The following is a 72,089-nucleotide window of genomic DNA, read 5'->3' as shown; positions in this document are numbered from 1 at the left end:
AAGGATGGAAGACACCCAACCATCAAAGAAGCTTCTCTTAAACAGACCAGAAGGGAAAAGGAGGGTTGTGAGACCTAGACTGCGGTGGCTGGACTGTATAGAAAAAGACACAGCATCCCTGAGACTAAGACGGTGGAGGGAGCTTGCGGCAGACAGATGGGAGTTGAGACGTTTCCTGGAGGCGGCCAAGAGCCACATTGGGTTGTAGTGCCGATGATGATGATATATCTGTGTACCTATATAGATAATTATTGACAATTAATAAAATATAAATAAAATGTAATACATGAACTGCTTCACTATGGATTTTAAGTACCTTGCGTTTGTGTACAGCTGACTGATTCGCACATGCGCGTTGGGGGGAATGGGACGACTGGCCTCCGGACAATTGGACGCCGCACTGTCGTAGACACGTGTAGACGAGATATTTTAATCAGTTTCTATCTACTACTTAGAAGTTTGAATTCATTTTACTCTTAACATAATGTATTCTTTATCGCGGATTGAGAATTACAATGCCTAAGGATTTATAAAAATAAAAAACTCTTTTTTCGTTGGAACTTAAACATATGCAGGAATAAATCATTGTTTACGTCTGCATATTTACATTCTCACCAACTATTAAATCATAATATAATCATTGAAATATAAATAATAATATTGAATATTTTTTTTAAAAATAACTATAAGTACCTAACGTCTATTTATTTTCGAATTCTGTGGCGTCCAGTTGTCCGGTGCCAAATCGTCCTAGACCCGCGTTGGGTATACCCCAATCACGTTCACGGCTAACTTCATCATGTCGCACTTTCGTAGCGGCGTGCGCGCACAGCTCCCAATTTTACCAAAAGAAGTGTAACTTCAAAAATGCTAGATTTTTTTAAAAATTCAAAATATTATATCATTATTATTTACATTATTTTTTTATTTAAATTTTAACTAATAAAATAAGTCATAAAATAACAAATTAATTCAGGTAGTTAGCAATTTAGTCATCATTTTGTTTGTTGCATTAATTTTATTTATAAAATACAAGACACTAGCATTTTTATTTTCAAGCAAACCTTGAATAATATTATAGTATCCAATTATGAGAATTTTTAATCTGTTTGCAGCAATGACATTAATATGGACGAAGCATCTAGAAAATAAAATGACACTCACTTTGTGTTGGGTCTGCCGGATGGCGAAATTCATATTTTAATATCGGTATCCTACGCTCAAATGAACATTCTGCTTGCAGGCGGTCTGGCGACACCGCTGGGTATGCCCATACAAAATTTCTGACTGTCAGGTTTCGACTCCGCCGTTATTATTGTGTTACAAAATGCCAATGTGCATAGTTAAAAATTGTAAAAAAATCTACTAAACACTCCAAGAAAGATGGGATATCACTTTTCATGTGTTAGTATTATTTATTATTTATAAAATACCATTTTAAGATACATATTGATGAATGTTTATTCAATGCAATAGAATGACAGAAACATTTAGATAGTCGCCTGTGATGCGCTGCGCTCACTTGCGTCTAATCTCCGAGAAGTCGTAAGTAACCGAGAATTTGTTTCTCACGCAATGAGTCATGACACTAATACGCCATTACAATAAAGGTTATATTACTATAAATTCTCGAAGCTTGTATCGCATAATGGAAACGGATACGTCATATGGTCACGTGACATCTACCTATACATCTGTGAATGACTTTCATGCACAATTTCTCGTGCGCGCCGGTATGAAGTGAGTAATTGTCCATTTAATATGTCATTGGTTTGCAGTGTCGAAAAACGCTAGATTTTAGCCCCGCACGCATATGCATAAATTATCGATTTGGTAAGAAACCGCTTGTTGGCATATATTTGTGTACATATATCTTGAAAAATACTACGTGGAATCGAATGGAACTAACAAAAAAATAGTTTCAGGCAAAAGAACTATAATGGCTATATTATGAATTATTTTATTAAACTATATAGTATGATTTCACCTAGAGTGGCTATAGATTTGATCACCCACACCCCTGTCCTGCCGAGTTACTTCCAGTGGATAATCTATGTTGCAACGGGTATTTCTTATTTTATTACAACGTTTTTATTAGCTCGTATTCTTGTTTGTCCGGTGGTTGTTTGTCCAGTACAAATCTTGCAATCGATTTTTAACTAACTTCCCGACTAGCTATACATTTGGAACTTTTAGAATATATCAGAACACGATGTCAATGTATTCTTTTAATACTTTTAGCCATCTTTAAGCAGATTTGAATTCATTTTCAGTTAATTCTGTTTTGTATGGAAAGTTATTTCAGAAAAATCCGTAAAAAGTAGAAGACTATTATTGGTTGCTAAGGGGGTGGTCCTAGCAACTAAATTATTAATATATACGTGCGTTACTATGGAAATCAAAATGACATTTCAGTATTCTATATTTGTTTGTTTGTTTGTTTTTTATTTACTTCATATCAAGTACAAGTTTGAGCATATCGAGCATAATAATTCAACAGAAAATTGAAAAACGTGGTAAATAAAAAGTTCTTTTTATCTTGTAATTAGTAGTCAATCACGTTTTGACCATTATCTGGATCCGTTGGTGTTCTGGATTTGGTTGCAAAACAATTCGATCAGCTTCCCTTTCTCTGTCGATGGAGATTGGGTTTTAATGAGTCTGGAATCCATGTAAACTTGTGATCACAGTGATATTAAAAAATGCTGTTGATATTGTCAAGCGACTTGTTATCGGGGGTTATCGAAGATGCTGATGTAGCACCCATGTTAAGATTATCTTATTTAGAAGGTTGCGTTGAGTGTGCGTGATATGTTAAATTCGGGTAGTGATGAATAATACACAGTGGTGATATTTTCTTGATTTTATATTAATTGTAGATATACAATTTGTTTACATCTCAATACTCAATATGTGAAATTGACGTACTCTGTCTTGCTCTACATGTTAACACAATCAAGAGAGGGTCTGTTAAAAGATAGCACTTTTTGACAGCTCAGATGGTTAACTTAATAATTAACCACCTGGATACGTAAAATGATAAATGTGATATATTTATCACAATTAGCTCTTTTTGGATGCCTGATGCTGATCTGTGCCATGGACGAATTAACTCGCACAAAGCATGTATGTCGCGTCAGGCCACGGACGAATTAACTCGCGGGTTCTTATAAACGTCATAACTTCTGAATAAATATTCTGTGTATATTTTATAAACAATATTTATCATTTTAGTGTGAAAATATTCACGATGAACATGTTGTGCTGGTAAGTTTTCACAAATATTTATCATTCCGTCCCTATTTCATATTTTTTAAAGGATTTATTTTATTTCGAAAATAGCTGGCCTACAAGTGTCCACCTAGTGAAAATTGGCTGGCCACAGCCGACGGCGCCCCTGGGAATGGTTAAGACGCACACTTTGAATAACACTGTGATTTAACTATAATTATAATGATGGTTTAATTTAATGGGCAGTAATATATGATATTGAATACCGGGTAAGTTTGTGTTTAAAACAATTAATACCTACCTACCTACTAATAATAAATTATTTAATGCTATAATTAAGTGTAATTAAGACTGAATAAATAGTTATAAGTTATATAACTAATACTATACTCGTGGATGCTTCTTTACTTATGAACAAAAATATTGTAAAAACTAATGCGTAGAAGATAAATACAGGATGTATCAATGAGTACCTACCTACCTACTGACAGTTTTAAATTTGCCGCCATTTTGCACTGATCATTTTATCATTTCAAATTTGACATAGGTACCAGCCTGGAATTAAATTAATTTTGGGTACAATCACCGCCATATTTAGATTAATAAACCCTGAGCATAACTTTTTGCACAAGCAACGAGTGGTCCACTTTTCAGCTGTCAAAATCAGATCCCAGATTGCTTGACATATTGATTCGCCTTTTCTCGTTTCATATTGAATTATAAAAAAATTCTCAAATCAAATATATTAACTATCAGTGTTATTTATAAATAATATACAGTCCTGTTATTCGTCAGCTGTCAAAGTCAGACTAGTCCTTCACACAAAAATCGGTGGTAATATCGATTTCCAAAATATATGTAGCATTGATCTATGTGATGATACATTTTAGAAGGTGTATTAATGCTAGTGTATTATTTATCATTTAACTCATCTATCCAAATCAAACCATTCCCTGTGTCAAGACAGCTGGAAATATCGATTTGTAATAGCATTTTAAAACTTATATATTTATTAGCAGTGTATCCATGTATTATGAATAGTGTAGGAATATGTTTTCTGAAAATAGAATGGCTTGTAATGAATGAAACTGAAAATCAGATGAACTCCAAGGTCAAGGACGCGTCAGTATGAGCACTCTGTAGACAATGACAGGTAATGGCAGATCATCCATAGACAACGGGAGGGGCGGAAAGGTAGGACCAGTCGTGAATGTATCGGCTTTCTCTTCAGTCGGCAATGCATAGGTACATAGCCTGGAATTAAATTTTATTAGTTTTGGGTACAATACAAATTGTGTGGTTATAACAAGAATTTGGAGTGATCCTGGCACCGGTAATTCAATACTTTGATTTAACATACAAAAACCGATTGGAAATAAGCAATAACATTATTAATGGACGACGCACTCAGTACAGTAGCTAGCAAGTAAATTCAAACGTAACATTCGCACGTGCATAGGTAGACGTCACGCAATATCCATTATGTGATATCACGCATCGGGAATTTATAGCAATATCGCCTTTATTGTAGTGGCGTTAGAACAGAGTTTCTAGTATCAATGTTCGTTTGGGCGAACCCGTTCGAACCGAACCATTCGGCAGACCCGACAAGAAGCATCGAGAATTTATAGCAATATCACCTTTATTGTAATGGCGTTAGAACAGATTATACCATTCGGCAGACCCGGCAAAAAAGTGAAAAAAGTGAAAAAAGAGAGTGAGATGTTATTGGAAATAAGTGACTCAATTTGAGAAAGCGCTCCGTTTGCGCTAGTGCTCAGCGCACATGGGCATGAATCTCGAGAGGCGCAGGTTCGTATTTTTTTCAAAAAGTTTTTTTTTAGTGTTTATATTATATTTCTCATAAGTGTTCAGCGAAAATCATGCGATACCTATATTTCGATGAAATCAAGTGCCACTAATCAACAGTTACGTTAAAGAAACATTTCCGGATTTAAGGATCCTAAAATTCCTTATGATAAAGATAATAAAATAAATTTTCAGACTCGTTTTCTTCTGGGTATGCTATCAATGCAATCTCTGTCAACCCGAAGAGTGATTGCTCTTTTAAAGCATTTCTTTTTACTTCATCATGGGTTCATAATTAGTATCAATACAATCCTTATATACTGGCAAATATTAATTCTCTTCATGATACCTCATCGCAGACCAGATGTGATGTTTCATGATGCTGTGTATCGTGCGATTAACTTATTTAATGGCACCATTAAGGTTGACTTGTTTTTACAACGTTTTTCTTAGCTCGTATTCTTATTTGTCCGGCGGTTCTTTGTCTAGTACAAATCTTACATACTAGCTAGACATTTGAAACTTTTAGAATATATCAGAACACGATGCACACTTTCATCTTTTTCATCTTTTAGCCATCTTTAAGTAGAATTGAATTCATTTTTAGTTAATTCTGTTTTGTATGAAAAGTTCTTTCGACACCAATATTGGTTGCAGGGGGTCTGGGGTCCTAGCAACTAATTTATTAATAATATATACGTGCGTTACTATGGAAATCAATATGACATGTCAACTACACATTTTTTTGATCGTTTAAGCTAGTCAAGTCAAGTTTATATGGTTCAACAGAAAATTTAAAAACGTTGAATATAAAAAGTTCTTTTTATATTGTAATTTTTATTAACTATGTCATGTTTGTGGACGTGTTAAATAGGTTAGATTTATAATTATATTTATCATTTTACTCTAATATCTACATAAGCAAATACTGTCATTTCTACTTTCTTGTTATACTGGTTATTATTTTGTAATTAAGTCATTTTTATAATTTTGTTTAAATTATGTATTATGGCGCATTGGCCAATCGTTGTAATGTCGTTATACTCTTTCTAAATAAATAAAATGATTTACGAGAAACCAATAAATCCTGTAAAAGATACGGTTTGGTGTGGTTTTAGGGCAATCTGGGTGTCATCAGGTCGTACTTTTTGCGCTGATGGTAGTGGTTTTGGACGAATTCGATGGAATGGAGTTGAAGTTTAAATGGTTTCAACAGGATGGCATTGCCTGTCATAATGTGCAAGAAAGCAGCGACGTCCCGTGGCGGTAGGCAGATTGAGCGTCGATTTGGGGCGGCAGTGACCCAAAGAGCGGCAAATCGAGGACAACCACTAAGTATAATATATAGAAATAGCTACATAAACTTGGTCATAACGGAAATATCTTTCCATTAAAAAATTCAGCTCACTAGTTGGAAACAAAATGTATTAATTAGGTACTATTAAAGTTTTAACAGGATTTTTTGTCGGTTCGCGATGTCTAGTTTACTTCCGTTGTCCTTGGACGTCACGTTCTTGGTGAACAGCAATGACACGTGTATACCTAATTTAAAATTTATCCAAACATGTTTGCCAGTCGCTCGCGAGTTTTGGAAGTTGTCAAGTGTATTTTTAAATGTACCTATCTGTGGGTCTATTCTATGCTTATCGACCGCTAAAGTGATAAATATTATCAAACTTAGGGTAGGTTTGTATGAAAATATTAGCACTTATTGTAACAATTACACGTAGCTGGTTTTTATTGTTGCAATAAGTGCGATATTTTAACAGCAGCAAGATAGGTGCTGTTAAAATATCGCACTTATTGCAACAATAAAAACCAGCTTCGTGTAATTGTTACAATAAGTGCTAATATTTTGATACAAACCTACCCTAAGTTTGATACTATTTATCAATTTAGTGTTCGATAAGTATAGAATAGACCCACTGAAACCGTAGACTTGTAATATTGTCTATTGAAGCAGACATGGCGTTTAAATTAGAGTTAGTTGTATATATATTGTTAGTAATGTATCCATACAACACATTTCTTAGATATTGGAGTCATGAAAGGATGATATAAGGTACAATATAAAAAAAATGTGGCGGCATTTTGGCACTGCCTAGGGGCGGCATTTTGTCTATGGACGTCACTGCGAGAAAGTCGGAAGTATTGCAGACAATGTTAAGTTTTCTAGTCGTGCTATTTTCTTTTTTAGGTGGCGCTAATTGATCTTAGATCGTGGATTTGAGCCCGTTGAGCTTTTTCTTTGGAGTGTATATAATACCAAATCTTATATCCGTAATAATTTTAATGTTTTAGAGCAGAACCTTTTATACCTACCGCACAGTTTTGAACCTCTGTTAGTAGTAAAATGTTCTAATCGCCCACCGGTTCCACAGTAATGGTGATTTATAAAGCAGGGAAGTAACTTTATAAAATTTATAAAGAAGAGTTACAGCAAGACAAAATAAAGCATATTATAATAATAATTGCTTACCAAATACTTTATGTCAGACTTTCGCTAAGTTTGGCAGAATAAATCTTTATAAAACAACTTACGGTAGTTAAATCTATCTTTTTATCTATACTTTGCATACATAGAAGCATGGAATCTGATGTAATTATATTTAATTAATCACATATTTGGATATAAGACTTATATTTTTTTTATTTTGTCATATTTTGTCATATATTCCCCTAACGCCCACCATGAAAGCTGGAACGCCCACTATTGGGGGGTAGGGACAGGTTGACTACCCCTGTTTTAGAGTTTTCTATGGCTCCACAAAAGTATTATTTTTTTGCCTATGGCCTTCATAGCGTGTTTAATGGCAATTTGAGAAACGCTGGCATAAAGGAATGTTAATTTCGTATTTTTATTGAAAACAGCTTTGGATATTGCACGTGCCGATACTGACATGGTTATTCACTTTATCACATTCCTAAATAATATCACTATAATTTATTTTATTACCAAAATACAACTTTACTGAAACCAATTGGTTCAACAGTGGCGGAACTTAACATTCTGGTATTGATGTAAAATAATTACAAGATAAAAAAACTTTTTATATACCTACAACGTTTTTAAAATTGCTGTTGAATTATTATGCTCAATATGCCCAAACTTGTACTTGATATGACGTAAATAAAAAAAAAACAAAAAAATATTGAAGGTACTGAAATGTCATTTTGACATTTCATTTTGATTTCCATAGTAACGCACGTATATTATAATAGTTTAGTTGCTAGGACCAGTCTTTTACTTTTTAAGGATTTTTCTGAAATAACTTTCCATATAAAACAGAATTAACTGAAAATGAATTCAATTCTGCTTAAAGATGGCTAAAAGTATTAAAAATGCATTGGCATCGTGTTATGATATATTCTAAAAGTTTAAAATGTGTAGCTAGTCGGGAAGTTAATTTAAAATCGATTGCAAAAATGTAGTACCTAAGTACCTAACCGATTTTTTTTAAACGGTGCATGTTCAAACACGCGCGTTAACATCATTTTATTCCCTACTTCAATTATAGTTTGTCAATTTATGGCTACGGCCGTATGTTGTAGCTTAACCACTGGGGAATGCCAAAAGAAATGGCGTTTTTCAAGAAAACACTACCTTAATCTTAAGTCAATAATTATTATAATGCAATCATTATTCGTAGGATGTTTATCACACTTGAATGGTCAAAGACATAGCTTATAATGAGTATCTTTAGAATTATCTTCAAATGTGTTAATCTTGTCCATTTTTTGAATAATAAAATGCCTAATTCTTATCAAATTTGGGATCACAGAGATTATCAATATAATTTTTATCGTAAATATTTCACTATAATAATGTCGACATATAAATTATACTAATGGTTTTATAAATGCGTTTAAAAATTAATAAATGTAAAAATCTTAACACCACTGCACATTTATGTACTGAAATATGACTATATTCTAAAACATTAGAGCGAGAGGTTTAAAAGAATACTATTTTATTTATTAAAAATACTTTATGCAGTCATCAAATAATGTTTAAAATAAATATAAAGGATAATAAGGCTTCAAAATTATATAAATAGATTATCTACAACGTTAAAGGTATGTCCAGGATCATGCTTTGAAAATAGAACAAAAGCTCCATTTTGACCTACGCTGAGCATGATGACCCTTAACAGATTTTGTTTTTACGAGAAATGGATATCAGCCACTTGCTCAACCTATTAAGTTCATACTCTGACTCATACACAAATTTAAAAACAATATGCGTACTTGGCAGACCTAGGATTCGAACCTTGAGACCCACGACGCTATAGGCCGACGATTAAGCTGACTAGACTGAATTTACATAACTTTAGTAAAGTAAAGCTTAGAGCACCCATGGGAGTATATAATATCATCTATCATATCACTGAACATGGAAGAGAATGGAAAAAAATAAAAGAAAAACTTAAAAAAAAAATTGATAAGTAATTTGAAAACATCATATACACATTAGAAAAAATCTTTTTTAGAAAAAAAAAAATTAGTAATTCAGTGAGTCAACCTTTAGAAAAAAAAATGGCAACTGAGGCAAACAACAGTCTGTGACCTCTAATGGGGTTACATTACTACAATACAAAGTTTCTCAATTTAATTTAGTCACGGAACCCTTCCATATTTTGTACATCGTAACCGAAACCCTTACATATTTTTTAGAATAGTACCATGATATTATGAAACGTGCCGATGCGAGTTATTATCACCTTGGTTACTATGGGCAGTGACGTCCCTAGACAACATGCCACCCCTAAGCAGCGCCAAAATGTCGCCCCATTTTTTCAATACAATATTTTTCATTATCCTTCTGACAAGAATATTTAAGAAATGTGTGGTATAGCTACAATCGCGACAAAATATACTACTAAATCTTATTTAAATGCTATCTCTGCTTCAATAGAAATATTTCCACTGTTTCAGATACATTTAAAAATACACCTGGCAACTTCCTAAACTCGCGAGCGACTGGGAAAAATATTTGGATAAATTTTAAATTAAGAAAGTATGTACTACTATGTACCTACATATAATTCAAAAATCTGCACGTGTCATTGCTGATCATCAACGACGTGACCTCCAAGGACAATGGAAGTAAACTAGACATCGCGAACCCAACAAAAAAATAGTCCTATTAAACCTTGTATGTGAGTTTATTAATACGTTTTGTTTCAAAACAGTGAGCTGATTTTTTAATTGAAAGATATTTCCGTTATTACTACGTTTAGTTACCTATTTCTATATAGACCTAATGATTATCCTCGATTTGCCGCCTTTCGAGTAACTGCCGCCCCCAAGCGACGCTCAATCTGCCTACTATGGGCAACCAGTTGATTCAAATGATGATTCGCTGTTGAATCGACAACAGTAGTAAAGTATTTAGCGGCCTTCCAGGATGCCGGAATCAGATTGGCTTGAAGAACAGGCAAGCCAGGTTGAAGTTCTTTTCTGGCATCCGTAGCACGTAGTTGAGCCAGATCCAACATCGTCTCTTCACTCTCAGCGTGATGAGAGGCTGCTTGGTGCTTTCTCTCATCTCATCATTACTCCTAAAGCCAACCGCACACCCAGTATCCGTCGCAAACATCTGTTTTTGAAGCTCAGTATGGGATTACTCTGAGCCTTCGTAAGGTACCATAATTAAAGCAGCACTATGAAGTAAAACGGTAAAAGCCACCAGAGCAGTTCAGTCTTGCCCGCCCTATGTAAACTTACCTACCTACAATAATAAACTATTTTTTTTATATTCAACAAGATTTAAGAATATAATATTGAACATACAGAATGTGGAAACAAAAATCTTTTACACAAAAATGTACAGCACTTTGGCCAGAGTCCGGTGAATGCAGGTTCGAATCTCCCCCTGCACCATATTTTTTAGTTTTTTTGTAAGTATGTTTCTGAGGTGTTTCCGAATTATGTTTATCTACAATTATTAATAGTTCGTAACTACATTTTTACAACGTTTTTATTAGCTCGTATTCTTGTTTGTCCGGTGGTTGTTTGTCCAGTACAAACCTTGCAATTGATTTTTAACTAACTTCCCGACTAGCTAGACATTTGAAACTTTTAGAATATATGTATCAAAACACGATGCCAATGCATTGTTTTAATACTTTTAGCCATCTTTAAGTAGAATTCCTAGCAACTAAATTATTAATATATACGTGCGTTACTATGGAAATCAAAATGACATTTCAGTATTCTATATTTGTTTGTTGGTTGCAAAATATCAAAAAAAATAATTTGTTGACAATTACCTTATTTGTCCTAAATTATTAATACATAACAATACATATTAACTTGATATAGCGTGACCGTCGTTGGCAAGCCGTGGTACCGGCTCTTGTCATTCATAAACCATGTGCTCATACACTTATAACCTAAACCAACTCTGATCGTGAAGTGCTGCGCACTGGGTGACCCAACGAACAATACCGCTCAAGTGCAACCAGACCATGGAGCCAGCCTCAACAACATAAAGGTCAGTGCCTGGCATCCTAACATAACCCTCCCTCCAGCATCGACGTCAAAATCAATTACAGTCCACTATAAAAATCGCAACTAAAAGCTTTCCAGTGACTAGCAATGCACACACTATATAAATTGTTTTTTTTTACGGTGTAATGGCAACATATCGTCACTATACAGGCCATTGGCGTAACCCTCAAATATCAAATTGTTCAGGAAGTGAAAAAAACTGTGGGCATTGGATTCACTTATTATTTTATATAATATTTATTTATCATTTTACATAATTGAGAATTTTCTTTTATTGACACAACAGTGGCTTGCGTTTAGGGGGTTACCGCATTTCGCTGGAATATTTTTTGGTCAAGTTACAAATGGCTTATAAATAGTTTTGAATTATTTTGATATGAAATATTTTTTTTGGATTTATGATACTTGGCCAGTTCATGTAAAAGTAGGTATGCAATAAGTCCATTGACATCATAATGTCACCTCGGTGAAAAATGAGGGTTACGCCAATTGGCCTGTACAGTGACGATAATATTAAAAATCTATACAAAATATTGTAGAGTTACGACAATTTCAATATTATATTATTTTCCCCTGTTCTGAATGGTCATAGCTTTGTTTATCACTGTTCTGTTTTGTCACAGTTATGTTTATTCATGTTCTGTTTATTTTAATGGTACCCCTCGATTTATATTACAACATTTCAAAAACTATGCAGCGAATAATAGTCTACACCAGTGTCTGCCAAACTTTTTTACTTCACGGCACACTGGTGAATGAGATTTGTTCCGCGGCACACCAAATAAAAATTCCTTGAAAAAGGAAATGTACCTTATTAATATGAATAAAGGAAGTCATAGTGCAGGTAACATTTTTTTTTTAATATTTTAACATTTTATCAAGATATTATATTATTATATCCGTAGGTCGTAATAATTTTATTAGTGAGAAGGATGCAATTGATTTTAAAAAGAATTCTGTCAATATACGGCTTCAAATTAGATAAACAAACACGTGATTCCTCATCTACCATCTGTAACCGGTCCGGTTTTTTTGATTTTATTTCCACGGGCGCTGAAAACCAAATTCGCAAAGATACGATCAAATCGGCAACAGAGATTTAATTGCTGTCATTGCCAATCGAGGATATTAACTCCAAAGCGTTATCCAAAAAGCTGAAAACTCTAGCTCAGAAAATGAGGCTTTGTGCGCAGGGTCCCTTTTTAGATTAAAATTTCCTCCTCTGTTGGTGTCAGGTGTGTTCCGTCGAATCTTGGGAATGGATTGATGACCCAGTGGTACATTTGATAATCAAGTGATGCAAAATACTTGGAAAATGATGCATAAAGGAGTTCTAATGTCCTCTGCAATTCTGGCAAATTTTTAAATTTGTTTCAGGAAGCGTCTACACCTGGGAAGCAATCAAGCTGTGAGTTTTTAACTTTTCAGGTCCACATAGCTAATTTGTCAGCGAAAGATTTTAATTTTCCTGTAATTTTAAAGATATTTTCGTTCGTTCCTTGGAGGCTTAAATTTAAAATGTTTAATTTCTCAAAAAGGTCATTAAGAAATGTTACTTCCAGCCACCAATTCTCCTCGTGAAGGAAATCATAACCCATATTTTCAGCGTTGAAGAAAGAGATTATTTCTGCTCACTGTATCCATGTGTCGTGTCGACCACTATGTACAAATGTGACAAATATTTATTTTAATATGTAGATGTTGAATTTATTTACAATTAAAAAAATTGAAGTGAATAGGCATTGTTTAAAATGAACAGTTAGAGCAGGGGGGGGGCAAACTGCGGCCCGCCATCATTAATTGTACTTCTGATTACGAATAACTTTTTTATAATTAAAAAAAAAATATTGACAATAGATTAAAATTTGTTTAGCAATAGTACGCGGTTCATTTTCAATAGATATTGATAGTGTACCGACAGAGCTACAACTTGAGATTATTGATCTGCAGTGTGACACTGATTTAAGAGAATTGCATCGTCGTGAAGAAATCTCCAAATTTTACAATGCCATTAAAGATTATGCAAGAAAAATGTTCGTTATTTTTGGATCAATCTATATAATATGTGAACAAACATTTTCGATCATGAACCTCAATAAAAATTCTTTACGATCAAATATCTCCGATGCCCATTTACAAGCAGTTTTGAGAATATCAACTACAAAATTAACACCTGAATTTAAAAAAAAAATGTAAAACAGTTTCATTCTTCTCATTATTTTTTTGTAATGTTTATTTTTCGTGATAATAAATAGTGTATATATAAAAATGGTATTTTACTTGCGGCCCGCCGCTCATTTTGAATTCTTGAATTTGGCACACCATCCAAAAAGTTTGCCCCCCCCCTTGAGTTAGAGGCTTCTTCCTTCGCGGCACATCTGAGACTTCTTGAGGCACACAGTTTGGCAGACACTGGTCTAGAGTCTAGAGTCTACCAGTCGACTGATTCCTTTTTTAGACTGCCTTGAAGAAATATTTGAAAACCACTGTAAATAGTCAATAATTAATACGACGTATTAACGATAAATTGCATCGTAAACCGAATCGTTAATAGTATGCTTATAATATGTTATGCAAATTATCAATGTTAGTTTAAAATATCTTAAGGATGGTTGTACTGCTAAGAACAGCGAGAGAATACAACCAAATTGATGAATTTAAAAAATATCTCAAAACTAAAAAAACTGTGATAAAAATATGTTGTGTTTTGTGAATTCATCGTATAATTCCAATATCTTTGTGATTATTTTTATCATTAAAATGTTCTATCAAACGCTTCAGGAAGATTCGACATAGGTACATAAATAATATCACGTTATACCGTCTTCTTCTTCTTCTTTCACCCTGTCACGCCCCAGCTTTTGGACATAAGGCAAGCACAAGTTCGCGCCACTCCCGCCATGCTAGACCTGCAGTGCGTAGATCATTTCTGTAGCACTGCTGTAGGATAAGGGAAGGCCGGCCATGATGCCGTAACGGTGTGTCGCATTCTCTGGCGGAGCACATGTCCCAGATACGTGAACCGTCTTTTCGTGAATACTTCAATCACCGAGGACTGCTATATTCTCCAATTTTCCTTTTGAACGGCTACAATAAACCAAAGCTCGAACTATTATTAAAAAAAGGGTTCTAAGCTACATCCAGAAAAGTTTTTAAATTTTAAAAAAATCATCAAAACTAGGAATTATTTAAAAAAAATCCTCCTATGCGTTCGAGATAACTAATTAAACTTCATTTTATAAAAGATTTCTAAATTTTGTACATATATTTTTGGTAAACGGACAAAAACAGAACAGCCAGGGGAAAAATGAAACATTATTTTTTGTGGTTAGTGTGTTAGGTCATTATTTCGTTGTACCTAGTCACTCAATCATTTTAAACATATTATCAAGCCCTCCGCATGAGCCAATTTTAGTGATTAATGTTTTACCAAGTGCATAGCCAACACGCCAGTGTTGCCATATTATAATTTATAAAAACATCGCTTGTAAAATTATAACTTTGGAATAAATATTCGATATCTGGCAACACTACGTCACGCACACAGTCACACATATTTTCGAATAACCCGGGAAAGGGTCGCGGAAGAAGCGTGAAGGGGGCGAGGCAAGTGTGTGAAAAAGTTCGTCATGTTTTGAGGGACAAACACTTGCAATAGCTCTATCTATATTTTTCTATAATCTAAGCATATTGTATTGATTAAGACGAGATATCCTAAGTTTACCGGCAACACCGAGTTATGTCCTGTTTATTTGAGGCTTTCTAGCGATTAGGAATGCAGAAATTAGGTATATAATTTGATTTATTATGGCGTATTGAAAATCTGTGCTATTAAAAATCTATCAACATAATAGAGATAGGAGAATTTCAATATTAAATTTATATTTTTTCCCGAAAGGTCATAGTTATATTTATCGTTGTTCTGTTTCGTCATGTTCTGTTTTATCATGGAACCGTATTTTTAATTAATGTTTTAAGTTTTTTTTTTGTAAAATGTATGAAATTGCAGTTTTCGTTAGAAGTATTTTATTACTAACACCCTTAACCTACGAAATTTTATTTCAAGGCACTAATATTAAATTTATTCAATATCGATGAAATTCCACCAAGCGAAATGAATTAAGATTCATATACGAGTAACTTTGAAACTGGCACTTTTGTCCTTCATTATTAATTCATTCCCAATGACTTCTCTTGAGGATAGGAAGGTCATATACCTGTTTCAAAATCTGTTTTCCGCTGTATTCCTGATGACCGAACAGTACCCAAACATCAACTCTGTAGAGGCCAATAATTATGATTTTTTTGTATGTTTTTAGTATTCATAGACATGGTCAATAAAATAAAAACATCAAATGATTATTTTGTTGTCAGAATTTTAAATATTTTATAGCATTTGTCCGTTTAATATATAAATTAAGTAGGTTGGTAATATGAAAATTATAAATAAATATTTTTAAATCGCAAGCTTCGTAGTATTGAACCGCTGGGTGCCTATAGTAAGCAAAGCACTCACCTTAAGAACGTTTGCAACAAATAATAATTAATAATATTCATTATTTTCTTAATTTATGTAATAACTTAAGATTTTCTTAATAAAAAAGCATTTTACATAATATTCGCGATGGTGCATGCAAAATTTTATTCTTAAAAATATAGATACATTATTTCAAAAATTTATTTGTTTACTTTATGTTATTTAATATATTTATTATTTAAAAAAAAAATCAGGTGGCTGTGCTCAGGGTCATAGCTGTGGGATTATCGTAGGCCGGTAGTAGAGTATCATCATCATCATCATTATCAGCCTGAATCTATCCACTGCTGTATGAAGGCCTCTACAATCTGCTTCCACTTCTCTCGGTCCTGTGCATAGCGTTGCCACGTACTTCCGCAGAACTTTATCATTTCATTGATCCAGCGGCCTCTAAGTCTACCTTGTGGATGTTTTGTACTTCTTAGATACCACTAGATGACTAGATTTGTCCAACGATTGTCTCTTCTTCGAGCTATGTGTCCGGTCCCTCTCCATTTAAAGCTTTTAATAAACTCTATTACATCGCAAACCCTTCTCTGTTTCCTTATCCACTCATTCCTCTTTTTGTCTTTTCATGTTATGCCCAGCATGCAAATCTCCATACCACGTTGTGCTACTCTACGTTTCTCTAAGGCCCGTTTCAGACGGGACACCGGTGTCGCGCTCGTATATAATAAGGAGGTCTTTGTATTCGAATAAAAGGGCCTTTGTATTATGTTTATGAACGCCCCGAGCTAATGAGTCAAAGCGTCTCCGGTACACTTTTCCGTCGGCCGCTACATTCTCAAGCCGATGATACACATGTTTTTATGGCCGCAGCCAGTTTTATGTTCTAATTTATATCGCGAAATTATGCATTGACTCATTAGCTCTGGGCGTTCATAAACATAATACAAAGGCCCCTTTTTTCGAATACAAAGACCTCCTTATTATATACGAGCGCAACACCGGTATCCCGTCTGAAACGGGGGTAAGGATCTCTCTTTTACTTAGGGATATGTGATCACGGGAAGCACACACTGGTTGAACACTTTATTACACAATGAACACATTATTCAGGCGGCCAAAAGCACTCCATCCAAATGTAATAAAGACGAAAGTCATGTTCAACTGCTTTGCGGGCCAAAAAGAGATCCTCGTCGATGGCACTCAGGTCGAACAGATGAAAAGCTACATCTATCTGGGAGAACAAGTGTCTATAGATGGATGTATATTTGAGTAGAGTATAAAAGAATATAATCGACAAGGATCTTTTATCAAAATATGTATTATATATAACGTTTCTTTCAATAGCATTATTTTAGAGTGCATAAAATATTTTTTAAAAGGAGAAGTTCAAAAATGGGCAACAAATGTACGTTAATTATAAATATATGTAAGTATATTATATATATATGTAGCAATCATACCACTTATCTACTAAATAAAATTACTATAGTTGTAAAAACATCATATATTTGAATAAAAGTATATAATGATTTTCATGGCCCCCACATCCTGAAGCGGCCCCCTAGTCCAGGATTTTTGGCGGGCCCCCTACCTATCACTAAGGTTAAAGGCAGTGTGACGCTATATAGCAGCATTTTTCAAATGGTCTTCGAGGTAAAATTAAGGGTATTCTGTGTATCAACAAACATTAACCAAAAAATGCAATTACGCAACTACATATTTAAAATGTTAATACGCCTGAAGGGAATTAGCGCCGCAGGCGATTTTTTTACTATTAGAGCGAATTTGTAATGTGCGTTTAACTAACTTATCTGGTTGGTCCCCCAGGCTGAAGCCCCGTCAGCCCCCATTTGTGAGGGCCATGGTGATTTCCAAAGTTCAGTCCAATTCCTTTTCTTAGTGTTAGAGCCTATGGCCGAATGTCTTCCACTTGACTGAGTAACCACCGATGAACGTATTTTGAAGGATCGAAAAGTGTCAAAGGTGGTCCGACGAGTTTGATGTACAAAAGTACCGAAACTGTTTTCAACGACTGTTTTCATGAAACATTCACTTGAAGAAATGGTAATAGAATTCAATGCACATATAAAACGAGATATTTTTTCAGGATATGTTTTTTCATATGAGATAATTCAGGAAAATTAACGTGTACTATGTAAGCGCGAACATTGTTTCGTCTAATTGCTTTTGAAACATTAAAAACACCGTAAAAAAGGTGCCGGAACGCCGTTACACTACGTTACATCACAAAAAAGCCCTGTCTATAAGTATAATATAGAAAAGTCAAAATGTTTGTCTACATACATACGTATGACTGACAAAATTTAGTATGCATAATTGGCGGATCTTAACAGCCTACCCCCACCCTTCGCCACTGGTCTATATATTATAATGACCATATCCAAGTCTTCCACCTAAGGAATAGGGCCAGTGACGTCCCCAGACAAAATGCCGCCCCTAGGCAGCATCAAAATGCCGTCCCATTTTTTTTATAGTATTTTTTTATCATCTTTCCATGACTCCAACATCTAAGAAAAATATTGTATGGATACATTACTTGATGCCTTGATGGTCGCCGACCTCCGCTAGGGGATGGCACAATAGAATATGAATATTATGTTTCAGCTCACCGTCTTTATCACAATGCAGTCACCACCGCCGATTGAATTTTTTACCACGTTTTTCTTAGCTCGTATTCTTGTTTGTCCGGTGGTTATTTATCCAGTATAAATCTTGCAATCGATTTTTAACTAACTTCCCGACTAGCTAGACATTTTAAACTTTTATAATATATCAGAATACGATGCCAATGCATTATTTTAATACGTTTAGCCATCTTTAACGCTTTCGCTGCTGAATAGATAATGAGATTTTAATTGCCCCCTTTAAAATGCACGTTAATTACATCGATCGGCCGCCTGGTCATTACGCACCGTGTGCGTCTTCCGCGTCCAAAGTATTAAGTAGAATTGAATTCATTTTCAGTTAATTCTGTTTTGTATGAAAAGTTATTTCGACACCATTATTCTGTCTGGGCTCCTAGCAACTAAATTATTAATATATACGTGCGTTACTATGGAAATCAATATAAAATGTCAAAATGACATTTCAGTATTCTATAATATTTATTCAGTACCTATTTCTATCAAGTACAAAAAAACTATTTATTAAATACATAGAATTGTCAAGTTTATATGATTCAACAGAATATAAAAATGTGGTATATAAGAAGTTCTTTTTATCTTGTAATTATTATGTAAAAAATAGCTGTGTATTTTGTATTGAAAAAAAAAACAATTTTGTTTGTAATTAACCATTTGAAATTCGCATCAGCCACAATGAAAATCTAAGGAAAACCTGTTTACTACGAAACAGGTTAGGCTACTAAATGAATTTATATACACTGTGTCATACCAAATTGATGAAATGAAAGTATATATAAAGAAACGGTGTTAGTTAGTAAAACTTACTTTGTCAGTAGCCACAGTAAATCTAATACATGCGTCTCCGGTGAATTGTATTTTATAGAAGAATATAATATTATTATTAATTTCGCAAAAGTTCATCGGTGATAAACTTGCGATTTAAACATATTTTAATTGCAAAACAAATACACGTAGTGATATTAGAAGAAAAACTTGTTTAAAAATGGATTACTACAGTCTGTTTTTGTGGTTTATTTTATGTTTACCATTGGTATGGTACGTGTTTTTTTATTCGTCAAGAAAAAGATTATACGAATTAGCAGCCCTTATTCCGGGGTTGCCAAATGAAGTGCCACTATTGGGCAACGCGTTGCACTTTTATGGAAACAATTTAGGTATGTATTGATATACATAATATATACCTATACCAGTGGCGAATGGTGGAGGTAGGCTGTAAGAATTCGACATAAATAGTGCACGCTAAACTTTATCATTTATGGGCATTTCTTTTCATTGAACTAAGAATACAATTAGCAGATGGTGCTGGTTAGTTTTTAAAATTCAATAATTATACCCTGCCTAACCACACCATAATGAAGAAAACTATATCGGTTAATTTACTACTTATGGACTTCAGTGTTTCATTCATTTGTGTAATGAAATAAAAGAAAATTTTCTGCATATTTAACTCAGAAACGGTAGAAACTGGACTTCCGTGATTCATCCTTTAGTGTACAGAATATATTGTAACCACTAATAATAATCTAACTTAGAATTTCTTATACCAACGTATTACTACAATTCTATGCATCATTATGCAAATATTATTTACATGTCATGCTACTTGTATAAATCTTGATTGAGAATTCAATCATTGCATTGTTATTATTGAATGTTGAATGTATTCTCTATTAATTGTATTCATAATGTTACAATATAGTAAACGAATTTTCCATATAGAAAATAATATGATGCAAATGTCAAGGTTAGAGATAAAATTATCGCTATGGCAAGCACCACAATATAATATAATAGTATTTTTTTTATTAATTGTTTTGTTAGTGCGTCGTATTCAGCGTTGCCAACTTAGGATTTGTCTTGCCAGATTTAGTATTTTTCTATATGCATCTAGCTTATGGCGTTTTTACTAGCGTATTTTGATGCTGCCAATAGCTTTGAATAATTGTTGAAATTCTTATACAGCAAATTTCTGGCTGTCAGATACATACTCAAGAAAAATCTGAAACTATTTTAGTAGTGTAATAAATATTTTTTATCTATTATAGTTTGGTTTAGGCAGGGCATAATGAATTTTAAGAAAATAACCAACAACGTGTGTAATATGTATTCCTAAATCAAATAAAACAAATAAGTATGAATGAAAAAGTCGGATCGCCAAAATATACCAAACTATTATGGTTTGGCTTAGGCAGGGTTTAATTGATTTTTTAAAAACTTACCAACACTATCTGTAAATACTTGTCTTAGTACAATAAATACAAACATTTACGACTAACAATTTTTATTGTGCACTATTTATGTCGGATCCAGCCTACCTCCACCCTTTGCTACTGATATATACTTCTTCTTCTTCTTCCACCCTGTCACGTCCCAACATTCGGGCATAGGGCAAGCACAAGTTCACGCCACTTCCCTCTATATATACTTATCACATTTTTAACCCCACAACTAAAAGTGGTTAAATTTGAGGTGTAATTTAATTAATTTTCATTATTGTTCAGTTGATAGTTCAGATCAGTTGAATATGGTGGTATTGGATGCAATAAGGAAAATTCTAGGCCCTTCATTATAAAATCTAAAAAGACCGGAAAAGATATTTTTTTAATATCAAATATAGGTTAAAACTTTGGCATTTTTCGGTAAAAATTTGTAGGCTAGTTATAATGAACAGAATAGACCAGGATAGTAAGGGAGAAGTGCTTTGCGAACATTTCAGTTTCTCTCTGGGCTGTGGGATAGATTTAATGTAGTGAAGAAAAATCAAATGCAAGTCACGATTGCATTTAAAACAACATAATGGTGGATTAATTCCATTGAAAGGAGCTAAAAAAAATGTATTTTAAAATGAGCTAAATATTTACAAAACCCAATAAATGCATCGTTTAATTTGCTGATAGTGAAGGTGTCAGACGAAGCTAATCGGTTTTCTTTTTTCGTGTTAACTATCAATTCATGGTGGAAATCCATTGTGTTAATGATTTAATTTAATAAAACACATTTTTTTAGTACTTATTCCACTTTTAATAAATAAATCTGGACAGGTTTCGTCCGCCTTAAAGGGACATTTTCAACTGTTGAAAACAGTTGGCAGAAAAACAGAGGCGGACGAAACCGGTCCACATTTATTTATTTAAAGTGGAATAAGTAGATAATAAAAAATAAGTTTTATTTAATTAAATCAATAATAATAATATGAAGCTAATCATTATTAACCCGCACATAATTATTGTTCCATTATCTATGCACTACATGTTATTATTTTCGAGTAACTGTCTTAAAAGGGTACGTGCAAAGAATATATTTACACAATTAATATTCTCCTTGATTGCATATTCACTTTCATTGCGTCCAATAACCAAAGAGGTTTCAAGTTGTATCTTTTTTAGGAAGCTTTTGCGAATTCTCGCGGAACCCGGTTGGGAATCTCTGCTCTGTAAAATTTTCTACAATACATTATTAACATATTTTTTAAGACTAGTTAAAATCATCGTAATCAGGTATGATGCCCGTAGTTTAATTGGAAAAGCACACTGGCGCGAATCCAGTGGTTACGTTCAAGTCCCGTCGGGTGTCTATTTTTTTTTGGTGGGGATATGCATGAGATGTTTTTCAATTATATAGATATGTTTAATGTATTATTTTTGACCGAGATTAGGGGTGTAGATGAAAAACTCTGAAACTACTGACCTATAATGAAAATGATTTCTCTCGCGATATTTTATTTTAATATGAACTGGTTTCATAAATTCATTGATCGAATAAAAAAATCACACACTATTTAATTTTGTCTAGATCAGGGGTAGTCAACATTTTACACCTACCGCCCACTTTTGTATCTCTGCTAGTAGTATTTTTTTCTAATCGCCCATCGGTTCCACAGTAATGGTGATTTATAAAGTAGGGAAGAAGCTTTACTTTATAAAATTTATAAAGCAGAGTTACAGCAACTTAAAGCAAATAATAATAATTACTTACCAAATACTTTATTAGTTTGGCAGAATAAATCATTATAAAACAACTTACTGTAGTTAAATCTATCTTTTTATTTATACTTTCCCTATGAAGTCTGATGATATTACATTTTATTAATTAAATTATTAATGAGATCCCTAAGGATGATGCTGCGAAACTAAATACTGGATATCTGGCAAATAGTATATTTTCTGAAATTTAAATTGTCACGGGGAATTTTATGAAAACATAATGAAAATGTTTTTAAAACCACTACCGCCCACTATGAAAGCTGGAACGCCCACTAGTGGGCGGTAGGGACAAGGTTGACTACCCCTAAACTCTAAGACATTGCATTTAAACTGTTTACAAACATTTTTATAAGAACACGCGTGCTAGTGTGGTTGAGGAATGGTTTAGTGCTGGGGTTCACAAAGTGTGTCCCGCGTGACTTTGTTATGTTAAATCTGTATTATTTTTTATTCTTTCTAATGCAATATTTTTGTAGGTACCACATTGTTGGAACTACATATCGTCCAGATCAAAATCATCTAATTCATTCTTGAAAAAAAAACAGTTATTATGTTTATGTAGCGTTCTCAATTGATTGCCATTTTCTTTTTCTCAAAAAATACAGTCCAATACACCTCCAGACCATAAACCATACCAAACTGTTAATTTTTGTGGATTCAAATGTGTTTCAAGAAGAGCATGTAGGTTTTCATTACTCCAAATGAAGCTTATTTACGAATCCATTTAACACATTCACTGTTGGCCAATTAATTACCACAACTCAGTCGCTGCTAAAGACACGCCAGGCGTGTGGCAATCAGCCTGACAATTACATGTGGTATTTAACTGGTCAGCAGAGAAAGTATAAGTATCTAATGGCGCGTCTTCAGCAATGAAAGACTTTTAACCAAAAATGAGCTTCATCGTTCAAGATGATTTTTTCATGAAATAATGGGTCTATTTTACGTTGTCCAATCAGAAAAATTTCGATGCACCAAATGGGCATTCAGCTCAAGTCCTTATGTTAACTATATTTTATACGTCTTCAAATGAAAATGTAGTGACAAAAGAAAATCCAAGTTCTTGAGAACAACATGTAATTGATTATTCTGGATTTTCATCCACACTTTGATTCACAACATATATATTTTCAGCAGTACGTTTACGTTTTTGACGCGTTAGAATCTCAACATCGCAAACATTACCATTTGATTCGAATTTTCTAATTAAATTGCGAATAATAAGCTGTGTATAAGTTTAACGTAATGCACGAAACGTAGCTCGATTAGATTATTGTTGTAATCAATTTTAACAATTTTTATACGTTGTATAACTGTGTATATTTCCATAATGATTTTCCAAACAATACTGAACACAAATGTCAATTTTGGTGGGAAGTGATGTTTAAAAAAAAATATAGTAGTGGGACCGAGGGGGTTGACACGGTGACGATATATCAAAATGTATAACTGTTAAGAGTATAGCAATATTGCAGTTTGAATTCTTAACAAGAAGTGCATCAACCTGTCAGTTACTGTTGCCATGTCTTCTGAAATTTTGGTCAGGAAAAGAAGAAATTATGATATTATTTGTGATGAATAAAAGTCACTTTTTAGATGATTTTTTAAAAGACACTTGTGAGATTATGTCAATATGCATGCTTTCACCAAACAGAATTGTTGAATTTCATACATTTTTGTCAATCTACTGATATTTTGAAGAAAAAATTAAAAATCTACTGAATTTTGAATAGTTGGCAACACTGCCGCAGTGTTGCCATGTCTACTGAAATTTCAGTAGATCTACTGATATTTTTTGATATTTTCGGCAATATACTGAATCTACTGATATTTCTTCATTCCACAAAATTCCCACCATCCGGGAGAAAACGAGTCGTCTTTGAAAATGAGGGAACTTGCGGCCCGTGGTGAAATATTGCTCTTAAAAAAACGAGCCGACCATGAAAAATTGGGAACCTGCGGCCCGCGGTGAAATATTTCTCCTAAAAAAACGAGCCGACTATGAAAAATTGGAAACCTGCGGCCCGCGGCGAAATTTTTTTCCTAAAACAGTAATCTACTGATATTTTGTCGAATCTACTGATTTTTTTTTTACACATTCCACTGAAATTAAAAATTTTGACTTGGCTACACTGTGTCAGTACATGCCAAGGCTGTGTGACAAGCGGTTGTGATGATATAACGTATGTGCTGCAAAATCAACCAAAAGTAAATTGTCGGCCACTTTTAATAATATGAGTTTGATATTTTTGTAGCTTAATTATTTCAGTTTTATAATTAAACTTTATTTTGTCACAAATAACAATATTTTTGAAGTTTACTTCTTTTGGCGCGTTTGGGAAATCAGATCAGTGTATTTTTGGCGTGTGACAAAATTGCGCTCGCCGATGTAACGCATTCAGCGTGTGACACCGAGTAACGCGTTTGGCGTGTGACGGAAGTTGCAACACAATTTATGGTTATTCATTCTGATAACTATTATAACATTCTACACTGTTAATTTATATTCATAAAACTTTATTTATATTGTAATGTATATTTATTTTTCATTGTAAAGATTGTGTATCAAGATTTGAGACTATATTTATGTAAGTATTATTTATGAGTAAAATCATATATCAATAAATAAATAAATTTTGTGAATGTTGAGTTGGTAAATAATTCAAACAATGGTATTTTGTAAATTTACAATATTTAGACACTTCATACACGAAACACATATTTTTACAGCTTAGGATAATATTTGTCGTCAATAATTTAATGTCATGTCAATTTATTTATTAGCGGTTTATAATAATTGAAGACAATAATAATTATTATTTTTCATCACAAAAGTCAATATCACGTTTCAGTTAAACCATTAAATAAGCTTTACTTAATATGTTTTACTTTTGATGTGTAATAAATTATCATTGTTAACGAAAATAGTTGTACAGTCATCTGTTCAAGCAAAGGTGGTCGAAATAGCGGTTTGCAAAATTTTTCAAACACAGGTTTTGAGATTTTTCTTTTCTAAGTTCTTAAGTAGGTACATTCTGCAATAATATTATTTATTCGCATACATAATAATTATTTCTGTCGGTACTTATATCGATAAAATACCCTTGAGACCGAAATGAATATAATATACATAATAACACGCCAATAAAATTTGATTTTTTTATTAATTCATCATGGGCACTTCTGAATCGATTATAACCGCTGTATGGCAAAGATGAGTTTTGATCAAATACAATAATTATTTGTTTTGTTACGCCAAAGAAGTATAACTTCTAACGTGAGGTAAGTTGAAACACTTTGTTTCAACTCAACTCGGTTATGAATATTACATACAATTTATTTATATTATGTGAGATGGTCATTAAACATGTAGGTATTTCTGGTATTAAATTCTTGTTGCAATGCAGGCAACTCATTTAGGTGTTGGTATACTATGACTGTACCAGATTTTAATTTGAACCAGAAATACATTTTGATAATTTTTTTCAGAATTTATTGATCGCTTAGAATTGTTTTGACTGTTACGTTAATTTATTTATGTATTACGTCAATAGATGTCAAAGAAGTACCGGTTAAAAAACCTTGAATTATTATGTAAATCTATATAAAATTAAATGTTTCTATGCACCTTACTTGCTGTTTCAACTTACCTCGGTGCTAGGAGAGTTGAAACCTTAGACCTGGGGGGGGGGGGCAAACTTTTTGGATGGAGGGCCAAATTCAAAAATTAACGCCGCAAGTAAAATACCATTTTTATATATACACTACTAATTATCACGAAAAATAAACATTACAAAAAAAATAATGAGAAGAATGAAACTGTTGTACATTTTTTTTAAATTCAGGTGTTAATTTTGTAATTGATATTCTCAAAACTGGCATCGGAGATATTTGATCGTAAAGAATTTTTATTGAGGTTCATGATCGAAAATGTTTGTTCACATATATAGGTTGATACAAAAATAACGAACATTTTTCTTTCATAATCTTTAAGTTGGTCGAATTAGTCTGAATTAAGGGAATTGTAAACATTGCAATGTCACACTGCAGATCAATAATCTCAAGTTGTAGTTCTGTCGGTACACTATCAATATCTATTGAAATCGATGTTCAACGTAGAAAATAGTGGTTACATAGTGTGAGACGAGACGCAAGGAAGACGTACTTACTGAGATAATACATTTACGAAATAACAAATTCTTCAAATTTTAATCTATTGTCAATGTTTTTTAAAAAAATATAAAAAAGTTATTCGTAATCAGAAGTACAATTAATTAATGATGGCGGGCCGCAGTTTGCCCTCCCCTGCCTTAGACCATAGATACATCTAGACGCCACCCATTGCATTGCTAAAATGAAACTGCGTGCCGTTCGTTTGGTTTGTGATTTGATAATCCTTTGATACGTCTATGAATTTAATGATCTCGCGTCCTACAGAGGTCGCGGATTCAAGCAAAGGTTACTCAAACGAGTATTTTCCGACTAACTTTCTTCAAGGTATGCTCGCCTTTCATTCTCTTGAAGCTCGTAGGTCACTTTTGATCTTAAAGCCCTGCTCTCGCGTGGTATAGTTTCCAATCCTGATATTCTGGTAAATTAAAAATTTTATGCACCCGTAAATTACACGCGTGGTCGCAGCCATGACCTATTTTGGGTGAAAGCTATTTCCCCATGTCAGGCTCACCAGGCACCAATAGCGAGGGCTGTGCGGCTGATCAATGCACTCCCTAGAGATGTAGACATTTTTAGCGATGCATTATGCATTCTGTTTTTTTAAATTTCTTTCTTATTGTTGTTTATTATTATTTTTTTTATTTCTTTTCTATAAAATTATTTTTTTGCTTTGTTTTTTTCTCTACCTTGTTTTTCTCTAGTCGATTTACTTGTTATTTTTATTCGATATGTCATGTTGTGAACGTCTTGAATTAATAATTTGTTATGTGCTCAACGTGTCTTTTTTAAATAAACAAATAATTTATCGTGGATACAACCATGTTTTTGAGCACTCGAGGCACATTTCAATAGCAATATTTAAAAAAATAATACATTTTCTACAAAAAGTTTTCGTTTTTTACAGATATTTCTAGAAAATGCATAAAGGTTGGCCAATGGGGCATAGAAAGAGGAGGAGTGCTGAAAGTTTGGATTGGACCAGTGCTATACATATGTAAATATATTTATTTTATATATCTACCTTCATTTATAACAATAAATAGGTATATAATACAACACAGTGTCGACGGATAGAGGTTGGTTATTAAAATTATACATAAATAGTGCACACTTAACTTTGTCAGTCATACGTATTTGTTTTCATTGAAGTAAGAATAGAGTATGCAGATGGTATAGATTAGTTTTTCAAAATCAATTAATTTTTTTCTAAACCAAGCCATAATAGTTTAAGTATGCTATGGGCGAACCGACAAAAATAGCGCGCACTTTTTCAGTCATACTTATTTTTGTTTTCATTGAATTAATAATACATAATATTACAATGAATGTTGTTGGCTAGTTTTTTAAAATTCATTAAGCTCTGCCTAGCCAAACCATAATCGATAAAAATATTCGGTACTGTTCGGTTATCAGGAATACAGCGGAAAACACATTTTGAAAATAGTCGATAAACTGGATTATTTGTTAGGTTAACCTAACAAAACCTAGCCTAACCTAACCTAAACTAACCCAAACTAACAAATAATCCAGTATATCGGGTATTTTCAAAATGTGTCTTCCGCTGTATTCCTGATAACCGAACAGTACCAAATATTCTTATATGTACTTATCTATAAATAATTTTTTTATTATCTACTATGGCTTGGATAAGGCAGAGTTTAATTGAATTAAAAAAAACTAACAAATACTATCTACGCATTTGTAGTCTCAATTCAATGAAAACAAATACGTTTAACTGACAAAGTTTAGGGTGCACTACTACGCACTACGGATCTAACAGCCTACCACCACCCTTTGCCATTAACAAAACATCTACTAACATTCACTAAATTGACCCGTCTGAGGATGACCCCGAAACTGGCTTCTGGAGGTCTTATAATTAGGAGTTGGCTGCAGCAAAATTATATATGAATATAACATTTTTTTTATTTAAATATTATTATAAATGTCCAAAATTAGCTTTTATGTATGTAACAAACATTAACACAGGTAACGCCTTGTGCCGGAAGCAGCTAATGACGGCATTCAGACCTCGTCCTTCGGTGAGGTTGCCCACCCTTAAGCAGACTTAGAATGCTGTCCTCTTTCATTTTAAGTTAAAAACTATCTGCAAACTTGTTATTGTATCTACTTACCTATATTATTAATAATTTTCGGTTTATTTTAAATAAACAAATTGGTACCTTCTCAAAATATCTTTAAATTTGCGTATACCTACACCATAACCTACTCACAAATAGTTGCCCCGATGTTAATGCTCGTATCGTAGAAGGTTACTTGGTGTGTAATGGGTGTCACTGTATATTCGGGACACGGTTGAATAATAAACAGTGGTGGTATTTCTTGGTTTTGTATTGTAGATGTGGCTGCCCATCGTGAATCTCAAACATACCTAATTTATTTAGGTAATCACCTACATAACATTGACTTGAACTTACAATGTAAACTATATCATTTATGTACCTTTCATCAAAATCATGTTTTAACACATTATAATGTTTGAGGCTTTCACGGTTGTTTTTTTATCATAGTAGATTTTTGGGTTTTCACCGTGTGTCTTTCTTTCTTCTTTACTCGATGTTTCGGGCTCGTTGCAGAGGCCATTATCATATCTTGATATCTCCATATCATCTCTTTATAATGGCATTTGCAACGAGCCCGAAACGTCGAGTAAAGAAGAAAGAAGGACACACGGTGGAAACCCAAAAATCTACTATGATATGTTTTAACACGTACACCAGAAGTCACCTTTGTCATCATATAGACAAAGTGAACTTTGCTACAGACGCAAGCTTGCATATTATTTTATCAAGTCGTTTAATTCGCGAATTCTTGTTACAATGTATAATACTGAACAAATCAAATTTCACATTTGTAAGCAATTCCTTTCGAAGAAAATATGCAGGAAAAAGTGAGACAAATGACCGCTAAACAAGTACGTTCAAGAAAGCGCTGACCTCAGCCCTATCTTGACGCCCTTCTATTGTATTCAAAAAATATAAAACGGAGGTACTTTTACCTACCAGACATAGGACAGCATGCATATGAAGGGGTGGACAAGTTCGCGTACCTCAGATCCAGCCTAAATACCTAAAATAAGACAGCAGAGGAGATAAAAATCCGCCTTATCTCCGGGAATAAGTGCTGGCATGCCTGCAAGCGACTGGTGGGGTCGAAAATTCTAGGCCGAAGAAGTAAACTTCTAATATATAGAACAATTATAAGGTCAGTGGTCACTTATGGCTGTGAGACTTGGTGCTTAACTCAAAATGAGGAAAACAAATTAGCTGTCTTCGAGCGCAAAATAGGCCGAAAATTTTTTGGACCCACGTTGGAAAATGGAACTACAGAATAAATATGAATCACGAGTTGGAAGAGCTCATTGAACAGCAAACAATCATAAGATACTGTAAGTCCCAAAGACTACAATGTGCGGGACATGTGGAGAGAATGCCTGAAGCTAGAGCGCCAAGGATCATGACGAAGTGGCTACCCCAACGGAAGAGACCCAGAGGCCGTCCAAGAAGGAGATGGGCTGACGCCGTAGAAGTGGACTGGCTTCATATAGGAAGACCCAGTAACTGGAGAAGTGTGGCGAGAAACCGGAGTGAGTGGAGAGCGGTTGTGGAGGAGGCCAAATCCCACCCCGAGATGTAGCGCCATGGAAGAAGAAACTTTTACCTACCAATATACAGTCATTTCAAAGCTCTGCTAACGCAACAACGTCGGTCGAGCTGCAGTTTCCTCGTAGCGTAATCTCATTGCGTTTCGGAGGGATTGCAACTCGACGGACCACAGTCCACCGCCTTCATCAAAAAGTCATTAATAAGTTTGGATACACACGGCAATATACAGGACTGTCACATTAGTTTTTATAGCCGAAATGCAACTGATTTATTGCTATATAAATGAGCATAGAGAATAATGCGTCAGTTGTAGGCATGGCCCCCACATTCTGATGCAGGTCCTCAGGCCAGGATCTTTGGCGGGACCCTTACCTATCACTAAGGTTATAAACATTCAGTGTTGTAGTTGTCGGCTATCAACATACATTAAACAAAAATTGCATCGCACAATCATATATTTTAAAATGGTAACAACTTCAAAGGAAAATAGCGCCGCAGGCGACTTTTTTAAATATTAGAGCATATTTAAGATGTCTGTTTATCTCAATTATGTGGTCGACCCGCCACGCCGGGCCCTAAACCTCTACAGTTATAGGTACGTAGATGCCTGTAACGCTGACACGTTTGGAGGCACCCTTGTACAACAATGTGCGCCAAACTCTATTAAATTATTGGTATTATAATACAACAATAACTCTGCTGTCAAAAATTGTATACTTCGACTATTTTTTAAACTTTGATGCGAATCGACTGTTTAATGTAAAACCGCCACTGTTTTCAAATGTTGTAATATTCGCCGCCCCTGTGCAACGCATAAACTATCTACCTCCACAGGACGTCACTGTAGTCTCTTACCGTGGCCCGATCTTAATTCTTGAAAAATAACATTGGTAACCAAGTTATACATCTATTTATATTTTTATGAAAATCTATGTTTTTTAATAATAAATAAAAAAAAAATATTAAAACTATGAATTAGTCAAAAATCTCTATGACAAAATAAAGAAAACTTAATAAACTAAGGACCCCCCCATTTGACAAATTCACATTTTATAACATTTTTCACAATTATTTGTTTAAAGTTAATTTTTGACTTGAAATAAAAAATATTTTTCTTTTTAATGTTTTCAGATACATTTTCCGCTAGGTACGAGTACCTCTGGTAGATACGACTTAAGGTGTCTTTTTGGAATGGATAATGGATTTGTTTCTTTTAAATTTTCAGGCATAGGCAAACCACGTGACGTTGAGATTGTTCTGAACAAGGAATTGAAAAGAGGTGTAATATATCGGTTTTTAAAACCCTGGGTCGGCGAAGGTCTTGTCAGCTGTTTAGATGGTAAGACCTAATTTATTGTCTCTAAAAAAATAACGTTTTACAAACAAAAACATGCCTGCAGAACTATTTTAACATATCACTCAGTGGCGAGGGGTGGAGGTAGGCTGTTAAGATTTGACATAAATAGTGCACACTAAATTTTGTTAGTCATATTTAAGAATAGATATTACCTACGTATATTGTTGATTCATTTTTTTTCATTAAACCCTGCCTAAACCAAACTATAACAGATAAAAATATTATTCTATCTTTAAAATATTAAATTAAATTGCATAATTTTAGATATTTTATAGATGGACGAGTATTTTTTGACTATTAACTATTATGGATTAATTTTCGCAAGGTTTAATTGAATTTTAAAAACTGCCAACGCCATGTGTAAATTGTAGTCTTATTTCAATGAAAACAAAGACGTATGGGTGGCAAAGTTTAGTGTACACTATTTATGGGGGATCTTAACAGCCTACCTCCACCCTTCGCCACTGATATCACCTAATTCCATAGTTAATAAAAAAAGTGATAAATATGATCAGGGATACGCTAAGGCTGTGTGCCACCTGGGTATCCACCCAAAATTGCAACCCCTAAATTTAAAAAAATGGGGTAAATGTGGAAAAATTCAAACAAACTAAAGACATCAAAATATTCATGATAAAAATTATGTCATATTTCACCTAATAAATAATATTATAACATCCTGAATTATAATGTAAAGTGACTGATATCGGATGTAAGGAGAGTATGGACGTCTAAATTTATAAAATAATTACAAGATAAAAATAACTTTTTATATACAACGTTTTTAAATTTTCTGTTGAATCATATAAACTTGAAAACGATCAAAAAAAATTGTACTTGATAGAAATAATACTGAAATGTCATTTTGAAATTCATATTGATTTCCATAATAATGCACGTATATATTAATAATTTAGTTGCTAGGACCATCCGCTTAGCAACCAATAATGGTGTCGAAATAACTTTTCATACAAAACAGAATTAACTGAAAATGAATTCAATTCTACTTAAAGATGGCTAAAAGTATTAAAAAATGCATTGGCATCGTGTTCTGATATAATCTAAAAGTTTTAAATGTCTAGTTAGTCGGTAAGTTAGTTAAAAATCGATTGCAAGATTAGTACCGGACAAAGAATCACCGGACAAATAAGAATACGAGCTAAGAAAAACGTTGTAATAATATTTGATGAAATATTGTACCTGTGAGATTCAGTTCATTTTTAGCTTCTTAGGACTTTTGCCGCCCTTTAAATCCTGCCATCCGGGTATGTCGCACCCGTAACACCCCCGTTTGGCGCACCCCTGAATATATGTCGTATTCACGAACTTAATTATCCCGGGAAGTTGTAAGGGGTGTTATTTTTAAACACGGCCGCTCATGACCGCGTGCGAGCTGTCCAATTTCTGCCGACCCAGCTGATCCAACCGGCCTGGCATCAGCATTACCAGCTTACTGTTTTTCTTGCCAGATTTACCATTTTTAATATATTTTTAGCTTGCAAAATATCTATGTTTTTCGACCACGCGCTAAAAGCTTAAAAATTCTCATAAATAAAATCTAGAATACTACAGCATTATCCTTAAAATTCTACATCCTGGCGTATATATCTAATAATATGTTATAAATAAATTAAATATAACGTACGTGGTTGGGCCAATATTCACATTCATTTCTTTCTACCCACCTACTTCCAAATCCCTTATTTATTATTGTTGCCAGACCAAGGCGACCGACAGTTACGGGTCATGAATGACGGTAATTGCGAAGAATATGTGGTTACTTCAAGACAGCCGAGCGCGTGGGCTTGCTAAAGCTATCGAGCTCTATCTGATATTATACGAACGAGGACGCGTTAACTACAGAGTGATTCATATAACACGTATCTGTTCGACCTTCGTTGCACTAAATCTGTTACGGTTTGAGTGGACGTCGCATCTATATCATCCGTCCTGAGCTTATCATCGTCATTCATCGATCTCATATATCATCCATCAAAGTGTACCGTCAGTTTACCACTGCGTAAGTGCGTGAACACCGAACCGGCCCAGCGTGTGCCAGCCCTCTCAACATAAACGCCAATGTCTGGAATACCCTACCCCCCCCCTAGATCCGTAATCCGAAATCCACCATCACCTTCAAATTACAGTCCACTGCTAAAAGCGCCACCAGTACGAGTTGATCAAAATTTTGTACCTGACTAATTTTTGGTTGTTGACTTAGATATTTATTTGTTGCGAAACAATTTTAATTATTCGAAAATCCAGTGTTTTTTCCAGCCAACTAGCTTATTTTATTACCCTATCTGGCATATTTTCGTCACTGACAGTTGGCAACACCATATACACCATATCAAATAAATTTGTTCGCATGCAAATAAAAAGTGTATAAGAACTACTTAAAAGTTGTATAAAAATATTTAAAATGTTTTTGTACAATTGCCCATGTTTTTTTTGTATTACACAGCGGGTAGAAAACATGTGCTAATTGACTGAAAATGTTTCTAAATCTTTTATCACTGTCAATTGTTTTTAATAAATCATTTCTTTTATTCAACGAATAATTCACAAGATTTTGAGAATGTAACATTCCATATATTAAACATACATAACTTGAAGACACCTCAGATATAATATATACCCATGGTAGAGAGAACCGGGTTTTGGTTAGTCATCATCATCATCATCAGCCTGAATCTATCGACTGCTGGATGAAGGCCTCTTCAAGCTGCTTCCACTTCTCTCGGTCCTGTGCATTGCGTTGCCACGTACTTCCGCAGAACTTTATCATTTCATCGATCCAGCGGCCTCTAGGTCTACCTTGCGGACGTTTTGTACTTCTTGGATACCACTGGATGACTAGATTTGTCCAACGATTGTCTCTTCTTCGAGCTATGTGTCCAGTCCAGTTGGCGCGATACCAGTGGTTATACGGGTTCAAATCCCGTTGAGCATCGTATTTTTTCAAATCTGAGGTGTTTTCAGGTTAATGATGGTCACTGAATACTCTATTGTGTCAACCATGTAAGGGTTCCCTGAGAATTTTGCAATGATTCCTCCAAACAAAAAGGTTGGAAATTCATGTCATAATAAGATGATTATAATATTCTATGTACTGAAGGAAAAAGGAGTTCTGTTCTAAAAAAAAAAACAGTTTATTATTATGCCAGTGGATATTCAGATTTTATTCTTACATGCAATTTCTTCTTATAATGAAATATGGACATGTCAAATGGATTACATACTAAATTCCAAATAGAAACATAAAAATTATCATACAATGATGTTAAAAATATCTTTTTTTGGCTATTCAAAAAAGTATTTAAAATATATTATCTTCTTTCACTCACAGATATTTTCTAATTGATAAATTGATTTAAACTGTTTTCAGTGTCCGTTTGGAAGCGTCATCGAAAGATTATCCAGGCAACTTTCCATCAAAAGGTTTTGGACAGTTTTCTGGATGTTTTTGTAGAAAATTGTGAAATTATGATCAAGAAACTGTCAAACGCATCAGGGACGTTCAGTATAATGGACTATATCGGACCTTGCACGGTTGATTTTATATGTGGTAAGCAACACAATATTTACTTTCATAATGATAAATAATTTAACTTATAATAAACAATTTAATATAATGATTAGTTGTACTGTAAAGGATATTTCAAATAATAACTAACTATGTTTTTTTTAATAAAAGGTAACACTGATACATAGGAATTATTTACAGTAGAGTATGTGCACCGAATGTGACACCGAATGTGACACCGAATCTGAATATGTACCTTTACATGTGTCTTTCGCTAAATTAAAGACATTAACTTTTTCAGCAAACATAACTAGCTCTGATGGTCAAATTATTTTTTCCATGAGACGGAGCGATAATTTTGCTGATTTCATTAACCAGAACAGTGCTCCAGTCCATTTCGGGTCCTGGTAAAATTACGCATTTGAAACACGATGTATATAATATGAGACCTTCTGTTTTAAGCATATTAATTTTTGCTTAAATATGCGTCTAACTATTTTTAAATGATTGTAACGTTTCTATACAAAATGCTATTAAGCCAAAATATTTAAATACTTACGTTTGTCTTCACTATATTCAAATTTAAACGCGGAAGCAAAATATTGCACCTTTAACTGCTTGACAAAAAATGTAATATTAAACTGTCAAAGAATGTGTTGCTAGCTGTTTTACCGGCACCGCTCGAAGTAAGAATTTTTAAGAACCGGAAAGCTCGATAATTTTCCGAAAATTTTGAAGTATTTTTTATCTAATTATTGTACGTAGTATAATATAAAAAAATAAATGTATCAGATTTTACGTCACAGCATTAATATTATTTTTACTATGATTCCGACGGTAACCGGATAAAACAGATCATGACAAAACAAAACATGAAAAGACAGAACAGCCAGATAAAAAATAAAACATTCATCTTTGTCGTATCTATTTATTAATAAAATACTTATAAAACTAAAGTTTAAAAACGATATATATATATAAATATTTAAAAAAATTAAATTTTTAAGTGAAATCATCAACTGTTTATTAGGTATATATACATTTTTTTTAAAATGACATTTTGACAATTACGCAGCTGCTAGATTTACCATAAGTTAGCACCATTTACTGTAAAACCACTTAAATCATTAAATTTGGGAAAATACAAGATATGCAACGGATTATAAAATGCATTTATTTAATGGCACTTTGGAAATAATTTGTATAATTGAAACTATGTATAATTGTATACAATTGTCTTTTTTGTCCATATTCAACGGAAAACCTGATAAGGATTAAATTATCCATCCCTTATTATATGGGAACGTTTAATTAAAGCATATTCAAGAATATAAAATATAAATTATTAATATGATGCCAATATATAGATTAAAATACATATTCAATTAGCTACATTTCTGTTTTTTATATCTACAGAATTATTATTAAACTCATTATTTCGTTGTACCTAGTCACCAAATCATATTGAACATATTAGATTGATTAAGACGAGATATACCTAAGCTAGCCGGCAACACCGACTTGAGTCCTGTTTAGTTGAGGCTTTCCAGCGATTAAGAATGCAGAAATAATATAATTTGATTTTTTACTGCATATTGAAAATCTGTCCTACTAAAAATCTATTAACATAATTAATAGATATACGAAAATTTCAATATTACATGTTATATTTTTCCTGAAAGATCATAGTTATATTTATTGCTGTTCTGTTTTGTCATGTTCTGTTTTATCATGTTCTGTTTTGTCATGATGGAACCGAATTTATATTAAGTAAATTTATTATGTTATTTTTTAATAATTCACCTACTGGAAAGCAATATTTAATTTGTCCACGAGACGGAGCTAGAATCTCGGAAATTTCACAAACAGGAGCAGCGCTCCAGTGCGTTCCGGTACATTTCGAGCGCTGTAAAATTACCGGCCTATTTACATGTTTCGAAATCAATTATTAGTAATTTAAAATTTATGCGACGGTCAGTTTGCAAATAACAGATATATCCACGGGTCTTACATTTGTTGCACTTACTCTATGCCATCATCATCATCATGAATATACATTAGTACGTGGAGGTTTGAGGCTTTGAAATTTGGAAGCCCCTTTGCAACAGTGTTTCTTGTGTGACAAACCATCATTGGGTATTAACATTAGGAATATTCACACCACAAAGATTTAAAAAATATCTGGTTATTTTTTTATACTCAGAATAACAGGTACTCGTTTTTTCAACCTTTTGATACTTTCCGACTAACTAACCGCCTCACCTGCTTCATGGAGAACTACCACTTCAGTAATATGGTGCAGTGCGTACGGTGCTGGCCTTTCATCGGGGAGCTCCGGGTTCGACCCGGTGAGTCGACAGTATATTTATGTGATTTTTATCAAAGCTTGGGTGTTTGTGATTGTTTCAATTCTATTACTAAATTCACTACTGTCATTGGGCCTCTTGACCTGCTATAAAGAATATAATATATGTATACCTATAGTACAGTACACTCTCAGCAATCCGCTTGATTATCCGAAAATTATTTTAATAATCCGAGGTTATTTTTACTAGTTGAAAGCACAAAATAAAGCTCTATAATACGCCGGTATTCGATTGTCAAATTTAGTAGTACGCCGCGTACAAGTATAGGTACAAGGTACAACACAAATGAGACGGGCTTATGTTGGAAACTTCTCCTTCGTCGCGAAAAAAGTAATGTACCAGAGAGGAAAATGCCCAAGGACCCCGTCACAATTATGCCGTGCTCCAATGCAACCGACACACACAAAATGAAGCTTTTGGTCATAGGGAAAGCCAGGAATCCTAAGCCATTCAAGAATATCTGCCTCACTGAACAACTGGTTGTGTCAAGTGATTTAATGTTTAATATTTAGTTAATGAACTTAGTTTATAAATATGCATAATTTAGTAAATACTTGATTTTGATTATAAATAAAACCGTAATTTGCTAGTACAAATTTCTTAAAAAAAAAATCGGTGTATGTACTTGTGTATGCGCGTTAGAAGTTATACTTCTTTGGCGTAACAAAACAAAAACAAAACCTGTGATAAACTAGATTCTTTGACTAGCTCTTTATCTTGTTAAATTACACACTCAAGAAAAAGGACCGCTTATTGGAACGCCGTTGGTTTATTTCTATACACTTTAACTTATCTTACTAAATTATATAATGGCTTTTCGTTGCTAGTATGTTAAATTATGTGTTAAATATCACACGCCAAAAATACACTCTGATCTGATATCCCAAACGCGCCAAAAGAAATATAACTTCAAAAACTATTTTTACGAAATACGAGTACCTACCTGTTTTAATTTTTACCATATTTTGTATGTATGCACTATAAATCCACCGTTTTCACTAATTGGACACTTGTCTGGTTTTTGAGGTGGTGGATTACTGAGAGAGTAGGTATTGTGTATATATATTCTGTCATATCATATAATATGTGAACTGTACGTATTACATTTCGCTGTATCACAGTTCACCGCAGTGACGTCCCTAGATAAAATGAAGAACCCTTTTTTTATAGTATTTTTATCATCCTTTCATGAGTCCAATATCTAAGAAATATATTATATGAATACATTACTAACAAAATATCAGATTATAATTATTTGAGAATCTGCACGTGTCGTTTCTGGTCACCAAGGACGTCGAAGGGCAACGGAAATAAACTAGATATCGCAAACCCGACAAAATTAGTTAGCTGAATTTTTTGATGGAAAGATATTTTCGATATTACTAAGTTTAGGTAGCTATTTCTATGTATTCCAAACAGGGCTCGAAATGGACCGGAACGCACCGGAGCGCCGTTCCGGTTCATACAATCCCCAAAATTATTGCTCCGTTTCGTGTAAATATTAATTTGACCGTCTGAGCGAGATATGTCATATTAATAAAAAAAATCGAACACAATCGTTTTTTTAAATACATATATGTATTGAATTAGATAAGTAACAGTGTTAATATTTTCGTAAAATTATCATACGCTCCGGTTTGTAAAATTTTTCAATTCGAGCGCTGATTCCAAATGATTCTCCTCGATTTGCCGCCCTTCGAGTAACTGCTGGTCCCAAGCGACGCTCAATCTGCCTACTCCCACGGGACGTCACTGGTTCACCGTGAGCTGTCGTACCGGAAACAGACGTCCGTTCTAATTTTAAATAATATTCAATAAGCACTTTAATTTGACAGTGATTAATAATATCAAATATTTGAATATGACGTTGTAATTATTATCAGATACCAGATAGGTACGACATGATACTTGCGAGCATTTACCATGATTTTAAATACACACATACAGTCAAACTTGGTTATTACGAGGAAGATGGGACCGACTGAATTTGCTCGTTATAAGCATTACTCTTTATATCGTTATATAACATTTTTCGCGCCACGCAGAATATAAAAAATCTGAAAACCATCGTAAAAGTCCCCGAAATAAGCATGGCATTCATAAACTACAAAATAAGTTGTTTATAGCAATTTCAACCATATGCGTGGATACTTTTTCAATATTGTCGGCGAAAACACAAATTAAGTACTAATAAACGTAATCCAATCCTGATTTACGTTCTATCGCTCTAAGCATAAACTAAAATTTCAACGAATGTTTCCTCATTACATCCGACATCTCGCTATTTCCGTGATCGTAATAACTAAGTTCGACTGTATATTATATTTCCAATTTTCTTATCCACCTATTTTCATCTGTCTTTTCCTAACATTCTTCACGTATTCTTAAATGTTTTATTTAGAGATAAGTTTGGTCTGAATGCTATACTTACGGTCATCTGTTATACAACAGCTCACGGTAAACTGTGATACAGCCAACTGCATACGTACAAATATCCGGACACGACAGCAATATTGTGCCAGATATTTAACGGGTTTTTAAATCATTAGTAAACGTGTTTCTAACTCATCACTCGTGACCCGAAGGTCGTCAGCTTTTTCTTAAGCAGGGTTTCCCAAACTTTTCCTGTGATGGAACACTTTGAAAATCCTGAAATTTTAACGGAACACCATATTTATTTTGTAGGGTAGGTAAATAATACATAATCAATATATTTTTTTAAATATATGAAAAACAATAATTATTTATTCAGTAAATATTTTTAAACCATAACACATAAACATAATAATATATAAGAGAATGAAATTGTTAATAATTATATAATTTTTGGGTCCTTGAATTGAAAATCTTCCTGATATCAAGCGCAATTATTAGAAAATTGAAGCCTAATATCTGGTGTGGCGTCGAGCCTGTTCATGGGCTTTGACTTTCTTGCAGTAGGTATAATAAGAAAATACCGCTTTGCATAAAAATGTCGTAGTAATCGGAGGTAAAACAATTAATACCTTATTTTGGCACTTCTGATAAATTCGTGGAACACCTATTCACGTTCCGCGGAACACCAGTGCCCCGCGTAACATAGCTTTGGAAACCCTGTCCTAGGGGATCGCCAGCTACTAAATAAAATATTGACTATAACCAATGACATTATTAATGGACAACGCACTCAATACAGTAGCTAGCAATTAAATTCACGCACAGTGACATTCGCACATGTATAGGTAGACGTCACGCAATTTCCATTATGCGATATCACGCATCGGGAATTTATAGCAATATCACCTTTATTGTAATGGCGTTAGAATAGTGTTTCTAGTGTCAATGTTCATTTGAGCGAATCCGTTCAAACCAAACCGTTCGGCAGACCCGACTAAGAGCATCGGAAATTTATAGCAATATCACCTTTATTGTAATAGCGTTAGAACAGATTATGCCATTCGGCAGACCGACAAAAAAGTGAGTGTCATTTTTATTCCCAGATGATTCGTCCATATTAATGTCATTGACTATAACCCATTACTACGTAATATTACATTAGTTGGCGGCTCTCGTGGTGCAGTGGGTAAGGCGCTGGCCTTCCACCCGAGAGTTCCTGGGTTCGATTCCCGGTCAGGACACACAATATTTATGTGTTTTTCTCAAAGCCTGGGCGTTTGTGATTGTTCAAAATTACTAACAACCACTTGTACGAAAAAGCAAGGACATGGTTATTAACAATCTTAAAAAAATATACATAGGTACCTTGAAAACACCTCAAATATGTACTGTCACCAGACATAAAAAAGGCCCTGATGCCCGACAGTTCCAAATTCCAAATCAACGATTTAACTTTAATATCAAAACACCTCCCCAACTAAAAGGTTGCACAGCCCTGCAGTACAAACGGAACGTTTCAAACATTTTTGTTACGAACACATTTTTTACACGAAGTCCCTTTCAAGTGTAGACTGCAGGTACCTGCATCCAACCTTAAATACGGCGGACGGACGTAAAGTCCCGTTGTTCGGCCAAGCAGCTTCCCTTCACCCCACAGCCGTGGCGGTCCACCCCCGCGTCTCCTTACCTACCAACAGGCTTTTTGAAAAAAAAGTTCTTTAGTTCGCAATTAACCCCTAAATAAACCGGACGTGGCAAAATCGTTCCTCGACGGACGCGTCGCTCCTGCGGGAAGCGGCGTGGTCGCCAGGACAAGCCGGACGACATGTTACCCTAAATTGATATCAGTGCGCCCCTTTTGCCGATAACGTATTAATATTGATTCCCATAATTATCCCAGAACGCGCACCGCGTCCCCGATAAAGTGCCCCGGCGCCGATCGCGCCATTGTGTGAACAAATAATACAAAGTGAATGTGCGACAGCTAAATCTAAGACTCCTTTAAGTGCAATTAATGATGTATTCCTAACCTGTCTGGAACTTAATGTAATTAAATGTCCCTGCGCAGGGAAATTGTCAAATCAAAAATATGTGTTTTATATAATTAAACCCCGCGATGTCACGCATCTCCCAATCAAAATAATACTGAAGAAGATTCAACCACCGACATACAAGTGAGTGTCTCCCACCCATTCTTCCACCCCCGGTATTAGTACCGACTAGAAAAAATCACAATTGAAAAAAATTACAATGCTCGACGGGATATTTTTCTAGTGGGTATATCAGTGGCGAAGGTGGAGGTAGGCTGTTAAGATTCGACTTAAATAGCGCACACTAAACTTGGTCAGTCATATTAATTTGATTTCATTTAACTATGAATACAATTTGCAGGTGGTGCTGATTAGGTTTTAAAATTCAATCAAACACTGCGAAATCAAACCGTAATAGTTTAGGTATGCTATAGGCGATGCGACAAAAATAGCGCACACTAAACTTGGTCAGTCATATTTATTTGTTTTCGTTTTATTAAGAGTATGTACCTACATTGATAGGTTAGATTTTTTAAATTCATTAAACCCAGCCTAAATCAAACAATAATCGATAAAAAATATTCTTCTATCTATAAAATATCTAATATTATGTATGGTTTAATGGCATAGGTACATTTAGATATTTTATAGATAAACGAATATTTTTTGACCATTATCTACTATGGCTTGGTTTAGGCAGGGCTTAATTGAATTATAAAAACTTACAAACCCTATCTACACATTGTTGCAGTAATATGTTTCACTGACAAAGTTTAGTGTGCACTATTTATATCAGATATTAATAGCCTACCTCCACCCTTCGCCACCGGTGTATATGATATTATCTGAGGTGTTTTAAAGTTATGTATGTTCAATATATGGAATGTTACATTCTCAAATCTTATGAATTATTTGTTGAATAAAAGAAATGGTTTATTATAAATAGTTATAGTCAGGGACGGCTCTTGTATAGGAGCAAAGGTGCACTGATCTCCCAAATTATTACGTAACTATGTAATAATAAGTACTTATTCAAATACCTACATAGTGTATGAATTAATTATTCTAAAATATCTTTAATTTGTCGCCGTCTGCACGCATAAAATGCGCGTAATTTCTGGCGGCCTGCATGTATGCGTAGGTACGTCCTTCGTAGTATTAATTGTGCAGGAGAGAAATCGAACCGCCGGCGATGATTTTTTTTTCACGCTGCCGATAATGTGGGCTCAGTTGTGATCTTTTTTTTATTTCCGAACGTGCAATATTTACCTCACTTGGGACACTGTGCCTCCCAATCTGAGCTTACGAGCGCAGACGACATTTCACGACAATGCTGTGTTTGACTGGCGCGAATAATAATAACTCACAAACGCTTTTGAAGTCGGTACAAGATTCCCGCGTAATATTTCAAATTATTATATTATTATTTCGTACGTTATGAGGTAAATGCTACGTTGTTTGCCATATAATATTGAATCGATCAAAATATCGATTAGAGTGATATTTTGTTCATTAAGTTAGGGGTAGCAATCTCAACATACAAATACCAATTTTATAATTATTTTACCTTTAAAAATTAAATAATTTTATTATGCCTAGAGCAAAGTAAACTTGTAAGTAAGTAATTGATAAACTATTAATAACCTTTACATAATATAATATACATACTACAATTTTTTACGTACCTACTTATACTACTCTAAGAGAAGTAATTATTTAACAAAAGCGTTACATTGTAACAATTTCTACAATATTAGGTATTTCCAGGGCTTTTTTTTCCATTTAACGCGGTGGAACGGCGTTCCGGCACCTTTTTTCACGGTTTTATTTCAAAATCAATTAAACGAAAAAATATTTGCGCTTAAGTAATTACAATAATAATTCGTTAAAATGATAAAATAAGGTACAGGTGGAAGCCATTTTGAATGTTGGCGTGTTAGTGTTAGTGAAGTAACCGTATAGTTTAAATAGCAAACATGCGTATGTAACTAGCTTCATACGTATGCTGCGTATTATGATTTTGACAGTTTGACGTTTATCGCATGGCAGCATCTGCGTATATTGTTATTTACGTTTGTTTAGTCAGTTTGTGTTACGATTACGTGTTGTGCAACTATTTTATATATTATTTAGTGCAACCCCAAGTTTAAATATGAAAAAAATTTCCTGTTACTTCTCAACCACCGGCAGCGGCGCCGATTCCGCAAATACAAAGCTCAAAACAGAAACGATGACAGAAGATATGGAAATATCGGTACATGTAGATGTTCCTGAATCATCTCTAGCTGATCTCGGGGATCAAGGTCGAACTCAAAACGATTGGCCAGACTGCTGGTCATTAGATCAAAAAAACGATTTTTGCTCAAAAAACGAATGGTTGAACGTACACAAAATGAAACTTGGCTGCACAATTTGCAGAAACGTTGGAACTCTTGGAACTGAAACGACAATGGGAATGAAAATATCCAAAGAATGGGCCAATAATGAAATCACGTATTCTGGGAAAGAGAGGAAGCTACAATCGGGGTCACTTCGAAAAAAAATTTTCGATCACAGAGGATCTATTGCACACAAAGCAGCGTTAAAAATCATTTCTGAAGCCAAAAAAAAAGCAGATTGAAAATACTTTTTTAAAATCGTTATCTCGCGAAAAAGTAATAACAGCAAACATTTTTCGAACTGCATATAAAGTAGCTAAGGAAAATCAATCATTCAATATGTTTGAAAGTGAAATTAATCTCCAAGAACTAAATGGGATCGAAATGGGTCATATTCTCCATTCCACTAACGCATGTGTTAACATTGTAAATCATATATGTGATGAAATGAGAAAAAATGTTTTCAAAGAAATTGTTCAATCGAAAAATATAATTTCTTTGATAATTGATGAGTCTACCACCATAAGCCAAAAAACCACCCTCATTGTGTATGTTCGATGCTGTGTCGAAAGTGTTGGAATGAATTCACCAATTAATTTGTTTTTGGATTTGATTGAACTTAAAGACGTAACGGCAAAAGGAATATTTGAATCATTACTCCAATCTCTTGATTTATATGGGATGACAGAAGAATATTTAAAAAAATATTTAGTTTCGGTTGCATGCGACGGCGCTGCTGTGATGTTAGGTTCTAAAAATGGAGTGAAAAAATTGCTGACAGAAAAATTTCCTTCAATTATAGTTTGGCATTGTACTAATCACAGATTAGAATTATCAGTAAGTGATGTTGTAAAAAAAATTTCAGGGATCAATAGATTCAAATCATTTATTGATAAACTTTATGTTTTATACCACGCGTCGCCGAAAAATAATAGAGAGTTGCATTTATGTGCAGAATCACTAGGCGTTGAGGTACTGAAAATCGGAAGAGTTTTAAGTACCCGATGGGTGGCATCTAGTTTTCGTTCAGTTTCGGCTGTGTGGAATAATTATGAATCCCTTGTGCGTCATTTTGAAGAAGCGATGAATGACACTACAAGAGATAAAAATGACAAGTGTACTTACAGTGGCTTAAAGAACAAAATAACATCAACAGCATTTTTATTGGATCTAGCATTGATGTGCGACGCTCTCCAAGAATTGTCGGAACTTAGTTTGGACCTACAAAATCGCAATGTGAACCTTTACATTGCAAATCGAAAAATAAATGAACTCGTTCAAGTTTTTGAAGAAAGAAAACGGAATTTTGGACCCTATTATAAATGTGCTGCAGCTGCTATAAGCAATCTGCATTTTCGTGGAGTTTTACTTCACGAAAAAGTTTCTAAAAATGATCCTCCTATTGATCCGAAAATATTTTATTCCACGTTGAAAACGTCAATTGAAAAAAGGCTGCTAGATAATAAAGATGTTGAGTTTGCACTTTGGGCTCGCGTACTTGACCAAAAATATTGGCCTGAAGACATTGATAATCGGTTGACATTTGGAGAGATGGAAATTAGAAACATTTCGATCAGGCTACAACTAGATGAACGAGAAATGATTCGTGGATTTCGCGAATACATTCTCGAAAAGACATATTCTGAAAAACTCTTGCGTTTGGTATATGCTCTGAATTCTATTCCCATTTCTTCAAGTGAATGTGAACGGGGGTTTTCGCAAATGAATCTTATTATTACCGCAACAAGAGCTTCGTTAAACACTAAAACAGTTTCGGCACTCTTGTTCATCAAACTCGTGGGACCACCCTTGACACTTTTCGATCCTTCAAAATATGTTGATAGGTGGTTACTTAAAGGAAGACATTCGGCCTTAGACTCTAACACTAAGAAAAGGAATCGAGATGATGTATCAGACGAGAATTGGAAAAAACTTTGGAAATCACTCTAAACTTTTATTCAAGTTCATAAATAAATACATTACATATGTATTTACAATTATATTTTAAAGTTAGTCTTATTTAGTCTTATTTGTACAATATATTTCAAATATAATGTATGTATTTTATTGTTTCTGTAGCTTTGTTTTGACTAAAATAAAAAATTATCGTAAAAATCAACCTTTTTTTGTTCGCTTCGTGGCATAGCTCCTTTAAATTTCATTTAAGTGACATTTGAATATAATTTTATTTAGTAAAAAGCTTGACATGAAGTGAGTTCCGGCACCTTTTTTTTTTTTAAAAAAAAGCCCTGGGTATTTCAATAGTGTATGTGGAGTATGAGCGTTATTTTGAACGTAAAAGAGGATAAAATATTTTTTAGGAAGATGAACAAAGCAATTTTCCAATGTCAATTATTGAAGAAAAGAAATATAAATTATTCTATCAAATATAATATTCGTGTTACCGAAGTATTTTTCATTTTGAATACGTCTTTCAAATCAGTCCCATTTGGAGTGCAATTCTGGAGTTGAGGTGTACAAAGTATTAGCAATTTTTTAACAGATAGTTACTATATCCCGTTGAAAAATCACCGATCCATAGTATTTATCAAAATGATACAGCGCGTAGGTATATGCGGAGAATGTGGGATGCAAATAACCGAAAGGGGAGTATAAGATATGCCCGAATTTCGTCAGTATGTGAACTTCAACCGACCATAACCCGCGTACTACCTATCGGAGCTACACAAATGAGGAGTTTACGGCTTTGTACCAATGACATATTGTCTAAAATACTTGCATCAGTTATAATTTATGGAAGTTAGGAGTATCAAACGTGGAAACTACGTTGGCACATATGAAATGTATTACAATATACCTATCATATCCAGAAGCTTGGACTTTGACAATAAATAAATGCTGTCGGTGAATGTGAGCGTCGTTTCGTTTCTCAACCCCCCCCCCCCCAAGATGTATTATATATTTAAGCATAAGCCTACCTCCACTCTGAAGGCTATTGCCGATTTTTTTCAATACCACAAAACGGAAAATGCATGTCTTTGCATGCACTCCCTAATTTTATGATCACCGGCCGCCACTGGTTATAGTGTTAGCATAATATGGGTACTTATTAATTAAATAAACAGATCTGAGAAATTTGTGAGGTTGAGAATGTGGTAAGATGAAAAATATAAAGAAGAAAAACAAGAGTATCGACACTTCGGTGTTTTAGTATTCACACTCCCATGGTCGCGGGGTAAAATTGCTTAGACGGAATTAGGATTTTAACACCACTACATGAAAAAAATAGTGCTATTTTATTATTGGACCTTGTACGAAAAAGCAAGGACATGGTTATTAATAATTCAAAAAAAATATATATATTACATTAGTCTGGTAATAAAGTTTTAACCGGTTTCTTAGTTTTTAATTGCTGTCGAATAATAAAGCTAATACTGTCGAATATTTTAGATTTATTTATTATGTTTAAAATATGGGTGGTTCACAAGAATTATGAATCAAGTCACCGCCATCTTTAGATTAATAAAGCCTAACCATAACTTTTTGCACAAGCAACGAGTGGTCCACTGTTCAGCTGTCAAAATCAGATCCCATATTGCTTGACATATTGATTCGCCCTTTCTCGTTTCAAATTGAATTATAAAAATACACAAATCAAATATATTAACTATCAGTATTATTAATAAATAATATACATTCCTGTTATTCATCAGCTATCAAATTCAGACTAGTCCTTCACACTAAAACCGGTGGTTATATCGATTCCAAAAAATATGTAGCATTGATTACATTTGTAGAAGGTGTGTTAATGCTAGTGTATTATTTATCATGTAACTTATCTATTCAAATCAAACCATTCCCTGTGTGAACATGACAGACCCGTTAGTATGGGCACTTTATAGAACAGTGACAGGTCATCCATAGACAACAACGGTAGGGCGGAAAAACTAGGACCAATCGTTGTGAATGTATCGTCTTTCTACTTGAGTCGGCAATGATGATGTCAAATTTTCATAAAAATCAATTTTTTTGTTTCAGTGGCTAGATAAAATAGATTTCTATATTCTATGTTAATATCATAATCATAGCTCTACAATTTTCCGCATAAATGGGAATACTAGTATTGATAAGACATGAAATTGAATGTGAATTATGTCCATTTTGATAGTTCTTTCATCAGTATAAAGAGGCATTTGCTAACATTAATTTGCTAATATTAATAAAGCCTGAATATACTTGAATACGCGTATTAATTAAGGCGCTAAGTACCAAAAACAAAAAAACTGACATTTTTATAGAAAAGTGTTCTACATACTAATGATAACTTCAACTATGGTCTAAGTGCCTCAAGCAAGTCAAAAAAATACAGCAAAATATTTAAACCTGTCGACGTTGTAAATCCGTTGGCCTGTTTTATTTATAATGGTGTAAATAGCACTACAGTGGTCAACCTCATTCAATATAAAATGGCTGACGATGGTGTGTTGACACTTGCGAGTTCTTTATACCTAAAATTATAGAAGCTGCCGTGATTGCTTCACACTGTAAAACCACATTTTTCAAAGGGTCTGCCATATGAAATTTTACTGCAATGATTCGGTATTTTGTAACTACAGGCAATACTACTTTTTGGTACTCAGAGCCTTAATTAATACACGTATTCACTTTATGTTTCGACTATTTATTTAAATTGATCCATGTACTATCAAAATATGGTAAGTATATACAGTGAAAACATTCCTGAATTTTACCAAAGGAGTTTTAACTTTAGGTCCAAATATCTCCGGATCTATTTTGATGGATTCGATCCATAATTATTTTAAATCATACATATATCTAGGTATATCAGTAGCGAAGAGTAGAGGTGGGTTTTTCGAGATCCGACATAAATAGTGCACACTTTGTTAGTCATACCTAATAATACCGAGACTGCGGTATGAGTAAAGTCCTGATACTTTGATGTATTGGTGAGAGATGCATACGAGAATTGGTCACATTATAATATGGTCAAAAATTGTATTAAGAACACAGTTATTTAATTTGATAACGCTCCGCGCAGAGCTGGGTTTATTTATTCAAAACATTGGATTTTATTACATTTGATTCGAGGGGCAAGGTTTAGGATTACACTTGTCACATGTCACTTACAAGCGGATTAACTTTTGGTATATTACCTGATCACACTGCACTGTTCATTATTGATGGTTAATTAATTTAAGAGTGGTTATAATGAATTATTATTAATACGACAACGATAAGGGACGCACTGATTTTTATGTTAATAAAACACGCGCGGTTTACATTCGGGCGAAGGGCTGGTTCTCGTTTATCATGGTATCCATGGTATGGTGGTCATTTTGGTACTATTTTAAAAATATCTCTAATTACTCCTTCTTGTGAAGGGTGGGAGGCAGTTGCGTAGGAAGTCAGAAGAGTATGTCAGATACAAGCCCTCCGCATGAGCCGATTTTAGTGAGTAATGTTTTACCAAGTGCATAACCAACACGCAAGTGTTGCCATAATATAATTTATAAAAACATCGCTTGTAAAATTATAACATTGGAATAAATATTCGATATCTGGCAACACTACGACACGCACACTGTCACACATATTTTCGAATAACCCAGGAAAGGGTCGCGGAGGAAGCGTGAAGGGGGCGAGGCAAGTGCGTGAAAAAGTTCGTCATGTTTTGGAGGACAAACACATGCAATAGCTCCATCTATATTTTTCTATAATCTAAGGTCAGATAGATTCCAGAATCTTCAGTTTTTTTACGGTTTTCGAAATGTCCAGTTACAGTCAGAGTGGCCTAGCCTATAGCTACTAGCTACCCTCTTTAAATGAGTTTCGCCCCTCGTAAAAATCTCTTTCAAGATGTTATTTATTTTATAATATTATTTAGTATTTACAGAGTTTGCGAACATTTGCAGGGCTGGTCATTAATGATTTGATATAGAATTCTGATGTGTGATTTGAGGCATTCTTTGGGGAGGGTATATTTGGTGACACTAATTACTTATTTTCATTTTTTTTATTCAACGGCCAATTCACAAAATTTGAGAATGTAAATGGCCAAACTTTTAACCACTACGGGCGACCTGCTTTCGTTATTATTGGTGGCGGTCTACTAACATTAAAGCCAAAAATGAGTCTAAATTGAAAATAAACATAGATAATGTCAATACCATTTCAATATCAAGTTATTTTAATAATAGCAATTAATGATGACTTCAGACAAACATTAAAATAGTAAGTATGTAAATAAAACTATAAAAACAATAAATAAAATAATTACAAGATAAAAAGAACTTTGTGTATACTTACAACGTTTTTAAATTCTGTTGAACCATATAAACTTGACTTGACTAGCTTAAACGATCAAAAAAAATTGTACTTGACAATCATGTCATATTGATTTCCATAGTAACGCACGTATATATTAATAATTTAGTTGCTAGGACCCCAGACCCCTAGCAACCAATAATGGTTTCGAAATAACTTTTCATACAAAACAGAATTAACTGAAAATGAATTCAATTCTACTTAAAGATGGCTAAAAGTATTAAAAAAATGCATTAGCATCGTGTTCTGATATATTATAAAAGTTTAAAATGTCTAGCTAGTCGGGAAGTTAGTTAAAAATCGATTGCAAGATTTGTACCTGACAAAGAAGAATACGAGCTAAGAAAAACGTTGTAAAAAGAGAGATCTAGAAACCTAGAATAGCACAACGTGGTATGGAGATTTGCATGCTGGGCATAAAGCGAAAGGACAAAAAGAGGAATGAGTGGATAAGGAAGCAGACAAGGGTTTCCGATGTAATAGAGTTTATTAAAAGCCTTAAATGGAGATGGGCTAGACACATAGCTCGAAGAAGATACAATCGTTGGCCAAATCTAGTCATCCAGTGGTATCCAAGAAGTACAAAACGTTCGCAAGGTAGACCTAGAGGCCACTGGATCGATGAAATGATAAAGCTCTGCGGAAGTACGTGGCAACGTAATGCACAGGACCGAGAGAAGTGGAAGCAGCTTGAAGAGGCCTTCACCCAGCAGTGGATAGATTCAGGCTGATGATGATGATGATGAAATAAAACAAGATGTCATTTATTTTACTTTTAGTATCGCAACCAATATGCTTATTATTAGCTTTAGAAATCGTAAATATTAACTACAGTAAAAAAATATTAAGTTATTTTAATAAGAAAAAATAATGATTTCTTTTCACAAACTAATTAGTTCATAAATAAAACAATATGTTCTTTTGTTTTCTTATTATTACTGCGAACAATTTTATTGTAAATACATATCGTCCCCCCAAAGCAAAAGGGCACTTGTGTATAAATTGAGTTTTAAGAAAAACGCATTTGAAGTGTTTTTGTAGTGAAAAAAAAACCGTGGAGAGATTATTACTTAATATTTTGAAATGAAATTTCGAACACATGTGACCTAATTACTCAAGATTGAAATGTAATTTTTATTTTTTTTATAATTTGTCAATTTTTTATTTTTAAGAGGTTTTAAGTCACATGTTATCTTTTTCCTATATGCATTTATGATCTTGAATTTGAAATCTTCATCTCTTGATTTGCGAGCGTCCACTTTACGCTTATTGTGATCTTCCAAAATATTTATTTGGGCCTCTTTGTCCGCTGCCAACATGTTTTTAATTTTTTCACAAATTTCACAAGTGCCTTTTTTCTGCAACGAATTTTTTTTTTTGTAAGTATAGCCCTTACTCAGTTTTTGATAATTACACTTGTTACTTTTTTTCCCATATTATTTTTGTAAACATTGCACATAGTTCCTAAAATCGTGTACATGTTACCTTTTTCCTATATTATATTAAATGAAGATCAGTTTACAACTACACAAATAACATTTATTTTCTTTGCTCAATTGTGAATTCATGGGTTTTGCTTCACAAATGCCGTTTTTCCCATAATGTAGAGAAAAAAAATTACGAAGAAAACTGCATTCATAACTCAAAACCGTTAAAATTGCACATGTGCCCTTTTGCTTTTGAGGCGACGATATTAACTATTATTTTTATGTCAGACGACTCGCTGGATATGTCATATTTCACATTGGCATCAGGGATGTGTACATAACAGACAGGAGGGCGACTAGGAATAGTTACACGGTCGACGAGTTGTCGCTTTGGCCACTCCTGTTGTATACTAAAAATATTCAACTGCCATATATTTCTGTATTACTGGTATCAGGTCTTCTAGAATCTAGATGATGATTTTATATTATGTTTTTTATTTATTTTAATCTGAGATATTTTTTTAGAATCTGCAATGGGGGTGAAAGTGAATGCACAGACTAGTATGGAAACACCATTCATCAAAGCAAGTGAAGGGATATCGAAAATAATATACAGACGTATGTTTCAAGTGTGGCTACATTCAGAATGGATTTATAAATTTACAGCATCTTACAAAGAAGAATGTGCTCATGCAAAAGCTATGCATGATTTTACTGATAACGTAAGAATAAATGTTAATGTTGGGGTCCCGACAAAACCGCTCAGATATTGCCTCCAATGCTCCCTGTAAGGCGTGCGCATGTGCGCGCGCACACCTACCAAAATGTGTCCGTACACATGTTTTCATCCCCGCACACTCCTCACACAAAAATATTGTAAAAGAAAGTTCCCCTTGTCAGATTTTAGTTTTGCTTGAATGCACGAAATCATCACGTGCTCAAAACAATTTAGAAATGAGACAATTTTTATTTTTTCATAATATTATATTTTAGATACACAAATAAAAAAAAAATGTATAAATTATTTAAAATTAAATTTAAATATTGTGTGCTAACGTTCTTAAATATTTTAAATTAGAAATAATTAACATACAAAGGCATACTCAGCTGCATCGGATTAAACACGTATTATTGCCATTTATTTTTGTTTTTAGTACTAAATGTTAAAAATTTATCATTCTAACTAACAGCTGCAACGAATTAAAAACCTGATTATCGTAATTATGTAAATTTCTATCAATACACAGTTGGAAAAACCAAAAAAAAAATGCGGGCGGTTTTGTCTAGGCGGATTTGTCCGGGCGGTGTTGACGAGCACTGGTACAGGCGGATTTGGTTTGGCGGCAGTGTCTGCCCTCAATGTCCGGGCGGTTTATACCACACTATACCATTGGTATTCTTCAACTTGAAAAAACGTACGTGAACGTGACATTTGTATTGTTATGGCTGGTCACGGTGCGTTCGCTGGCAAGCTCTTTGAGCTTGGACTTGCAAGTCGTCCGACATGTCCTGCGGAGGGGAAATACAGGATGCCAACCACATCCTCTGGGAACGTCTAAGTATGTGCTCCAAACGAGAGGAGATGCTCAGGTCGGTCCAACCAGCAGTTGGGCCCATCGGGCCGTCCGACTTGGTTGCTGCTAAGGCCAATTATCTTGCATTTAAAAAAAATTGCGGCGTCTTACTGTGAGCGTGAAGAACTCTTCACATAAATTTTTGCTGTTCGTATGATTAGCTTTGTTTTCTTTGTTATATATACTTAAAATTCATTTTCTTTTTCGTATATTCCATGTGCTTTTCTCTCCCTGGCATCTTGCATTAGAGTAAATTCTTTAAACTCAGTCAGAGCTCACTTTGAGCGTAGCAACCTCAGTCTTGGGTATTTTCTCCCAGGGTACCCCAGGAAAAATTGAAATACATACTTCACATCGCCACTGTAGGGTCCTGTGATACGCACGCACGAAAGACCAAGTGTGGTGCGGGGCGGGTTTTGGTTTGAAGGGATTAACTTCAATGTCATGTCAAATGCGAGACAGCATATTACGCTCGTGCAGCTACACTTGGAAGCTCAAGGTATAATTCAGATATTTTCGTACGTTCTCGGTAATCTTAGACACGACTTTCACGTAAGCTGGTTAAGGAAATATAAATAGTTAATTCTTCTCCTCTAAAATCTCGATAGAATCATGGTATATTACAACTGAATATGCATGATTCATACCTACCTACATTTTCATGATTCAGTTCCGTAAGGTGCGATCAAAGTTTTGGATAAGCCTGGTCTAATAAGTAATCGTAATAAATCCATGTTGTTTTTAGAAAAACCAGTTGTTTTCTTTCAATTTCATTTGCCAAACTCTCTTTGTCTATTAAAAGTTGACATTTTTTTGGGTTTTATTAGAGTAGAATTGAATATAACACACCATTTTCATGAACTATAGAAAGTTTAAATTTTTTAACAACTAGATTTCGGTTTAATTACTTGGTTGCCAAAGTTACCGATTATTAAAGGAACATAAAATAGGTTCGTCAATAAATTGAAATTTTACATTTGATTCCATTTAACCTCAAACCATTTGCGTTGATCTAGAAAAAATAATAATATAAATAATGTTATGTTAATAATTTCTTGCCGTTTGCATGCCGGATAAACACAGTGACAATTTTCTAGCTTTATTCTACAAATTATAGCAGGTATATTTTTTACTTTACATACTTAATTATTATTTACTTTTTTTCAGATAATTCGTGTAAAAAAACAACAATTTTATAATAAATCAAAAAACATTGAAGATGATGAGAATGACTCTTGTAACATGAGTAAGTAGTAAGCTGTTAATATAAAGCCTAGTTTAGACCAATATTCATATGGCCTCAAACATAATATTAATATGCAATAGATTATACATTTTTGCTGCTACACAAATGCAAGTGCACAAGCATTTATTTCAAACTCAAGGCACGTTCGGACCTACATAAAATGCTATCAAATTAAATGTAGTTTACTTTATAAAATTTATAAAGCAGAGTTACAATAAGTTAAAGCATATAATAATAATTACTTACCAAATACTTTATGCCATATTTTCGCTAAGTTTGGCATAATAAATCTTTATAAAACAACATACTATACTTAGTTGAATCTATCTTTTTATTTATAATAAACAATTAAAACATAATGAAAATGTTTTAAAACCCCTACTGCCCACAATGAAAGCTGGGACGCCCACTAGTGGGCAGCAGGGACCAAATTGACTCTCCCTGGCGTAGATAAATCGGACAACGTATTGTTCTCGTAATGTCTTGTCTTGTCTGTCGTTACTAGAGACGGGATTATAATATGCAACATAAAAAACTTGAAATATGCATGAAAAGTGTCAAAAAGTGTCAACAACATTAAATAATAAAAAGACACTAATTTCCAGTTTTTTTTTTTTTTTTGAAAACCAAATCGACTATAATTATTAATTAACAATTATTTAACATTTTGTTACTCTTGTAAACGTTAACAATCAGGGACTGTTCCAAATGTTCGGTAGTAAGATTGTGTCTTCGATCACTCAAAATATTTTTGTAAGTGGAAAAGGACCGTTTCACATCCACTGAGATAACTGGGCAGTATTTGAATTTGGGTGCTATGTTAGCACTTAATGTTTCTGGCAAAATGGCAAAAATTCACCCGTCTCATTAATAAAACTATCAATTTGCCACAAAGGTTCAAATCCTGGGTTATTGTTCAAAATGTTTTCAAACTTTTCTCTAAGTTTACGCGGGAATACCTCTGGCAATGCGGAGTTCATTCGGCGGATTTTATTCATTAACTAAATAGATTCAGTCAACGCCAAACCTTGAGTTTTAAGCTTTTTAACACTCGCAGGTATGCGGAAAAAATTAGAGCTAATCACAGCTATATTTTTTTTATACTAGAATCGTTAAATGCTTCCTTAGACTGACAAACTGCCATAGCTTCTGCAATATCGTAGTCGTTTACTACAACTTTGATCGCCTCAAAATATTAAATATAGCAAAAATATGCATCATCACTAGATTTTAGGTAAAATATGCAAATAACCGATGAAAATGGGCTAAATATGCAATAGCATATGCAAATGCATATGATCCGGTCTCTAGTCGTTACTAATCACCCGTTAAGTGTATACTATTATCATTTCATTATTTTTCTAGGTGACATCCCCATGACGAAGAGAAAGGCATTCCTTGATATGCTTATAGAACAGTCGGATGTCATTCAATGGACTAATAATGAATTGCGAGACGAAGTTGACACGATGATGTCAGCTGGGAATGATACCACAGCGCAGACTGCTTCGTTCGCTATCATGCTGCTTGGTTTACATCCAGATGCCCAAGATAAAGCTTTCGAAGAGTGTGTAAATTTCTTTCAAATTTATAGCAGAAATAATAATTGACAAGCCCGACCACGCCTGATTACAACTGGAATCATGATGGTAGTTGCAGTGCCGTGTGGCTTAGAGGCCATCCATGGACTGAAACCGTATGCGGTTTAGATCTGTGTGCCATACTAAACTTATGATTTTCGTTCATGAAAATATATTTTCACAACATTTGTAAGTGTAAGTGTATGGTATAAACCAGCGATACTCAACCTGTGGCCCGTGGGCTGCATGCGGCCTTTTAAGCTTTTATGTGCGGCCCGAAACACATTTATTATCAGGAATTTCGTATTCTTGAGATTCGTTTCGACTTTGACGCACATATAGTGACACCCGAAGAGGATTGTCATTATGATTCACATCAGATCTGGTATAAGAGTGTTGCTATTGCACACGATTAATTTAAAAAACACGCATAATTTTTAAAATCTCAAAAATGTTTTTGTCATGATTTTTTTCGTCACACCAGTAGTGATACGGCCCGCGTTACTTTACAAATATATGTATTTGGCCCGAAGAAAAAAAAGGTTGAGTATACTTTGTAGAAATATATTTCCATGACCAGAAAAGATAAGCTTAGTATAGCACACGGTTCGAAACCGCATACGGTTTCAATCCATGGATGGCCTATTAATTTACACATTACTAAATGGACGCGTTCAGACGGGGACACACGAGTGTCGCGTTCATTTATTATGTAAATGCGGAATGTTGCCACGCCGGCGCCACACAGTTGTCCCGTGTGAAACGGGTCTTAGTTCTAATAATACGTGCGTTCATGCCATACCATTTATTAAGTACATACCGGTTACAATAAAACTATGGTAAAGGTTTGGTTATCACAGGGCCTAGATTGAGAGGATGTAGCGAAGTGATTCAATTCATTTTATATTGTGTGCATGTTACCCTCCCCTTTTTAAAATTGTATTGCATGATGCACATGCATATCCCACGATGGCCGCATCGGCCTATAGCATCGTGGGTCCCAGGTTCGAATTCCTGGTATGATAAGTACACATATTGTTTTTCAATTTGTGTATGAGTCAGAGAATGGACCTAATAGGTCATTCATTTCTCGTAAAAACAAAATCTGTTTATACAAACCTCCACCATGTGGAGGCCCTATGATCTTATTAGGATCGGACATGGTCGAAAATAAATTGTATAGTAGTTGAAAATTTTTATTAGAGAATATCTTTTTTAAATTAATAAAAATACTATATTACACATGATTATTTTTAAAGTCGGGAGCTACGATAAAGGTAATTAATTAAAGTATCTATCTGTCTGTAACGCAAGAGATAAAACATACTATTTAATTAACTATTTTTTAATTCACAATATTTAAGAATGTAACATTCTAATTATTGAACATACATAATTTTGAAAACACTTCTAAGAAAATATATCAAAAACAAATCTTTTTGAAAAAAGTATGACATCCCCACAGGATCGAACCTGCATCTCTCGGGTATTAAAATTTCTCACATATAAGTATGACACCTTTAGCATAGTTGTTCTATATGCACGGGCGCAATACCCGAGGTTCGATTCCGATTCAAAAAAAAAATTATTGGTTATAATATATTTTCTCAGAAGTGTTTTCAAAATTATGTATATTCAAAACATAATGATATGTACTTTTATGTGTTAGAGTGAAAAAGACAGAGAAGACGTATTAAAAGGGTAAGCTGAGAGAAAACTGAACGACACGCCAATAAATGAATCGTTTATTTTAATCGGGTCGTGAAAGAAAACAAAATGTTGGATACTCTCATAATAGTTTGACATGTGTTTAAAGTGCAGAGCTAACACTGTAGATCTAAGATTGTTGACGGGTGACACTGCCACCTTGTATTCTTTTATAGTGTAATATGACATTCTTACAAGTAACACTGCATATAAATAAACTCTGTTCACTGAACTTCAATGTATAGAAATGGAACTCACTCAAAAAATATTTATAGTAAAATAGCGCAATTGTGCTTAGATAGGTAATATAAGAGTTAACAATATGCCATATATTTTATACAATACCTCATGACGACATATTTTGTTTTATGCGTTAAGGAAAAATATATGAAGTACCTAAGTGAATTTAAATGTTTTTTTAATCATTCATCTATTGAACCGAAACGCAGTTGTAAATTTTTTCATGGAACGGAATGATAGTCTCGATGATGTTTTCAACCGGAACTGCTTTCCGGTCCGGTCCAGTTAATTTATTTAATTATTTAGTTTGAAGCATGCTTGAGAGTGGGTCTATTGTTTGGGCACCGCATCAGTTGAAGTATGGCCTAATGGTAGAGAGGGTTCAGAAGAAATTCTTGAGACTCCTTTACTTGAGGTTGTATGGATACTATCCGTGGCTTTATCCAACTGACTTTCTCTTAGGCATGCTTACATACTGCAGTCTGCAATTTAGAAGAGATTTTTATTGAGCTACGTATTTTTTTCGATTTATACGAGGTATAAATGAGAAATATGCCATTCTGGGCAGTGTTGACCTGTGTGTCCATGATAACTATCTTAGAAAAATAGAGAAATCAGTTGTTTATTCTCCCAAGGTGCAGAACCAACTTACCATTGGTAATGCCAATTGGGAGGGCGATAACTATGTTGAACCGAATTTCTTCGGGTGTTGATATATTCCACATTCGTGAGGATGAGTTTATGTGGACGCTATTTTATAACTTATTAAAATAGGGTCTCCTTAGCAAACTCAGTGTACTTCTTTGAACTTCTATATATGTATAATTGTAATTTCACTGTTTTTGTATGTTTATATTATGTTCTCTTTTTATATTTTCATTTCTATCGTTTTTATTAGTTTTTTTCTTTATGATAATGTTTCATGTCGAGTTGTGAACGTCTTATAATTTGTAATGTCCACAATTTGTTAAAAACTAAATTGAAATTGAAATGGAAATTGAATTTCGGGCCCTGAAAACGATAAAGCAAATCGTTACGAATAACTGACGTCACCTTATTTTTTCAGACTTGACGATATCTTTGGTGACTCTGATAGAACTGTCACAAAAGAAGACCTTTCCAAGATGAAATACATAGAAAGAGTGATCAAAGAATCTCTTAGACTTTTTCCTATCGCACCCATTGTGGTAAGATCCCTGGAGAATGAAGTAAAAATAGGTAGGTACATATTTATATATTTTTTACTTGAGCAAAAATTAATTAAGTACTAAATTAGAGCAGGGGTTTACAAACTTTTTCAGTAAAGGGACAATATTGAAATCAAAAAATTTTGACGGGCCACCCTTTCTTTTGTACATATTTTCTATTTTTAAGCAATTTGCCTTTTTAATCCAGTCCTTTTTAATACCTGCTCATAAGCGCTCTCCAAATTGAGTTACGGTAGGCGATCGGTTTTTGTATTCTAAGCTATAGTATTTATTAATTTAATTACTAGACGACATCATGGATCACTCCAATATATACTGTTGTAACTTACTTGAACTTGCTAATAATTGTAATTAACTATTTCTTTTATTCAACGAATAATTCAAAATATTTTAAGAATGTACCATTCTAATTATTAAAAAGGCCAATAGTAGTCAATGGCAGTCGTAGCATAGTGGTAATGCACAGGGCGCAATACCGAAGAGACGCAGGTTCGATTCCTGCCGAGTGTGTTACTTTTTCAAAAAAGATTTTTAACATGGAACATGTTTTACTCATGATCTCCGACGCAAAAGCGTTACGAAAAATAGATGTAGAATAACACTATAGACGCGCAGCCGCCCGCGACCCGATTACCTACTTAACACGCGCCGATTATTTTCATTTAACGTTTAACTGTGCGACGTATTGTTTGTCTGTTATTATTACTTCTTCAGTTTTATTATTGTAATTACATAAATTTCAGAAAAGTTCTTTGGATTCGGTTTCTTTGACAAATAAAATTTCTTTCGAATTTGGACAACCAGCATCTGTAGACAATCAGTAGGCAAAGCATGTTCCATGTATAATAATTTTAGCCGTTAGTGTGAGGCCTCAGTGCCAGCGTTCGGCGCAGCGTTGAGCGTTATGCGCAACTCAAACGTATAACCGTATGAATGTATAACCAAAAAAAGACATTGTCTACGAACATTTTCACACACGGTTATACGTTTGAGTTGCACAAAACGCTCAACGCTGCGCCAAACGCTGCCACTCAGGACATACACTCAAGGTTTAAGTAGCCTGAGGCTTTAATCATCTGAGGAGCCCCCCTGCGTGGCACAATCGCCTGAGGGGTCCAGGGAGGCAAATCCTCCCCGCGAGAAGCAAAGCGCCGAGTTTTTTTTCTATTGGCTATATTTTCTCATGTGTGTTTTCAGAATTATTTATGTTCAATAATTAGAATGGTACATTCTTAAAATCTTGTGAATTGTTCGTTGAATAAAAGAAATAGTTAATTAAGACTACCAATTAATTCGTATGTTTTCTTTTATTATTCAGACGATTATACCCTGCCTTCTGGTGTTGATTGTATCGTCGGAATTCATGTGCTGCATAGGGATCGTACAGTGTGGGGAGAAAAGGCTGACGAATTTGATCCTGATAACTTCCTGCCAGAAAAATGTGCAGGGCGGCATCCGTATTCATACATACCTTTCGGCAGAGGACCTAGAAATTGTATAGGTGAGTAAATAACATTTCGACCATTTTACAGTAGAACTGGTCGGGAAGTTTTCTTTTGACCTGTACAGATAGATACGCGGTGCATCCATGATGCTCCTCATGGCCCCCACAAAGGGGAGGCTGACAGGGCTCTAGCCTGTGGGCTCGGCGTGATGGGTCCACCAGTTAAATGAAAAAAAACACACCATAATTTTTCTCTAATAGTAAAAAAGTCGCCTGCGGCTCTATTTTCCTAAATTAAAGAATTGACATTTAAAAATATGTAGATGTGTGATGTAATTTGATGTGATATGATAATTATTGATATAATTAAGTGTTTCATAGTATTATGCAGAGTACCGACAACTCATTAAATCAAATGAATTTTTTTTTAAATCGCTAAAAATATACGAAATACTCTTAACTCTGGGGTTCTGTGGAAACCACTTGGGGAATACTACTGTAGAAAATCACACTGCCTTAAACCTTAGCAACAGGTAGGGGGCCGGCCATAGATCTTGGCCTGTGGGCCCGCTTCAGGATGTGGGGGCCATGATGCTCCTAAAAGTTGAGAAGGCCGTTGTTGGTGACTTTCAGCTTTAACCCCTACAAACCTTAATGCTGAAAAAGTATCTGAAATTAAAATTCAGCCTTGTATTGCTGCACTTTCAACTCCTGACTCCCCTGTTTCTGCAGAGTTTCAGTGCACAGGTACAGAGGACACTTCATGTCATTAAAGATAAATGACGGCAGAGCAATCAAGATTCTTTTTATTTTATAAAACTCTTTCTTTAAGCACTAAGGTGCATGGTTGCAACATCGCTTCGTGACAAGAAAGTGCGGCACTAGATACCGATTAACGTAAGTCTCATGTTAAACTTATCGGTCTCTAAAATCTTTTCAGTCTTACACGATTAGAGCGTCATGGAAGGCGACCGTGCACAAACCGCGGTTGCATAATATACATGAAAAGTATGAAAGTCCCATGAAAGTAGATAAAGCATGCACTGCGTATATGCCCTTAAATCAGGTATAGACAACCTGGTCCCTACCTCCCACTAGTGGGCGTCCAGCTTTCCAGGGTTTTAAAAACATTTTCATTATGCAACAGCCTCAGGGGTCTCATTAATAATTTAATTAATTAAATGTAATTTCATCAGACTTCATGCTTCTATGTATACAAAATATAAACAAAAAGATAGATTTAACTACAGTTAGTTGTTTTATAAAGATTTATTCTGTTAAACTTAGCGAAAGTCTGACATAAAGTATTTGGTAAGTAATTATTATTATATGATTTAACTTGCTGTAACTCTGCTTTATAAATTTTATAAAGTAAGCGATCTCTAAATTGAGTTACGGTAGGCAATCGATTTTTAATTAGTAATTAACGGCCCACATGCTCAGCGTAGGTCAAAATGGAGCTTTTATGGTATTTTCAGAGCATAACCCTGGACATTCATTAAACGTTGTAGATAATCTATTTATATAATTTTGAAGCCTTATTATCCTTTATATTTATTTTAAACATTTGATGACTGCATTAAGTATTTTTATTACATAAAATAGTATCCTTTTAAACCTCTCGCTCTAATGTTTTAGAATATAGTCATATTTCAGTACATCCATGTGCAGTGGTGTTAAGATTTTTCATATTTATTAATTTTTAAACGCATTTACAAAACTATTAGTAAAATTAATGTTAACATTATAAAGTGACATATTTACGATAAAAAAATATATTTCATAATCTTTTTGATCCCAAATTTGACAAGAATTAGGCATGTTATTATTCAAAAATGGGCTAGACTAACACATTTGAAGATAATTCTAAAGATATTGATTATAAGCTATGTCTTTGACCATTCAAATGTGATAAACATTTTACGAATAATGATTGCTTTATAATAATTATTGACCTAAGAATAAGGTAGTATTTTTTTGAAATACGCCATTTCTATTGGCATTTCCCAGTGGCTAAGCTACAACATTTAGCTACAACAAAGCTACTACAAATTGACAAACGATAAATGAAGTAGGGAGTAATATCATGTTAACGCGCGTTTTTGAACATGTACCTAATTGATTTTTTTAAACGGTTCATGTTCAAACACACGCGTTACCATGATTTTACTCCCTACATCATATTGGCTATATTTTCTCATGAGTGTTTTCAGAATTATATATGTTCAAAAACTTATTATTGTGATATTTTCATATGTTTCAGGTATAGCATATGCTATGATGGCAATAAAGGTGGTGCTCGCAACCATATTAAGACGGTACAAAATATACTCCACCGCTGATTACAAGAACATGGATGTAATCTGGGGAGTAGTCCAAATACCGGTTATTGGATATCCAATAACAATTGAGCCAAGATTCCCAATTCACCCAAAGTGACGTGTGGACAGAAAAGTTACGTGCCCCAGCAGCAAATTAAAGGATGCATCTGTATATAAAAATATTTTACAGCTGGTTGAGTTCAGGTGAAAAGTTATTCGCCAATAAAGCTGACAAGAGTCTTCATTCTTCATTTCCACACAAGATTAGAATTTTTAAGATTATCATTGGACGTTATATAAAATTACCTAGAATAAACAAAAAAAATATATATATACAGGCGGTCCTTGACTTTTGTATATTTCTTAAAATTTGGGTTTCTTTGATAATTAAAAAAAATAATTTTAGTCTTGCGTTAGGACTCGTGCTGATGCGTTGTGCGTTTTGTTTGTTTATTTATTTTATATATTTATAAACATTATAATATGTACATATCAAGCTTCATTAGACGGACAAGTGCAATAACAGTTTTTAGACATCCTACACGCACTACTACTAAATATTTAAAAGGGTAACGTTTTTCAGCGCTGCAGGCGATTTTTTTTTTTTTTACAAAATATGCTGTCAAAGGGGGTATTATTATTCTTCCTTGATTTATCTGCCACATAATATAAGCGCTGTATGGTTTGCCTACCCGCGGGACGTCACTGTTTTGTACTTTTAAATAATGTATTATTTACTATCGTTTAATTGGTTCAATCAGTAATATAAATTATCTACAAATTTAATATTACATTGAAGTTTTTAGAAGGCGAATTTTTTTTAACAAAACGACACAAAAATTATTAATTTTTATTTTTCCACGAGACGGAGAGGTAGTCTTGAAAAATTCACGAACTACAACTACTGTCTCCGGTGTGTTCCGGTCCATTTCGAGCGTTGATTATGATAATGTGTTTATATTATATTCGAATACACAATAGACGATAAGTCTAGTTACAGCATTCTTTTTATAAAAATGATTATAAATACCGCTATCCAAGGTTTATTGAATTTACATGGTAGTAATAACTAGTAATTTTCAAAATCTATCAATAGCAATATAAACGCGTGGCAGCGTTTTAAGAGCTATTATTTTATTTTGCTCCATTCCGCGTCAGTAGAGTTTGGTATTACATTCTATAGGAGCGATATAAGCGTGTGATGATTTCCGATATGCAGAGTTCGGAGCTGTAGTCTGTATGGGCGACGTTGAAATGCGGTCGCCAAAAACTACATCGACGTAGACGCGACAATTGCCTCTGCCTGAAAAGTAGGGTTTGGCAAGACGCTACCGGGGACAGTTGCAAAGTGTACAGCAAACTATTGTTATATCATTAACATACTATTAGAATAATTCAAATCTCTTTAAAAGGTCACGCTGTTTGTTGTATGATGGTATCGTCATTATAATTATAATTAATCCAAAGACCAAATAAAAATATGTTTAATTAAATATTAATAAAGTATATTGATTTGAGTAATTCTTTAGAAAAATAGGTAAATATTGGATTTTTTAAAAAATGTTTAGTCGGTACTCTAATTTCAATTCAGGGCGGTAATATCTAAACATGTTTGAGTAAAAGTTATAGCGCCTGTACACGTGCATGGATTTAGTGCTTATTTTAAACTATCATGACAATAACTGTTTACACGTAAAAGTGCTGACTGTCTCTCCCAATTCATTCTTTATTAAGAGTGAGCGAGACGCGATGTTGTCATTTTATGGTACTATTTCGTACTATTTGACAGCAGTGAAAATCGGAAATTTGTTTTTTTGCCGCGCAGGTTCGCCACTATCGTTCTACTGCGCAGGCGCAGATCGATTTTTTTTTACTGTCATATGAAAATTCAGAAGCTTTCAAACTTGTTTGATTCATGCATGCAATCTTGCCCACTTCAGGGTAATACATGTTAACGCATACATTTTCTTACTGTCAACAATAAATTCATGCACTTATAAATGGGGTATTAAGTTATTATTTCAACCAAAGTGATTTAGGTTAGATTCAAAATTCTTTTGCATTAATATTCCGAAAAGGAAAAGCTCCCTGATTTTAAGAATGATTGAACTTTTTAAATTCGGTTCAAAGTATTGATATACTACTGAATGAATCATATGCTTCTTAAAATGACGCCCGATTTTCAGCGACTCGGCCAGTGTTAAAACTTACTGTTTTAACCCTTAGAATGCTACGCAACGATATATCGTTGTTTTTGATAATGGCCAGAAATGCTAACAACGATCGTCGTTTTGCTTTTGATGCCTGAAATGTTAAGTTAATTTGGGAACATACTACTGCACCAGTGGTACGAAACATTGTTTTATCTAATTAGTTTTATTGTTGTGTAATATAACCCGATTCATATATGTTTTGTGACTGGGTAGGCTTAGAACTTATAACTATTGTATATTTTTTTCATGGCATCACCCTTTTTATAATAAAAACAATTCCAAATACAAATTTTAGTTTACAATATAAAAATTTGTTTACAGTCAATTTCTTGGTGGAAGGACAATGTTTTATTTTATTTTATGGATTTGAACCAAAGGGAAAGTATTTTACTCAACTCAGTGTTTAAAGTAAAGTGCATTTGTGCTATATAAAAACAGTTTCATTTATAAACAAATAATGAAATAAAATCATTTGCAATACATATTTTAAATGTTCCAATAAACAAACACCATAAAGACCTTTTTCACAAATCACGCATATTGTACGAGATCTTTTAACGAGGCCACCATGCAAAATTTTTCTTTTCAGCCGGGTAGTTTCCTAATCCCACTACTTTGTACCTATTATCCCTCGTGTGGGATAAAACCGATTGTTTCCAATAACTGGTAAAAATCAAAACTCTGTACGCGGATCGTCCATTTCGCTCGCTCTTCCGATCGCCCGTATGATGGAGCGAGACAGAGATATGTCAATTACTTTTAACAGTAGATGTAGTTCAGGATATCTAATCGCCTCATTATCTATTCAAAACGATAAATTAATTACGGAACGTGTTTTCATAATATTCCGATTTTGCAGAATCAATTAGAGTGGTAAGGTGTCTAAAAATAATACAATACTTTAATTTATCGACAATTATTGGTAGCAATCCTCGACCTGATTTTGCACAACATCGTAGCAGCCAAAGGGTTAATATCAGCGGACTTAACTCGATTTGTCTCTAAAACGACCTGGCAATAATTATGAGTAAGCCCGATCTAGCTTGCATCTTACTCTAACTAATAGTCAGCGCATGGCGACTTGCTCTGTCCGCTCAGACATGAACTTTTGGTAGCTTGCAAGCTTTGGGTTGCAGCACCTTTAGGGTCACTATTCCAAGAACGCAAATTTATTTTTACAGCCAGGGCAATACGGGTGAAATTCGGGAATCCATGTTAACGGTCTTAACGCATTATACATACTAGGAAATATTATTAGACGATATTCGTAATATCTTCTTTTGTGGTACATTTTTAAAATGACACTTGTATGGGAACTCCTCGTCTAGTAGTATATCAATGGTTCAAAGATATTCATATTTCTGAAGTTGGCTGACTGTAAAAAAATAGTTTCAATCTATTCAATATTCCCAAGCAATATTTTTCGTTGTATATCTTTTAAATTTCTTATTCCTTATTTTCACTTTACAATGAGTAATTAAAATTAAAATTGAAGACCTTGACCTTGACCTTGAAAAAGCTGATTCGAAAGGATTCTTCAGTGTACCGTGAATATTTTATATAAGGGGTTGGTAACTTAGATACAAGTGGATTGGGAGAAGGGGTTGCGGTTGTTCGATAGGGTTTCATGTAAATTGTACGTAAAACATTTCTTCAACACAAACATTTTGCGAGCTTTCTTATCGGAAAGAGATGACCATATACCATGCGGTCTCCAACTTTATTAGTTTCAATACAAACATTAATTCAATTTTCATAGCTGATTTTGGTAAAATTCATGAATTCAAGAATGAAAAAATTACCTAACATTACAAATAATCCAGTATATCAGCTATTTTTAAAATTTATTTGCTGCTGACTTCCTGTAAAGTGTAAACCGATAAGAACCGTGTTTTATTTAGACTCGAAGTTTATGTCAGTACCATACGACCCAAAGAGGTTGGACAGTTTTTAATTGTGTGTTCATTTATTTCCTATATTATATTTCACCGTGAAGTGTCATACAGCGAACTGCGTACGTACAAGTTTCCGGACTCGGTTCGGTAAAATGTCTGTAATATAATAAATTACTTTTGATTTCTAATGAGTATGGAGGAATATTATATAAGTTAAATTGTAAGCCGTCTTTGATATTATTAAAGTGATTTTTATTTTAAATGATATATTAGTTTTATTAAATAAGTATGTGTGTTAATATACTAATGACTTGGCCCACATTCATGATTAGCTCAGGGCCTTGAGGCCTTGTGTTAGATTTTTTTTATTATATGACATATCTCGCTCAGATGGTCAAATGAATATTTATACGAGACAGAGCAATAATTTTGGGGATTTTATGAACCGGAACGGCGCTCCGGTGCGTTCCGGTCAATTTAGAACCCTGGGCAGGGGTCATTATCGAAGGTGTAGAGGTGTGTGGGGGAGAATTGATGTGTACATCCACGATAGTATTTTATTATTAAAACACAATTTGGTATTTTCACCAGTTTATTACGGTCCACGTTGTATACATGGAGCATATACATAAGTAGTAACAAAAGGTTTGTAAAGAATTGTAAAAGTTGTAAAAGAATGATAAAAAAAATGTTTGGCAAAACTTGGTAAAGCGAAAGCAGAACTGACGAAGTCCGTACGGTACCACTGGTTTACTGTTCACAAACTCTGGAATTGTCACTATAGAACTATGAATACAGTCGTGCTTGGTTATTACCATCACGGATATAGCGAGATCTCGGATGTAACAAGGAAACATTCGCTAACATTTTAGTATATGAATTTCTCCATACATTAATTCACTTTTATAACGAGCTACTTATCGGATATACCGAGCTAAAAATCATCAATTTTTTTCTTAAAACTGTTAATGTGTCGATCGTTTAAAAACATTTCGACCCTAAGCAATAAAATCCGACCAGACAAGATGCCGCCGGGATCGAATTACGTTTATGACACTAGTTAAGTGTCTAAGTACCTACCTAATCGGTGTTTTCGCCGATAATATTAAAAAAAATCCACGCATATGGTTGTAATTGCATGTAAAAAATCCAAGGTTTGTGAAGTCACTAGGGACCTACCAGCGTTTATTACAATAACCAACTTCTTTTGTAGTTTATGAATGCCACACTTGCTTCGGGGAAAAATTCTAATTGTGTATTTTTCTTTGAATTGCGCCTTTTTGTATTATGTAACCGCTTATTTAAAAATACCTATTCTCTGATATAACGAGTAACGCTTATAATGAGCGAATTCAGTCGGTCCCATCATCCTCGTAATAACCAAGTTCGACTGTATCCCGAAATAATCGCCAAAGAACTAAACAGTCGAATTCTCTGGACTAATATCTCTGGACTATAATCGCGTAGTGACGTGACTTTACCTTGGAGACTTGACAAAGTACGTGAAACGACTGACCTGCGATCAGCCTGATCGGTGGTTGTGGCAGTGGCACCATGGGTACGGAAAAAGCGACTTGCAGTTGTAGTGGTATTGTTTGTTAGCATTGAATCAGGCATTGCAGCAGACAATTCCAATAATACGCGAAACGCCTATGATGTTACCGTAGAATGATTTAACTATACTATCCCGTAGGTCAGTGGTCGGAAAACCGCGTCTCGCGAGCCACGTGTGACTCTTTGGCCCGTTGAGTGTGACTCTGCCACAAATGACCACGTACGGGCAAAAACAGTGAAAGATAGAATAATCAAAATGTCTTCGAATATAACCAACCAGTAAGTCGAAGATCGTAAATTGGTTTCAGCTTTATCAATAGCAATTGACGAGTCTTGTAACATAATAATGATACAGCACAAGATTCACTTTTTGTACGATTTATTTCATCTACAAGTCCTAAAGAAGAACTTTTATGATTATTGCCACTCAAAGGTCAAACACGTGGAGAGGATATTGCAATTAATGCTGTAATTGAGTGCATGGAAAAACATCATATTCCACTCGATAAAATTGTGTCAATTTCAACAGATGGGGCGAAAAGTATGACTGGCGTAAGAAAAGAGGTTGTTGCTATTTTGAAAGAAAAAAATAATCACGAGATACCTACTTACTTACTATTGCATACTTACCTATATAGTATAAGTTTAAGAAATTTGGCTCTCAAAAGAAATCTTAAACGTTGTACTGTTGATATTTGGCTCTGTTGACTAATGAGTTTGCCGACCACTGCCGGAGTGAAATCATTTAGACATCTGGCCGATACTTTCTGGCTAAAAAAAATATTATTGGATAAACCTTTGCTTCCCCTACGGACTTCGCACACATACATTTAAAATACAAGATGAGAATTCATAACAAACGTTTCTTAAGGCCGTACATCAGTTGAGGCACGGTCTAAAAAGATCGTTGCTAGGCGATGCGCGGATTGCGGGTCGCGGGTGCAAATGACGCTTGTCAAACGAAATATTATTTGTCATATAAATCCAACATACGTCCATTTTATGTTCTGTTTATTGTTCTATTAGTAACACTGTGGGACTGTCCACTTATGGGCCCCGAACGAGCGGAGTTGTTTGCCCGGGTCCGACCCCATTTCGGGGTAACGTTTTTAGTCATCTTTACACGATTTAAGAATTAATTGGCCCGTCGCCATCACGAAGCAAAGTGACGTGTTTCTAGCTCGACGTTCTCTCACTGAATGCGAGCGAGTCCAAAATTTCGTCGCGCCTACAGTTGAAAATTATTTGCCGTTTCACTGATGCGTCACATTAAGGCAAACAAAATTATCACTTACAAAAGAATTTTATTAACTACTAGCTGAAGTACCCGGCTTTGCACAGGGTCGCTTCGTGGTTATATTTATCTTAGATATTTAAAAAATAATAAGAGGTAATTATTTTTTTAATATTAAAATATCTGTGTAATACAATATATCAATATGAAAATAATTCTAATAGGAGTAAAGGTCAAACAAAAGAACACTAAATTAAAATCGAATCCAAAATACGCAAACGTTATTAATGTTATTAATATGCACTAACAAACCAAAATTGGATTAAACGAACTTTGTATTTTATATAATACTAATTTAGAAACCTTTGCAGGTGTGCGCACAACAACTTACAAAAATTTCATCGCAATCATATGAATGGTATAAGAACGCATACGAATAGAAGAAGATAGAATAGATGAAAAAGAAGAAGAAATGGTTGCCTCAATTCAGAAACCTTGGCGGGCGTGAGCACAATACTTGATCAAAATTTCATTGCATTCGGATGAATGGTATAGGAACGCATACGAATAGAAGAAGAAGAAGATGGTTGTACTAATTCAAAAACCTTTGCGGGCGTGCGCACAAAAACTGGTCAAAATGTCATCGCAATCGGATGAATAGTATAAGAACGCACACGAATAGAAGAAGATAGAATTGAAGAAAAAGATGAAGAAAATAGTTTTATCAATTCATTAAACCTTTGCGGGCGTGAGCACAACACTTGATCAAAATTTCATTGCAATCAGATGAATGGTATAGGAACGCATACGAATAGAAGAAGATAGAATATAAGAAGAAGATGGTTGTACTAATTCAGAAACCTTCGCGGGTGTTGGCACAATTACTGACGAAAGTTTCATCGCAATCGGATGAATGATATAGGGACCATACGAATAAAAGAAGATATAATGAAGAAGACGAAGAAAATGTTTGTACAAATTCATAAACCTTTGCGGGTGTTGGCACAACCACTGACGAAAGTTTCATCGCAATCGGATGAATGATATAGGGACCATACGAATAAAAGAAGAAATAATGAAGAAGAATAAGAAGAAGAAGAAGATGGTTGTACTAATTCAGAAACCTTTACGGGTGTTACCACAAAAACTGATAAAGGTTTCATCGCAATCGGATGAATGGAATAGGAACTCATACAAATAGAAGAATATAGAATAGAAAAAGAAGATGGTCGTACTAATTCAGAAACCTTTGCGGGTGTTATCACAACAACTGACGAAGGTTTCATCGCAATCGGATGAATGGTATAGGAACCATACGAATAAAAGAAGATATAATGAAGAAGACGAAGAAAATTTTTGTACAAATTCATAAACCTTTGCGGGTGTTGGCACAACCACTGACGAAAGTTTCATCGCAATCGGATGAATGATATAGGGACCATACGAATAAAAGAAGAAATAATGAAGAAGAATAAGAAGAAGAAGAAGATGGTTGTACTAATTCAGAAACCTTTACGGGTGTTACCACAAAAACTGATAAAGGTTTCATCGCAATCGGATGAATGGAATAGGAACTCATACAAATAGAAGAATATAGAATAGAAAAAGAAGATGGTCGTA

At 34.1% G+C, this 72,089-nt stretch overlaps 1 protein-coding gene and 1 long non-coding RNA gene across 3 annotated transcripts; both read left to right on the top strand.

Annotated features, from left to right (window-relative positions):
- Nucleotides 1-19,507: 19,507 nt before the first annotated feature.
- On the top strand, nucleotides 19,508-63,915 carry LOC147072667 (cytochrome P450 4c3-like). 2 transcript variants are annotated; one of them, XM_085945766.1, is made up of 10 exons: nucleotides 19,508-19,859; nucleotides 27,766-27,855; nucleotides 31,713-31,826; nucleotides 35,233-35,412; nucleotides 52,779-52,975; nucleotides 54,995-55,073; nucleotides 56,439-56,640; nucleotides 59,667-59,818; nucleotides 61,127-61,309; nucleotides 63,516-63,915. In XM_085945766.1, the coding sequence occupies exons 1-10, from the start codon at nucleotides 19,688-19,690 to the stop codon at nucleotides 63,689-63,691; spliced, it is 1,545 nt and encodes a 514-aa protein (XP_085801892.1). In that variant the 5' UTR covers nucleotides 19,508-19,687; the 3' UTR covers nucleotides 63,692-63,915. The 2 variants fall into 2 exon arrangements, with proteins under 2 accessions (XP_085801892.1, XP_085801893.1); XM_085945767.1 differs by lacking the exon at nucleotides 63,516-63,915 and having other exon boundaries at nucleotides 61,127-61,317.
- LOC147072668 (uncharacterized) lies at nucleotides 40,510-48,797 on the top strand. Its single transcript, XR_015070505.1, has 3 exons — nucleotides 40,510-41,497; nucleotides 42,326-43,093; nucleotides 47,568-48,797. It is a non-coding gene; the product is annotated as an uncharacterized LOC147072668 (long non-coding RNA).
- Nucleotides 63,916-72,089: the final 8,174 nt, after the last annotated feature.

Source organism: Rhyacophila brunnea, unplaced genomic scaffold, assembly GCF_057557595.1.
Source record: "Rhyacophila brunnea isolate RB1 unplaced genomic scaffold, BYU_Rbru_1.0 scaffold_19, whole genome shotgun sequence".
Classification (NCBI taxonomy): Eukaryota; Metazoa; Arthropoda; class Insecta; order Trichoptera; family Rhyacophilidae; genus Rhyacophila; species Rhyacophila brunnea.
This window is presented reverse-complemented; position numbering and strand designations above follow the sequence as displayed.

Excerpts from the sequence above, each read along its gene's own strand:
- LOC147072667 (XM_085945766.1), top strand. The coding sequence starts at position 19,688 with ATGGATTACTACAGTCTGTTTTTGTGGTTTATTTTATGTTTACCATTG. Across the intron at positions 56,641-59,666 it reads CAAGATAAAGCTTTCGAAGA|ACTTGACGATATCTTTGGTG; the intron begins GTGTGTAAATTT and ends TTATTTTTTCAG. Across the intron at positions 61,310-63,515 it reads AGGACCTAGAAATTGTATAG|GTATAGCATATGCTATGATG; the intron begins GTGAGTAAATAA and ends CATATGTTTCAG.